Consider the following 72,089-nt stretch of genomic DNA (forward strand, 5'->3'; position numbering starts at 1 on the left):
CGGTCCCTAACTTGTCCTTTATACGGGTTTGGGGCTGCGAGGCTTATGTCAAATGGAGACACGAGGATAAGCTCGGCCCGCGATCGGTCAAGACATGCTTTATAGGTTATCCTAAAGGAACACTTGGTCATTACTTCTATTCGCCAACCGAACAACGTGTTTTTGTTGCGGCTAGTGCGACATTCTTAGAGAAGGAATTTCTTGAGAATGCAAAGAGTGATAGAACCTTCGACCTGTCGGAGATTCCAGAACCAAACACCGAGCAACCATTGGAGGAACCTGTTCCTTCAATCCCGGCTACGGTGAATATTCTGAGGAACCTAGGAGGTCGGGAAGAGTCTCTATTCCTCCAGGACAGAGATACATTGGTATGGTCGAGGAACATGACATAGATGACGTTCTACTCTTAACGAGTAGTGAACCCGCAACCTATAAAGGTGCCATGACTAGTTCTGACTCAAAGCTATGGCTTGAGGCCATGCAATCCAAGATGGACTCCATGTATGAGAACAACGTGTGGGATCTTGTTGACTTACCTGCTAAGGTTCGTCCCCTTCAATGCAAATGGCTCTACAAGATAAAGCATTCTGTGGAAGGTCAACAAGATATCTATAAAGCACGACTAGTTGCTAAAGGTTTCACCCAAGTGCCAGGTTTGCACTACGATGAAATTTTCGCACCCGTAGTCATCTTTGCGTTCCATTCGGATTATCTTAGCGATCGCCGCTTTTCATGACTATGAAATTTGGCAAATGGACGTGAAAACCGCCTTCTTAAACGGCTTTTTGGAGGAAGAGTTGTACATGGTGCAACCCGAAGGTTTCATCGATCCTTTACATCCTAAGAAAGTGTGCAAACTTAAGCGTTCCATTTATGGACTTAAGCAAGCATCTCGGAGTTGGAATCATCGCTTCGACCAAGTGATTAAAGAAAATGGATTTACTCGATCGGTCGAGGAACCATGTCTATATATCAAGTCGAGTGGGAGCAAGATTGTCTTCCTAATATTGTATGTTGACGACATACTCCTGATTGGGAATGACATACCTCTCTTAACTTCGGTGAAAGTATGGTTGAAAAACCATTTCCAGATGAAAGATCCGGGAGAGGCACAAAGAATTCTAGGCATCCGTATCTATCGAGATAGATCACGACGGATGTTATCTCTCAGTCAGGAGTCTTACATAGACAGAGTCCTGGAGAGATTCAGAATGACTAACTCCAAGAAGGGGTTTCTTCCCATGTCTCCAGGAGTGCATTTGAGCAAGTCTCAGGCACCAGAGACACCGGAAGAGAAAGAGCGCATGACACGGATTCCTTATGCCTCGGCAATAGGATCAATCATGTATGCCATGATATGCACACGTCCGGACGTGGCATATGCATTGAGTATGACAAGTCGATTCCAACAGCATCCAGGTGAACCACATTGGCTGGCTGTCAAGAACATTCTTAAGTACCTACGGAGGACTAAAGATTGGGCATTGACTTATGGAGGCGAACAAAGGCTATGCGCAACCGGTTACGCAGATGCTAGCTTCCAAACGGATCGAGATGACTCGAAATCTCAGTCTGGATTCGTTTTTACTCTTAATGGCGCTGATCGGTGGAAGAGTTCGAAACAAACTATTACAGAGATTCTACGACCGAGTCAAAAGTACTATGCCGCGTACGAAGCTACAAAGGAAGCGATATGGATGCGTCAATTCTTACATGGGCTCTTTGTAGTGCCTAGTTCGAATGACCCGATCACCATCTATTGCGACAATAGTGGTGCCATCTTCAAGCTAAGGAGCCAAAGTCTAGCAACAAGTCTAGACATGTACAACGGAAAGCTCATCTAATCCGGGATTACGTGGAGCAAAAGGAAGTAGTGATAGAAAAGATTGCTACTGAGATGATAACATAGCGAGATCCTCTCACTAAAGCATTACGACAAGATAAGCATGAAGGGCATGTTAATTCCATGGGAATTAAACGTGTTCCTAAGTTGTAGTACTCTTTTATGGATCAGATTCATTCTCTCTTGTACTCTATACGACATCATCGTTTTGATATTTTATATATATATTTTGTTTGTCATGTGGATTTGTACGACAAATTTTGAACACCACAAAGTGAACTGAACGAACATTATATCTTTTCGGTCCTTAATTGCCCACATGAGCTGATAACTCGGCAATTATTTTGTGACGTTGGTTGATGGTGGGTTCAACGAGCCATAAGTCAACCGGTTGTGACCAATCACGGAGGCGATTTATACGGATATTTCGTAGGACACTTTTGTGACATCGACGTGGAGTCCTAAATGTTTTATAACATTCGTTGCCCGGTCGTGGATAGGACTTCCATGGTGATCCTAAGAGTCGATTCTTTTGACTATCGATTGTCTCTTGAGACTAAGGCGGATTTTGGGTGACTTTGGTTTCTTTCTCACGGTCATCCGTAACAGGGGGCCAAGTAGATTTTTTCGGGGTCATTTCATGTTGTGCTTAGATCGGAAGGATTTCGAGTTGAAGGAAATATTCAGCCTTTATCAGGTACTCGATATTTCTCAGGGCCACTCGAGGAGTCAGAATCGAAATGCATGGCCATGCTCGGATACGGATTCGTTTTATCGGTTAAGTTACTCTCTAGTCGGGGAAACCACTCTAGATACGGATCGATTGTAAAATACGACCTTTGTGGATCCGGATCTGCAAATTGTTTTACATTGTGTGGGAGAAATTTTAAATGAATATGAGAATCGGTTATCGCACATACACTTGTACGGACAAGTGGGAGTTTGTTGGAGCTTGTGTCCTCCGGTTAGTGCGGATAACGTCATTGCACATACACTTGTACGGACAAGTGGGAGCTTGTTGGGGTTGGTGTCCTTAACAATTAGTGCAAGGACTTATAAACCTCTAAAAGGATCAAAGGGCATACTTTTGGTATTATTATCGGTTGATCCACGTTTATCAATAACGGTTGGCTTGCTAGATAAGTTTGACGTTATTGTCATACGGATGGCGGTGATCAACTGGTCCCTAAAAGTCACACCTATAGGATACGTTTGAGAGACGTGACGGTATGAAAATACAGTCATGTAGATGCCAAATCGACTAACTTGATTAGTCCGAGTTATTTGACTAGAAATTAGTCAAAATGTGATGTTGAGATATTATATTTAATACGGATTAAATATCATGGGCTAAGGCGAATTAACCAGTTAATTCGTAAAATTAAATATAAGCGATTTATATTTAATTAATGTATATTGAATAAATTATACAATATCGTCTTTGTCGGACATGTATTAATACTTCAACTAACCCGTGTTATTAGTTGATGTTCTAATAGCCGATAACCGATGACGATAAGTAAAAACCGCGTCATATACACTTAGCGAGTTTTGGACCGGACCGCGAGCTTAAGTGAAGAGGAAATTAAAAAGCCCGCGAGCTCTCCTCTCACTCGGTTTGGCCGAGCCTCACATAGACAAAAGGAGAGTTTCTCCTCTTGTCTAACGGAATTCATTTTGCCAAAAATTACTAGGGTTTTGAAGAGCATTCTTCTCTGAAAAACCGAGATCTCTCATCTCGAAAAACTCACATCAGTTCTCCCAATATTGCAAGGCAATCGGAGAACACCATCTAGCACAAGGGCATATCTCGAACAAGTCTTGGGTGCAACAATTGGGAGGGAATCTCGTTTGATTTCTGTTCTTTACGCCGCACTATAAAGGACCCGAGGTTAATTCTTGTTCCTTATCGTTTCTCTATTGTATTTATGTTTTATGACGATAATCGCATGTTAAATTTACGTTATAGTCCTTAATTTAAAGGGACTTATACGGATATTACCCCACAGCGCCTTCACTAAAGACTTCAACTCAGCATTCTCTTCTTTCCGTTTATCAGGAGGAGGAGCTTATTGTTGCAGTGGCCAGAAAAATGGAGGTTGTTGGTAGCCTCGTTGATAGGGCAGAAGTGGTGGCGCAATTACAACAGATTGATTAGCTTGTCTGCGTTGCTTGAACGCATAAACCTCGTCATTTTCAGCTAAGCAAAAAGTTGCATTGTGCCCAGAAGCACTACATCTCCCGCAGTAAATCACCTGCTGCGCCATATAATGGAACATAGGTGACGGGTCAAAGGTACTCAAACCTTCCCTTTGACGATCTTTTACCTAGAACTGTCTAGGTAGGACCTGTAGGACCTATCAAAACATCACTAAAGAAAAAGATGGGAACGGCCTCAAGGGATAAATCCCTTGAGGCTAAAGACAGACAAAATTAAACAAATAAATAAAGTAGTTGCCTCCCCGGCAACGGCGCCAAAATTTGATACCGTCGTTTCAGTACCAAAAATAAATACCTAGATACTACTAACAGAAGTCAGCGGTAAGTAGGGTCGATCTCCACAGGGAGGCGGTCACTATCTACTTGTCTAGTCGGTCTGTCTAAGGTCACAGTAGGGGGTTTTGATTGTTTTGACTAAACTAACAAGATTAAGGCAAGAGAAATAGAGATAAGAGAAATTAAGTAGAGGGGAAGGAAACTAGGATGTCGGTTCATCAATGAACGTCAATTAATTGCAGTTAAAGTCACAGATTAGTCGATCTGTCGGTCTAAGAGGCAATAAATATCTCCTTCCGGTCTCAATTCGCCCTAAAATATTATTAGCTTAGCTTCCGCCCTCACTAAAGCATTTTATCGTTCACTGCGGGTCTCACCCCTTCCAGCCTTCCGGTCCAGGTCAAGGCTTACCAAAGTTAAAAAGGCTAATTGCATCGATTCAACTAGCAAGATACAATTAAAACAGCGATTAGCAACATAGACAAAAACAACAACGACAATCTGCAAACTAATTAGCAATTAACGTCGGTCCATCGAATCCCCTAATCCTAGCAGAGAGAATTAGCTAGACATAGATAAAAGAAAGAACAAAAACAAAGGAAAGAGAAATAATGAACATTAAATAAGAGAGAAAAGGAAAGAGAGAAAGTTACAGAGAAAAGATCCGGGAAAAGAGAGAGGAAATAATGGTATCCAGCAGTAAAACAGAAGAAAAGTCAGGTGTATAAGATGATAGGGGGGAGAGTTACAAATGACGTCTCTCGTTCCTATTTATAAGAAATAGGATTATTTATTTGACCTAATACGAAAAAGGATTAATAAAAGCCCGAACCCACAGCAAACCACTCGATCGAGTCATTTGAAACCACTCGATCGAGCGGAATTAAGCTCAAGCCACTCGATCGAGTGAAATAACCACTCGATCGAGCAAACCCTAAAATAGCACAATTCGATCGAGCATAAATTGTACTCGATCGAGGTCTTCTACCATCCAAAAGCATTCGATCGACCAGAAAAACACTCGATCGATTCACTTTGACTTCAGCAGCCACTTGTTTCATTAGTTTCAGCTTTGACTTGATTATTTAGCTCCCAAAATGGCTTCACGCATCCCGTAACAGCAATATTTCCGCTCCAAATCTTCTCATTCTCCAAATGCATGCAAAACGGACGATAAAAGGCTTAATTCTACTACTTTCTGGTCCATTCCTGCAAATAGAACAAAATAAACCAAAGTAGCGTATTCGGGGCATTTCGTAGCATAAAACTACGAGGATAGCATAGAAATACGTGCATAAAGGCGCCTAAAAAGACTATATAAAATGCACGTATCAAATCTCCCCAAACCGAACCTTTACTCGTCCTCGAGTAAACTAATTGCAACTAATGCAACGGATAAGAAAACTCAGAGCTAGCTACAAATGCCCACTTAAACCATTTAATGCAAGCAAACTAATACTCATAGCAAAACAGTCAAATGCAAACGAGTTATAGGATGTTTATAAAATAGCTGAACCGTCGACCTTGCAAGACCTTTAATGATGGACTCTCACGGGTCACTCTTCTCTCATGAAGCAAAGGGTAAGCGTATATATGCAAGAGAGAAAGAAATATAGTCGCTCACCTAAACTATAACCCACATAAACATGCATGCAGCTAATATGATAGACAATTCTAACTACCACACATACATTCCAACCAAACAAGGTCCTGTCACAGCCGAGGGCTTACAAAAATATGGTAAAGTGAGGCAATGGGTAAGAAAAGGCAAAACATTTATGGGAATGTGGAGGTATAGGCGGTCAAGCTAGTACCTAAACAGAACCATATAACAACATCCATTCTCACTCAATTATAGAATTAAGCACATATGCCCTTCATTTGGCATCAAAACTCACCAAACCGAACTACATACTCCTCAATAGATGTAAAATAAAGCATAGGAGTGAAACCGTCTCATCAAACAACATCTTTTTCTTTCTTTTTCTTTCTTTTCTTTTTTTTCGCACGGTTTCTTTGTTTTCTTTCTTTTTCTCTTTTTCAATTATTTTTCAATTTTCTTTTCTCATCCTCCTTTTCTTCATAAATTACCAACTCCAAATCATCAGATACAAGCCAAACTTGGCACAATAAATTATATACCGCAAAAACATACACTAACTAGCTTGACAAGGCAAGCTAAATTTGGGATGTAGTTAAGGGTCGACAGGCAAATTTGGCTAATGTGGAGTTTAATGGGTAAAAATGAAAGAAAGGGGAATGTAAGCACCTCCCTGCATGTGACACCAACCACTAACCCGAATGTATGTAGGCAAAAAGCAATTGAATTTCATATACGTGCAAATTAATGATACATGCTATGCAAGGAGTAACTACTCACAATCCTATATGAAACTGGTCATAAATGACACCAGTTTATACGGCTCTAAAACTTAGAAATTATAAGTAGCTTGCCAAAATTTCAGGTTAAGTCTATTTGTTCAGCTAAATTTCAACATTAACTCGTAGATATGCAAAAGACAAAGCTAAAAGAATATATAGTTCAATGCAAGGCTTAAACAAAAAGACAATCGTAGTGCAATTTCATCATTGAAATCTACCGTTCCGACTCAACCTACATGCAAAAATAAACGTGAAATTTTTAATTTTTTGAGGTTTTTTAATTTTTATGATATTTTTGAATTATTATAAGAATAAAAGACAATGCATACACAAATTAAATGTGATAACAGAAATGCAATAAAAAAACAATATGCAGACACAGATATGGATGCATAACCTCCCCAAACCAAACCGTACAATGCCCTCATTGTACCAAAACATGGAAAGGAAACGCAAACTAAAGGAGAAAGAGTGTAGATGCGGAAAGCTTACAAGATTACGCGAATAAGGGACCTCCCCAAACCAGCCAGCAACGTGGGAGGTCGCAAACAGCCTAGAACATCGTCACAGGAAGCTAATCCAAGCAAAAAGCACTCGATCAAGAGAGTAGATTACTCGATCGAGTGACTTGTGCATCTAAAACTGCTCGATCGAGGAAGATAGGGCACCTAAAACTGCTCGATCGAGAAGATAGGGCACTCAATCGAAGGCTTTTCTTTGGCAGATACTCGATCGAGTGACATTATCAGAAAAAGGGTTCGATCGAGTACAAAAAGTACTCGATCGAGCCATCCTCAGTATATTCCTGCAAAGACGCAACAAAACAGCCAGCAAAACTAACAAAACAAGCATAACTGATATAGTCTATGGTATGAAAACCAATTATTACACACACGACTAAAAGAAATGTTTGAAAAACAACTAAAAAGAAAATCTCTGCGGGATGCCTCCCGGGTAGCGCTAGTTTCAGACAGGTCCCAGCTCGAACTTATTTTCTTCAACGAGCCTCTCTAATTAAACCTGGTTAAAACAGCTCAAAGCGCGCAGTAACCGATCAGACAGCTGCGCATGTGCTACACAAAACTGTAAGTAGCACCACAGTAGAATAGCAACATAGGAAAATAAAATGTACAAACATTTAAGCCTAACAAATTTCCTATGACAGCTCCTAAATTTGTCCACAAAATAAAAGAGCTCAGGAGCAATTAGTAAGAAATTAGGATACCGCTTCAGATTAACAAATTTATGATGACAAGAACGGTGAAAAACTTTTAAATTATCTGACCAACTGGGAGGGGGTATAGTATTGAAATACGAAGCATGAGTCAAATGAGGCATTGTACTATTCAAACTAACAATAATATAATTATCGTTAACTACCTCGGTTTGGTTGCTCTCAATGATGGAATCATTGACAAAGGAAGATATTACCTCTTCCGCGCTAGGAGCAATCACTAACTCAGCTGCCTCCTCTGTGGGTTCCATTCCATAAATCGCAGCCTCTAGCGCATCCAACTCGGCTTTGAAAAGGGGAGATTCACCGTAACCATTATCATCATCAAAGTCGTCATCTAAAACGAACCCAAGTGACGTTGCATTGCTCTCTCTGGCCAAATCAATCGATTGAGTGGAATTATTACTCGATCGAAGGCTTTCCTCATGATTTTCACTCGATCGAGTATATGAAACAGCTCGATCGAGTACTTCCTCTAAGCAGTTGTTCGATCGAGTGATGGAATATGTTCGATCGAACGTTTCTTCAGAAATTTCACTCGATCGACCAATATAATCCATTCGATCGAGTGATTCTTGATGATCAGTGCATAAATCTCCGTGTAAGGCTTCATTATCTGATAGAACTTCATAATCCGAGTCATCCCAGTCATCAGCAGCATTAGGCAACGCGGGTCCTTCGTGGGAAAGACCACTCTCTGCGTAGGTAACGCAGACTTCCTCTGGTTGCCCAATATTCGACTCAGCAGCTAACTGAGCTATCTCAAACTCGAGCTCATCAATTTGCGCACAAGTATGTCTATCATGTTCTTGCACTTGGAGTACAAGCGCCTTCACTAAAGACTTCAACTCAGCAATCTCTTCTTTCCGTTTATCAGGAGGAGGAGCTTGTTGTTGCAGTGGCCAGAAAAATGGAGGTTGTTGGTAGCCTCGTTGATAGGGCAGAAGTGGTGGCGCAATTACAACAGATTGATTAGCTTGTCTGCGTTGCTTGAACGCATAAACCTTGTCATTTTCATCTAAGCAAAAAGTTGCATTGTGCCCAGCAGCACTACATCTCCCGCAGTAAATCACCTGCTGCGCCATATAATGGGACATAGGTGACGGGTCAAAGGTACTCAAGCCTTCCCTTTGACGATCTTTTACCTAGAACTGTCTAGGTAGGACCTGTAGGACCTATCAAAACATCACTAAAGAAAAAGATGAGAACGGCCTCAAGGGATAAATCCCTTGAGGCTAAAGACAGACAAAATTAAACAAATAAATAAAGTAGTTGCCTCCCCGGCAATGGCGCCAAAATTTGATACCGTCGTTTCAGTACCAAAAATAAATACCTAGATACTACTAACAGAAGTCAGCGGTAAGTAGGGTCGATCTCCACAGGGAGGCGGTCACTATCTACTTGTTTACTCGGTCTGTCTAAGGTCATAGTAGGGGGTTTTGATTGTTTTGACTAAACTAACAAGATTAAGGCAAGAGAAATAGAGAGAAGAGAAATTAAGCAGAGGGGAAGGAAACTAGGATGTCGGTTCATCAATGAAAGTCAATTAATTGCAGTTAATGTCACAGATTAGTCGATGTGTCGGTCTAAGGGGCAATGAATATCTCCTTCTGGTCTCAATTCGCCCTAAAATACTATTAGCTTAGCTTCCGCCCTCACTAAAGCATTTTATCGTTCACTGCGGGTCTCACCCCTTCCAGCCTTCCGGTCCAGGTCAAGGCTTACCAAAATTAAAAAGGCTAATTGCATCGATTCAACAAGCAAGATACAATTAAAACAGCGATTAACAACATAGACAAAAACAACAACGACAATCTGCAAACTAATTAACAATTAACGTCGGTCCATCGAATCCCCTAATCCTAGCAGAGAGAATTAGCTAGACATAGATAAAAGAAAGAACAAAAACAAAGAAAAGAGAAATAATGAACATTAAATAAGAGAGAAAAGGAAAGAGAGAAAGTTATAGAGAAAAGATCCGGGAAAAGAGAGAGGAAATAATGGTATCCAGCAGTAAAACAGAAGAAAAGTCAGGTGTATAAGATGATAGGGGGAGAGTTACAAATGACGTCTCTCGTTCCTATTTATAAGAAATAGGATTATTTATTTGACCTAATACGAAAAAGGATTAAGAAAAGCCCGAGCCCACAGCAAACCACTTGATCGAGTCATTTGAAACCACTCGATCTAGCAGAATTAAGCTCAAGCCACTCGATCGAGTGAAATAACCACTCGATCGAGCAAACCCTAAAATAGCACAATTCGATCGAGCATAAATTGTACTCGATCGAGGTCTTCTACCATCCAAAAGCATTCGATCGACCAGAAAAACACTCGATCGATTCACTTTGACGTCAGCAGCCACTTGTTTCATTAGTTTCAGCTTTGACTTGATTATTTAGCTCCCAAAATGGCTTCACGCATCCCGTAACAGCAATATTTCCGCTCCAAATCTACTCATCCTCCAAATGCATGCAAAACGGACGATAAAAGGCTTGATTCTACTACTTTCTGGTCCAGTCCTGCAAATAGAACAAAACAAACCAAAGTAGCGTATTCGGGGCATTTCGTAGCATAAAACTACGAGGATAGCATAGAAATACGTGCATAAAGGGGCCTAAAAAGACTATATAAAATGAATGTATCAGTGAACGTCCCCGGCTCATGGGAGTTCAACCATTTTTTAGCATTGTCTTTCAATATGATGGGGAAGTGCATCAAGAGCATTTGTTCCTCCGTCACACCGTTATGCTTGATGGATCTCGCTTTCTCTTTGAAGGTGGTAAGATGTTGGTGTGCATCCTCACTCTTCATGCCATGGAAAGTGTCTTGTTGCATGTAGTTGATCACATGGTGCTGGAGTTCAAATGTGTTGGGAGCAAGGGCTCCATAGTTAATAGCCGAACATGCCCGGTTGGGGTCCGATCTATTGTAATATCCCATGGGTTGGTCCGCCATGTCTTCGTTTATGAGATTGTTTTGTGGAGATTTGGGGTCGTTTATATGGTTAGAATGTTGTGAGTGAGTTGATGAATTTTGTGGTGAGTCGATGGAAGAGTTATGAGGTGGAGAATTATATGGTGGAGGGTTGTGTGGAATGTGAAGGGGTGATAGGGTGGAAGAAGAGGGTGGTTGGTCTAGGTTATCAATTGTGGAAATTGGAATAATTGGTGGGTTAAGAAGGGGTGGAGATCCTCGAATTGCCGAGAGAGCCAATCTTGTTAATCTTCTTCTTGCCCGGAATGTTTTCTCGATCTCTTGATCAAGTTGGTTGATGCGTGTCATTTATATGATGTTTTACACCCTATTTTACACGCATTTCAGAGCTCAATCGAGTAGTTTATGCTACTATTTCCCTTGTTTCGTGTATTTCTTCCTTTTCTTGTGATTTTGTAGGAATATGAAGATTTCAGCGGAAAATGAGCCGAATCCGTCCCTAAGTACTTAGCATTGCATTTGACATGGAGTATTGACTCGAGGAATGAGCTTGGTGCGCGTTTTAAAGCCTAAAGATAGCAAAAGCAAGGGTACGTACGAGTTTAACAAGCAAAGAAGCATTTCACGATATTGCAGCCTTGTTCAGATGGCTATATCTCGAGTTCTAGAGCAGATAATCAAGTGATTCCAATTGGAGGTGAAAGCTTATCCTCTTAGATTTCCAACGCCGCGTAGAACGCCTGATTTGACCAAGTAACGAAGAAATGGCAGCTGTTTTAAGATCGGTGCGCGCTGCAGGAATCGTCAGAATGCAATTCTGTACAGCACCTTTGGTCGATCGACTGGGTACTGTGGTCGATAGACCACTCCACGAGCTGTTGCGCAAGTTAAAAGATCGAGAAGTCTAAAGCCCATTGTGATTAGGTTTAGGAATAAAGGTTACGCAGGATTATTTCTATATAATGTATCCTTAGTTTTCCGAATAGGCATTCAGTTTTTGATCATCAAGTTCTACAGATACATTAGTTTAGATTATTTCCGTTAATAAAGTCTCTAGTTTCGCATTCGGTTTTTGATCTTCTCCTTTCAATTCCTTTACACGGTATGCTCTGTTCCTTTATTCAGTTTTACTGCTTTCCTTCGTAGTATAATAATTGCTAGGTTAGATCTCCCGAAGCCAAATTTATCGTTTTATGTTAATTGTTCATTTTATTAATTCAAGCATGAATTCGTTAGCTTTAATCGTTGATTTTGTTGCTTTCATTATTTCTAGTATGAGTAGCTAACTACCCTTTGCTAAGATGTAGGGGATCTATGGCGTAGATGGCATTAGAATAAGTGACCTCGCATTAGGGCTTGGTCGATCGACTGGCTTATCTAGTCGGTCGACTGAGCCGGTTGGTCGATCGACTGGGGTAGCTGGTCGATCGACTGACTTCGCGTCTGGTTTTGCTTTGTTTGTTTCGTTAAGTGCTTTATCTTTCAATGAGACCGAGAGGAGACTTGATAGATGCTTAAACTTGACCATCCCGTAGATCGAGAGATAGGAATGGACCGAATTAAAACGACTAAATTGCTAAGATCGAGAGATAACGTGATTTAGTTTGCATTAGGAATCATTAATCAAGAACGAGAGTTAGTATTAATGAGACTTAGGGATTAGTAGCATAGGCCGAGAGGTAGTTACTATTTAACATGGACCGAGAGGACTTGTTTTCCCCATCCTTCGCGACCGTATTTCGAAGTTACCTAGGATTATGTGCCATCGCAGCTATAGTGAACCGACCGTCTTAGCATTCCTTTTATCATTTGCTTATTCCTATTTTTATTCCTTGTTTATTTATTTTCGCATTTAGACTTAGATATAACTCAAATCAAAACCCCCCTCAAAACTGTTACCGTTAGACTAAGATTAAAAGCAACTATTATCTCCCTACCTCCCTGCGGATCGACCCTTACTACCGCTTGCTAGTTGTAGTTCGGAATTTATAAATATTATTTTTGGTACTCACTTCGACAGGTATCATTGGTAGAGAGGTCCAATGTAGCACCTATTCATGCACTCAACAAAAGATCAAATAGTCCTAATGCAAGAGATGCACTAGGACAAGGGGAGAAAACAACAAGCAAACAACAAAATAAATGAACTAAGCCTAGATGTAAACAACTAATCCTATCCAATGTTGTCGTCCCCGGCAACGGCGCCAAAAACTTGATGTTTAATTTATTATACCTCACAAGTGTACGAGGATGTCACAAGTACGTGAGGGTTGAACCCAAGAGACGGTTTCTATGGCACTAGGATTGATTGTTAGACTACTAGTTTAGTTCAACTAAAGATGAAAGATGATTGATTTAATTAACTAAAGAGGAATGCTAAACACGATGATTAAACAATTGTTATGGATGATGTTTGACAATAATTGGGAGGTTAGGATGTTGGGTTCACTCACATGGGCACATGGGTGAGGGGAGACATGCAAAGGGTGGTGAATTCAAGAGCAAAAGCAAGACAATACTCTATCTCTCGATATGAGACTAATCCTTAAGCTAAATCGACTAAGTCTTCACCTAATCAACTCAACTACAATCTTATCATGCTAATCCTACATACTAGCCAAGTTTTCTGTGACACCCCAATACTCCAAGTGCCTTACCAGGACCACTCAGGTATAAGAACGTCACCATCTCGGTTTCTCGAGGCAATGATAATCAAATGACAATAAAGAAACATACTTAAATAGTAAATAACGTTTACCGTGATTACATGCCAAAACCAAAACTGATAAAGAGATACAAGTTTTCCAAAATTGTCTACTATCAAAAGACTATAAAACTATCAGACACAGAGGAAGACTTCTAAACTGCATCGTGGTGACTCCTCCCAGTTATCCCATTCGCATCAGCTCATACCTGCTCAATAACTGCTCACCACTCCCGAATGGATCACCACAGTTTTTAAAACATTTAAACGGGGTCAGTATTGATTACATAAAAACAAATGCCACAAAGAAACAACGTCACAAACAGCTCAAGCAGTTCACACAAATCCCCAGTCTCCCTCTCCTAACTTCACACAACTGACTACACACTAAAGTGTGTAGCCCTGCCAGAGTACCCATCGCAACAAGTACTCCACGCCGCCAGTGGGGGCCGCAACCGTACCCACCAAATCCCCGCTCATCTCCATCGAGCGATAAACCCAAGTTCATTAATGAGCACATCCCTTCTGTGGTGGGTTCCACAGAAGGCGAATCATGGGCGTGAAGCCACTCCCGCAAGTGACTCCACTCAGCCAGGGACGCGCCCCGAAGAACACAGACTGATAAACAGCAATCAACAATACAACATCAACAACCGTCTGAAACAATCAACAATATAATTAACTAATAATCACAACAACAATCACCACACATTATGTAGCCAATACTGAGTAGGGAAACCCTACCTGAAATAAGTCATCACAAGACCGTCACAAGCAGCTAATCAAAATGCTCTTCTACGAAATCTCCTCCTATAAACACATATACAATCATGCAATTACTATTAAGCCAATCAAACACCCAAAAACCCCCTAATTACCCAATTAGGGTTTTGAATAAACTCAACGAATCATTATAAAAATTATACAAGAATCTTACCCTTGACGCGACGAACTCAACGGTGTAAAGAATAAGACGATCCGACGATCCTAGCCCTTGGGATTTGTTAAAAACGCAAACAAGGAGAACAACGTAACTCTTTTTCTCTCTTGAATTGTTTTAGAAAAGTGAAAACTGATTAAGAAAGGTGGCGGAAATCCTTTTATATTAATCACGCGTTATTAACAAAACCCGGCTAAACTAACCCGTAAGACTCACTTACTCGATCGAGTAAGTAACTTACTCGATCGAGTGCCCCTTACTCGATCGAGTGCCACACATACTCGATCGAGTACCCATCGATGGACTCTTTGTTTCGTATAAAAACATACTTACTCGACAGAGTAAGCCCCACTCGATAGAGTACCCATAGACATAGAAAACCGTAGTATTACATTCTCACTTAACAAGTAAATATAAATAGTGAAAGTACTCAAATCCTCATTCAAACATTAACACAAACACTTAGCATGCATAACAAGATTGAAAGCTTAAACTCAAGAATTACATCCATTCTATGCTACAATCCACCCTCATGAACCCATATGAGATCCCCCTCCATCCAAGAAGAGTACTATTCACACATGGGGATGCAAACAAACACAAAAGATGAAAAATTTAACATAGAACAATAAAGGGAAAGCATGTTTGCAATTACTACTAACTAAACTAGTCAAAATGTAAAGAAATGAAAGATGAACAATAGTAGAGAAGCTTTATACAGGCAAAGTTGCAATCTTTGAATAGATGGAAGAACAATCTTCAACAAATTCCAAGTTACAATCCAATATTCAAATGTAAACAACCCAACTAAACTATTTCTAAACTATAATAACAAGTAATTGAAAAATTATTGAGGAAAGATTGAAGTTTTGATTAAGGGTTTGCATATGATTAGGAGACTAATAATATATTTAGGGTATTGTGTACAATTGATTAAGGGAGGGGGTATTTATAGGTTGCACTCTGATTAGGGTAGAGTTACAAATGAGCTTTTAAAATGCGGAGATGCACTCCCAGCCGGGCAACCGGCTGCCGGCCTTAAGGCCGGCTGGGAGTCTTCTGGAAGATTTAATGCATTTTCATATCATCAGGTGGTCACAGTCGGGTGGCCGGCCGTCGGTGCCTGGCCGGTTGGGACTGTGTTTGACTTCCTCTTGTTTTATTGACCTTTAAGCTCTTAGGTGTGCTCCCAGTCGGGCAACCAGCTGCCGATGTAACACCCCCTCATACCAAGGTACCTTACCAGGACTACCCCAGCATGAAAGGTTGTTACCATCTCGGTTGCCCGAGGTTAATATATATCAAAAGCAACAGTCCAAACACATTTATTAATGTACGGTAGTTATAAAAGTTACATAGTCTCCAAAATCTAATAAACGAATTATCCAAAGGGCAACAACTACCAAAACAATAACTAAGACTCCTGATGGTGTCATCTAATCCAGCGTGGTGACTCTCCCATGACTGCCCCAAGCTCAATAAATGTATCACCTGTCACAATCTGCTCACCATCCCCGAATGGATCACCGCAGGTTTTACAAAACAACAACACGGGGTCAATACTACTCAATCAATATAAGACAACAAACATTACCACCCGCTGATCATCGATCTCACACGAAGAACCGACTACACACCGAAGTGTGTAGCCCGCCGATTACCCATCGCAACAGGTAATCCTCGCCGCCAGTGGGGGACCGCAGCCCATCCCCACCTAGTCCAGCTCATCAACGAGCGACTAACAGCCCTGTCCCTTAATGTGCACATCCTCTCCCATGGCGGGTTCCACGGAGGGCGAACTAGGGTGTGAAGCCACTCCCGCAAGTGACTCCACCACAATCACACAAACCACAGCGTCACGGCTGTCACAACACAATCACCTCACCACCGTCACCACAACACCCATACTCCGATGATCAGCAGATAACAACAATTACAATACAATAGTAATCTCAATCAATTAACGATCGAGTAGGGGAAACCCTACCTTTTCGCAATCCGCTATGCTGCAATCAACCATACAAATGCGTAACAAATATCACATCGTCACCTACAACAATAATCACATACTACAATTACACATTGCACAATCCCATTTTCCTCAATTCCATATATACAGTAACCCCAAAAGAATACAAATGACAAGGGAATGAAACTTACCAACAGTAGAATAAGAGACTACACGCAAGGATCACGACGATTTGCACACACAACGAGACATGAGGATGATTAGGGAGTGATTAGGGAGAGATCGTAGAATGATTAGGGTTGGAAGTGATGTTTTAGAAACTGACGTCGAATATAAAATAACCCTAACATTCCCTAATCAAACCGATAAAATAACATTCGCCAGACCGGATACTCGGTCGAGTAAAGTTATACTCGGCCGAGTATCATCTACTCGGTCGAGTATTCTCCATACTCGGCCGAGTATTACTCGGCAGAACCAAAACAGACTCCACAATTAACACTACTCGGCCGAGTAGGCTCTACTCGGTCGAGTATACAACTTAACAAAATCAGAGTGTTACAATCTTCCCCCTTAAAAGAACTTCGTCCCGAAGTTCCAACCCAATCTATAAAACATGGACACCTAACACCAGCTCCACTAACCACGCTTACTAGATAACATATCCTCTCGGTATAGACTCCATAACATTATCGAATAACCACAAAATAATGTTTCTAATCTTGTCTCACTTCCATAACACTCAATAGCACTCAATACCAAGACAATCCACAAAAGAAGATCAACCATCAAAACGGAATGTTACATTCTACCACTCTTAAAAAGAAACTTCGTCCTCGAAGTTTACTCACACTCATCAACATCATCATCCAGCTGCCAAAACTCTCGAACTCATAAATATCATCATCCACTTTTATCAACACTATCGAAAAATTCTCACACTCCTAAACATCGAACTACTACAAGCACAGCCATGGCCTTTTAACACTATCAACCACTATATGTACCCATCCATTCCTTATGCTACACCAACACTCTACGTCCAATAATATTACGACATGCACAACCCTCAAACGCTCTTTGCCGCATCCTACTCCTCTTAAGACACATGTTACGTCCTCGTAACTCACTAATACTAGAACCTTAGCTATACCTCTCATTATCCTCATCACCACCACATGTGAAAGATACCCACCTATAATCTAAACACTTACTATAACCAAGGCTCTCTTACTTAAACAGTTCTCATACCTCAACTCATTCTGCACTCCATCTAACCAATACCACACAATCCTGATCATGACAAACACTCTAACTCTTCCACATTACCGCAACACGACATACCTCTCTATACAACTATATAAAACTCTTATCGCCAAGAGCATAATTCACGATCCACACTTGTTACGTACACTCACACTAGATCCTCAAGTTCCTTTCTTTCATTACCGCAAGACTCATACATAACTTAACACGACACTAAATACCCAACACCCTACACTCCTTTGTCTCAACATAGGATTATGAACTATCTCGCATATATCGATCATTACCACACATGTTCTACGAATCACTTGCATATATCAAATCATTACCATGTCTACCAAAGCCTCATCTAGAACAAGATCAAAATCAGAATAATGTGACCTATCACAACTGTTGTGTCCCATCAATGAGAATATCACTATACCATGATAACAACGAAAACATATACAACTCTCTTTCACATCATCCTCTACCCTCATTCCCAAACCGAAACTGGTACGAAACATCAACAAACAAAACAACAGTCTACATGTCTAACCGAAACTCACAAGAAACAACAGCAACAAAACAACAACGAGCATAATGGTCTCAGTACTTTCGAAACTCAAATCGTAACCACCCCGTATACTCAACCACAACCGGTGACGCATCGCAACACAAAGAACTAACAACAGCACCGCGACATGCGCGAAAATGCCCGCATCACAATACGAAGTACCATGCCCGGATCACCACCCGAGGCACAACAACCACATCAATAAACATCACAACCACATATAATTCCCATAAACACTGACTCGGTATGATATTTCGAACAAGAAAACTCATTCAAAACCGTTTTACTAGATTATAACACATCATATTATACGGAATAAACTGACAAGAATCTTATGAACATCATCCTTACCATTTCCCGGGATAAACATGTATCATCAATACACATACAATTTTAACTATTCATGCCAGATCAATCAAATTATTACCTTTTGAACCTCATTCCATTAGTATACCGTACCCAACATAAATTACAAAACATTCATATAACAACTTTATAATTATCACCCATACCGCTTCTTGTGAGGTCAGAACCTCACACAAACATTTACACATATCATAGACCCGTAATCACATCCAACTAGTCAATCTTGATCACGTAAGTTACTCCTTGACAATGAATACCTCTCATCCTGACTTAACTCAGGTGCCTTTCATAACATATCCTCTCTTACACACAATTATCACCCCTCCGGCAAATGTAGCCATAACATCAGTACCCAACTTCCAGCGAATACCTCGTATATCCACATCTTATACTTCCTCACAATCAAACATACTAACCACCTCCACAAAATCAACCTCATTAGAACAACTAACTTCTCTAAAGTAACATCATTCTCAGCCACTAGTGACACCACTATGACACCAACATCCTTCATGTGACTACTCTCTTACTATCACTTCTTAATATCACAATCCGTTTTCTCTCTTTGGTTATCATCCCAAATAACGAACATCAAATCCATCAACAAGATTTACCTCAACATTATTCCCAATTCTATCCTTTATCATATCGTTACTTAACTCTCCACCAAAATCTCAGATCGTGCAAACACTCTACAAGCTCCTTATTCCCTTAATACCTCGAAACTCACGGCTAACACGTCGTCCTGCTCTCCTATATAACCATTAACTCACACCCTCTAGTGGGGATATCGTACATTTCATAATTTTCTACCTTCATGCTCCTTAACTCCGGTCAACGTTCTCTCAACTTACTTCCATCCCTCTTTCCCTCCTTTTACTCAATAATGCCAATTAATAAGTCATCTCCTTTCTCTTTCTACCTAACTCTTTAGTCATTTGTTTATTTTCCATAGCTCCACAACTCTAATTCCATTAATTCATCTCAATATCTTATCATTCTTCTTATCATTTATCATCTCTCATCTTGCTTCACACTCACCCATGTCACCATCAAGTCCGCACACTAATAGTTACTCTTCAATTAGTCATATCTCCCTTTCGCATCTCTAGAAACCAAAATTCACTTCATACCGTTTGTCCAAAGAATTACACACTAGGCTCACCCCTTTGATATTCCAACTTCCCAAACTTAGCCACTATCTACAAATCCACATCGCGACATAACTTCCTTTAAGTTCACTATATACCTCTCTTTCCTATCTTCTTACAACAACCATCCATTACATATATCCTTAAGCAACTCTATCCTAGCTGTCTTCCTCCATAAATCCTTACACATCCAAATATGCCACTATTCGTATCCCTTATCTCAATCTTTCATTCTCATGCTTCTTTACACTTACATCACCCTTGCCCATATACACTTACTTTTATACTACTCAACACACGACTATATCACTCGTCATATCTCACAAAACATGCTCTTTACCTCGATTAGCTCATCATTCTTCCCTTTTCTTTTTCCACTATCCTTCACAACCACATTAACACATGTCTTCCTTACCCAACACATGTCCCTCATAAGCCGTCATTCTCCATATCATAACTTACGTATCAAGACCGTCTCACATATAAAAGAATGCGTTAAGACTCAAAACATACATGTGTATATACCCTACGACTCAAAACAATGTAAAAACATAGCCACCGGCTCAAAACAAAAGTAAGAACATAGCCACCGACTCAAAGTGGCCGCCCAATGAGGTACTCGGTCGAGTAATAACATACTAGGTCGAGTACAAGGTACTCGCTCGAGTAACTACATTACTCGGACGAGTTTTCGACTCCAGAAGCAAACCCAATTGTCGCAGAAGGATTACTCGGTCGAGTATTGGGAATACTCGGTCGAGTAGACCTTACTCGGTCGAGTATGAGACTACTCGGCCGAGTTCACGACTCCAGACGCTAAACAGTATTATCACTGCGAGATTACTCGGCCGAATATGGAATACTCGGTCGAGTATAAAAGATACTCGGCCGAGTAGGGACTACTCGGTCGAGTATCGACGCAGTTCTCAGCACCGACCAGTTTTCGTAAAACAGTCATATCTCCCTCGTTACTAGGTCGTTTTGGGCGTGTGACCTATCGTTAGAATCGTAAGAAGACAAGCTATCACCTCAACTTGGAATCACAGCAATATCATTTCTAGAGCTAGACTTATGACAGTTTTAAAATAACCCTTCCGTAATCGATCTTCATACTAATCAAATTTCCTAAACCAAAACAATTTGAACATGCATCAAGCAACAACAACAACTCAAAACTCCAAGAAACCAGTACATAAGTGAACTCTTATCATACTCACATGAAAATTAAACATGACATTCACATATATAGATGCATGACCTTAATCACATGCTTCTACCAACAATCAAGCATTAAAATCATCATGTTCACATGCACATGTACCACTACCATACTTCATGTTCAACATTGTATTAAACAGGTAACATGATCACATTCTTCAAGCTCAATATCAACCAGATACAATTTCACAATTCACCTTTCATATTTTACCATGTTCCAACACTTAGCATGCCAACATATTCATGCTCAAAGTTTAACATCAACAATCCTCGATGCATCTTTCAACAACTATCACATTCCACTTCTTTTATCTTTTCATCCAACCATGCACAAAATTCAAACTATAGATATCAAACTCACATGACTCAAACATACAACAGTTTTCCCCCATGTGACCGGCTTGAGATCGTAAGGGCCTTAATGCAACTTCGGGACGTCTCCCAAGTCTTTGCGGCAGCTCCAAACAACTCTCCCCGGGTTCATTTTATTTGGACTCCCTAAGTTCATTGGGTTCATTTGTTTTAGGTGCCGGAATCGTCGGCTCTGATACCACTTTGTAACACCCCCTCATACCAAGGTACCTTACCAGGACTACCCCAGCATGAAAGGTTGTTACCATCTCGGTTGCCCGAGGTTAGTATATATCAAAAGCAACAGTCCAAACACATTTATTAATGTACAGTAGTTATAAAAGTTACATAGTCTCCAAAATCTAATAAACGAATTATCCAAAGGGCAACAACTACCAAAACAATAACTAAGACTCGTGATGGTGTCATCTAATCCAGCGTGGTGACTCTCCCATGATCGCCCCAAGCTCAATAAATGTATCACTCCGTCACAACCGCTCACCATCCCCGAATGGATCACCGCAGGTTTTACAAAACAACAACACGGGGTCAATACTACTCAATCAATATAAGACAACAAACATTACCACCCGCTGATCATCGATCTCACACGAAGAACCGACTACACACCGAAGTGTGTAGCCCCGCCAGATTACCCATCGCAACAGGTAATCCTCGCCGCCGATGGGGGACCGAGCCCATCCCCACCTAGTCCGGCTCATCAACGAGCGACTAACAATCCCTGTCCCTTAATGTGCACATCCCCTCCCATGGCGGGTTCCACGGAGGGCGAACTAGGGTGTGAAGCCACTCCCGCAAGTGACTCCACCACAATCACACAAACCACAGCGTCACAGCTGTCACAACACAATCACCTCACCACCGTCACCACAACACCCATACTCCGATGATCAGCAGATAACAACAATTACAATACAATAGTAATCTCAATCAATTAACGATCGAGTAGGGGAAACCCTACCTTTTCGCAATCCGCTATGCTGCAATCAACCATACAAATGCATAACAAATATCACATCGTCACCTACAACAATAATCACATACTACAATTACACATTGCACAATCCCATTTTCCCCAATTCCATATATACAGTAACCCCAAAAGAATACAAATGACAAGGGAATGAAACTTACCAACAGTAGAATAAGAGACTACACGCAAGGATCACGACGATTTGCACACACAACGAGACATGAGGATGATTAGGGAGTGATTAGGGAGAGATCGTAGAATGATTAGGGTTGGAAGTGATGTTTTAGAAACTGACGTCGAATATAAAATAACCCTAACATTCCCTAATCAAACCGATAAAATAACATTCGCCAGACCGGATACTCGGTCGAGTAAAGCTATACTCGGCCGAGTATCATCTACTCGGTCGAGTATTCTCCATACTCGGCCGAGTATTACTCGGCAGAACCAAAACAGACTCCACAATTAACACTACTCGGCCGAGTAGGCTCTACTCGGTCGAGTATACAACTTAACAAAATCTGTAGTGTTACAGCCGACCTTATGACCGGCTGGAAGATTCCTGTAACTTTGCATTATTTCTTCACCTTGTTGTTCTCCCAGCCGGTCAGCCGGCTGCCGGTCTTATGACCGACTGGGAGTCTTCTGTAACTCCTTCACAAAGTCTTATTTGTATACATTTGGGGGCTCCCAGCCGGCTGACCGGCTGCCGGCCTACCGGCTGGGAGTGCAGTTCAGCTTCTTTTCCTCCTTCTTTCATGCTTAGTCTAATCAACCCATCTTCTTGCTTCAATTTTCCCGTTCCCGCCTCGATTCCTGCAAGGAGGGCAGAATGTCATAGGCACGAGAATTGGGGCATGGATCGCAAGCAAGGACCTATAAAACCGACTCAAATGGAGTCGGAAAGCATGAAAATAGAGGGGAAAAAGGGTGCAAATGAATCCAATATTAGATACTAGCAGCCTTGACTAGCAACTAATAATACATGATCTCGTTACAGTTAATTGACTATCAGCTTTGTTCCGACTTTGTAATATCTGTCTTTATTTAGATATTCACGGTGCTAGACAATATGTCATTAGATTTGGAAGTTCGGATTCTGCATTGAATCTGACCCTGGTAAAGAGGTAAACATGTCATTCTCCTTTGAAAAATAAAGAACAAACACAATATGTGACCAAGACATCCGTCATGTATACTTCTGGTGCCACCAATTCATATTTGCAGGTTGAGGAGTTAGAAATTGCTCGCCCACTGGCCCTTTTAAAGAGAGCTGTTGTGTTAGCTTTAGCGGTTTCGCTGGATAATGACTATTTTTCAAGACATGGGAGTTGGTAAGCTGACATGTTAATTTAGTTATAGCTTTTTACATGGTACTTGTTTAAGCCTATATGATTATCCCAACTTAGGGTGTCGTTTTTAAGGGAAGAGCGTGGCAGAGGGCAATCAGTTGGCCGATGTAATAGTAGCGAAAGAGAAATGAATAACACGTCTTGACCTTCACACTGTGACACATGCCACCCTTGTTAGTGTTTTCTTCGCATTTTGGTAGATATGTGATTCTATATACAATTTTATATTAACCCTAAATCCAGGATGGAAAAATATTCTCAAATTGCAATCTAAATAATGAAATGCCCTTTAAATAATGAAAAAACATCTTCAAATTACTTCGAATATTGCACCCGAAAATATTTTGATGTGAGTCTAGATAAAATTCAAGTTTCTTTGTCGGATTTGTTTTTTTCGTATACTGCAATCAATGTTTGGAATGGACTGGAATTCTCATAGAAAAAAAGTCAGAAGAAAGGAGAGAGGAAAACTAAAAGGAAATGAGGAAAAAAGGAAGAAGAAAGTAGTGAATGAGTTGTAGCTTCTGGGTATCTAGATAACTATACTATTACTCCCTCCTGCCCAATCACTTATTTACGTTTGAAGTTTGTTGGTTATCTATGATTGAGACGGAGGGTGTATAAGCTTTTGTGTATTGATATATGTTGACTATTATTAATTTTTAGAAAGTTTGAGTTTTATTGGTTATGTTGAAAGTTAGATCGTAAATGAATCAACTTATTTGCTTACCTAAGATGATCACTAGGATGTAGGTTTCTCCTTATTTGAATGTTTTCGGTTAAGATTTAATGTAGTATGTCTTATAAAAATATTTTATGCAAACTATGTTTCAAAGATTGTCGTGAAAATAAACAGATTTGGGATTTTTGCTTAGTTTGAAGAGAGAGGGTTGGAGGGAGGTAGAGAGACTCTTTGTTTCATTTTGTTCAGAGAGGAGGGGAGCATTGCGGGGAGTAGGAGGGAATGAAAGAATATGTGCTTTTTTTTAGATTAAGAGAAAGGAGGGTTAGGTCGTTAAAGTTAGGTTGGGTTTCAGATTAAGAGAAAGGGAGGGTTAGGCCGTTGGAGAGATATTACTACAATGAATGACAAATTGCAAATGTGATAAGGTTTATTATCATAAATTTTCCAAATGAATATGATCTTTCATTTAGTGCCCGACTTCATTTCTGTAATTATCCTTCTTTTATGTGGAAACCCTTTAGTATATGTCTTTGATGTGTTTATATAAGACACATGTTTTGTATTCCTGTAAAATGGCAGTGTGTCATACTCGTGAACAAACACGTGTTTCGATTTTTGGTTGTAGAAACATCTTCTCAAAATTTTAATTGTTAGGACAATGGAAAAGAGGTGATAGGAAGAGAGAGAGAGGGAAAAAGGATGAAGGAAAAAATATTTTTGTTTGGGTTTGCTCAGATAATTAGTTTTTTTTACAATAAATGACAAATTGCAAATGTGAGGTTTATTGTCATAAACTTTTGAAATGAATATGATCTTATTGTACTAGAACAAATTTTGCCTACAATTTAACCAAATCCTCATCTGCGGGGCAGCTTTTATAATTACATTCGTTCTTTTCATTGATCATGAATTCTGGTTACACGTCCATCTTATATCACAAGAACTTATGCAGATAGGGTCTTATATTGCAGAGCTTTTGATTTTGTACGACCTATTAAGTTAATAGTAAGATACTAAAAGCAAAAAGAGAGGGATATGGAGAAGAGTAGGGATCGGATATGAGAGGAAGAGATGAAAATGAGGGAGAAAGATAAAACGATAATGAAACGAAGGAGATAGAGAGGGGGAAGGAAAAGGAAATGAGTGTAATAAGTGAACAAGAGGGAAATAGAGTCTTAACAAAAATGAAAGTAGATGGATAAATAGGGAGGAATAGGAAATAAATGAATATATGGCGAAAAAGAGGAAGAGATGGAAGCATTGGAAAGGTGAGAGGAAGGGAAATGGAAAAGAGGCGCGGGAGAAAAAAGGAAATGGGTGAATATGTATAGGGGGAGGGGGGGAGGTGAAAGGGATAGAAATGATGAAGGAAAAGGAAATGATTTAATATGTGAACAAAAGCTAGGATGAGAGAGAGTGAGTATGGACAAATAACTGAGGATATGGAGAGGGAGCGGGGAAGGAATGGAAATGAGTCAATATGTGAACAAAAGGGAAGAGGGATGGAGGGAAGGAGGACGAATATGTGAACAAATAAGAAGATAAGGAGAGGAAGGACGAGATAGATAAAACGATGAATAAGTGAGCAAAAGTTAAGGAAATGGAGATGGAGTGGCGAGGTAGGAAAAGGAAATGGTTAAATATGTGAACAAAAATGAAAGAGAGAGCTAGAGATATGAAAAGCTGATTTTAATGTGATTGAACTTTGTGAAGCAGATTATTAATGTGTCTTTTTCAAGTAACAATGCATGAATAATGGCTACTCATTTCATGCTCTCTCTGGAGACAATATAGAGCTCCAATTTGGACAAACCACCTAGGTATGGGGATACAAGCAAGTGCCCTGAGCATGAAATGTAGGAAATGTATACTAATTGTGGAGGTTGTTTTTATGTTGCATCGCAGACTAACATGAAACATGCCCTGAACATTTTTATCTTCTTCTTAAAGTTAATTCTATTATATAACATGTCCTTTTTCTTCTGAAATATCTGCAGTTGAATACCACGAAAAAATAAGTTCGTGAAGGCGATGGAGGGGGAAGGATTGCCACCATTTCATCAAAAACTCGGGATTTATTGACGGACAAGCGGATTCCTGTAGGTGAATGGAAGTCCTTGTGAGATAGGATGAAATATAGTCCATGCATCTGTGACTTAGAAGTTAGAAGCAATATTGAGTTTGACCTTGTTGGATAAATTCATTGGCTGATTTGTTTATCAGATTTGGATGATTGTGTGGTTCTCCAAGTTCTTGTGCTAATAGGAAAAGATGAAAAGCTACCTATTCTTTTTATGAACTTTGGTGGACATGAATTTAGCTTATATATGCAATTCTAGTGTGTAATAATCTATATGTTTGCTTTGTCTTCTAAGTCTCTTGCTTGAGCATCTATCATTTCAACTCTCAGTTTGTCATAGAGGCGGTTATTAAGTTTCATCGCGTTAGCTTGGGAAAAGAGGATATCAAAATATAACTATTGAGATATAGAATATAACAACCATAAAAAAAAAAAGCTAGTCTTGCTATAGACGGATATATCCGTCTATAGCTAAGGACGGGTCAAATAGTTTGAAAGTGGTAACATTTTTGGTTCCTACCACCCCACTTGTTGTTTGTCCCATTAGGATATATGCGGTCTATAATGAGATTTTGTGAAAAAAAATTAACACCCATAGATTCGAGAAAAAAGATTACGCATCCGAGGTAGTACCTCAGACCTTGTAGTTTTTGAGCATATACACATTTTTTCTGACCATATTATCATTTATAAATATAGTTTTTGAGCAATATTATATTTTTTTAGTGTAATCCCTCCTACTACTAAGAGAATAAAAATTCTCTTAGTTTTCCCTCCAAAAATCATCTAGCTAAATAAGGTAACAAATATTTTTTTTCCATTACATTATTATCTTTTCAATTAATATATTTTTATAATTAGCCTATAATCTTTTAATTAAAATTCATATTTATGACTTCTTCATTAAAATCCATAATTTATTATGCAATAATTTCCATTTCCATAGATATTATTTTTCATCAGTTACACTCTAAAATTACGCAAACTTCTTCTAATGCAGTCTTTAACATAATTATTGTCATCACTTACACCCTAAAATTACGTAAATATGTTTCTTATATTATCTTTCACCAATATGGTCTATATTTTAAAGTACGTAACAATTTATATGTATTTTTTTAATTAAAAAACATATTAGTCTAATTATTCGTAAATCGTCTTTTTAAGTGCGTGGTATACTGTTTTTATCTGTTTTTGTTATAAGGTTTATACGCGTTTTAATTAAATTTTACTCCCTCCTTGTCTGATTGTTGGTTCCTCTTTCCTTTTCCATGTTAGTCGGGTGTTGGTTCCTCTTTCCTTTTTTGGTAAGTTTTATGTGGTCTAAATTCAATTGCAAGTGGGGTAAGGTGTTTTGTGTGGTCCAAATTCATTTCCTTAATTTTGGTGCCCAAAGGAAAGGAAACCAACAATCAGACTAAGAGGGAGTACATTTTTACATCATTTAATTGTAATTTAATGTCATAAATTAGTTTCATGCAATGATATAACATTATAGAATTAATTTTTATAATAAAGTAAAAATGGTTTAAGACAAAAATAACTTAACTTAAAGTGTCTTTTGATTGTAATGAACTTTTATTTTCTACCTCTTACTAAGATTATATTAGTACATTATAATATTAAAGATACAGCTAATTTATGCAATTAATTTAATGAGAATGTCTCTTTATAAAACAAAACTAAAAAAATACCGTGTTGTAGCACGGAGATCTACGCTAGTGTTTTAGTAAATGTGCTCAAAAACTTTATACTAAAGCACAACTAAAAACCTTTAAAATAAAACTCGGAAAATAAACAATAAGATTCAGTCTAAGCTACACTCAATATGTACATAAGACAAAAAAAAAACGCTAACACGCACATGAAAATATAAACGATCAAAATATCTTGAAGGACCGTGTAAAATCGAGAAAACCGAGGGATACCAGGAGGAAATCGAGAAAATACAAGTGTAATGTATAAAATCCTTTTTTTTTTAAAAAAAAAAAAAAAATCAATTTTCGATCAACAATTTATCACTTCCCCGACTCCCTCCATTAAAACTAACTCACTATCGACAATCTCCATTAATGGAGGACGAAGCAGAAAACCATGACGGAATACGAGCTCATTTCCCTTTATCATTCGGCAAACAATCCAAATCCCAAACCCCTCTCGAAGTTATTCACAACACTACTCTTCGTTCCCAACCCCCTAATCTTAACCCTAACCCTAAACTTACTGATGATGATCTTGCTATCGGACCGCCGCCGCCACCGCCGTCGGCGGACGATGACGACGATGATGAGCCCCTGGTTGGACCGCCACCGCCGCCGCGTGTGGGAGCTGAGGTGACTGATGATGAGGACGATGACGAGGATGACACTCCGTTTCGAATTCCTTTGAGCAATGAGATTGTTTTGAAGGGACATACTAAGGTATTATTAATTCACCTATTCTATTTCAATTAGTCTTTATTATTTGCGAGACGTATTTTAATTAAAGGTAAACAAATGATTAAGACGGGGGAGTTAATGTTGATGTTTAGGGTTTAATTTGTAGTTCTGAGGGTATATTGAGTGATTACTGTCTTATTATCATCAAGCGGTGGTATTTGGATCCGTTCTACCATTAAAATGGATATTGCTGTCTTAAGCAAGACTAGTTGGTGTTGTTGTTTAGCTTGTTGGTTTGGAGCTGAAATTTACGACTCCCTCTCGATCCTTTATATCTTGTCCGTTATTTCGTTGTTTTGATCCTTTATATCTTGTCCGTTATCATTAGATGTTTACTATGATAATAATTTGGGATAAATTAAGAGGGGAGGATGGGAAAATATACTAAATGGGATGGAGGGAGTAGTTGTCTTGCGAAATTCATGTTATATTGATATTTGATTAATGTAGGAGTGTAGTTCAAATGGGTGATAAGTAGTTTGTGATTGTCGTGTTTGTGTTCAATTGTGGTAAGGGATTGGTAAAGTAGAAGAAATGATCCTACTGCGATTAGAATGACGCCAACTGTGTTGTTGATGATGATTTCATTGATTTGTATGTGGCTTACTGGCTCGGGTCAGTCAGCAGTCAGCCAGTAAGCAGTTTAAAAAGCAAGTGGTACTTGTGTCCGACATATTGGTGGGTTATATGTGTGTTCATGATTGAATAAATAGTGATTTGAACTGAAAAAATTTGAACTTGTTGACAGGTTGTTTCGGCTTTAGCAGTTGATCCCACAGGGTCAAGAGTTCTTTCTGGTAGTTATGACTATACTGTTCGAATGTATGATTTTCAAGGAATGAAACGAGATTTGTCTTCATTTAGACAATTAGAGCCTTTTGAAGGGCACCAAGTTCGGGCTCTTAGTTGGAGTCCTACGGCTGGGTTCTTTTTGTGCGTCACTGGCTCCGCTCAAGCTAAGGTACTGCTTTCGTCTCCTTTTGTTCACCCTCTATTCATTTTGTAGAATATGTTGGTGAAACTGACTGAATATTATGCATCGTATCAGATTTTTGATCGTGATGGCCTCACCATTGGCGAGTTTGTGAAGGGGGATATGTATATTCGTGATTTAAAGAACACAAAGGGTCACATAACTGGTTTGACTTGTGGAGAGTGGCACCCAAATAAAAAGGAGACCATCTTGACGTCATCTGAAGATGGTTCACTTCGGATTTGGGATGTAAATGACTTCAATAGCCAAAAACAGGTACCCACCTCCACATGTATTCTCACAGTATTTGCTGAGTTAACGTTTAGGCCATGTTTTTTTCCTCTTTGCATGGATATTCTGTCTAAATTTCCCTAGTTTATGTGCATTTAATTCTGTTAGCAAATGTCTTGTGTTAGGTTTGTACTTTGTCTGTCAAATCTTCAGCCAATAATGATATAAAACTGTTAGTTAACAGCTGGAGTGGGTCAGGTCATAGGGTATTAGAGAGATAGAGGGAGGAAAACAGGGAAAAAGCACGCGTGCATATTTGTAGGACACGTTGCATGGAGTTGGGGACGGGACTAATTGGGTACTGGGATTGGGAAACAAGAATTTGTCATGCACATGCACGCAGCACCGCGTGGGAAGAACCAGGAACTTCATAATTTAAATTTTGTGCGATGTACAAGTGTTGAAGTAGATTGATCGGGCGTTTTTCCATCATGATTTGAGTGTTATTGGATAGCAATTGTGACCCTGACGTATGGAGTCTCAAACTCTGCTCAGTTTTTTTAGGGTTTGGGTGGACTGTTGCTTGTGTATAATTTTATATTCAGTTAATTTATATTGCATATAAACTCAAGGAATTATATGCTACTGTATAACATAATTCCGGGCGACTAAAAAGTAGAAAGTGTAAGCCATGGTCTTCTCCCATTACCAATGGTTACTTAGCAACTGCGTATTATTGTTTAAACTTCAGCTGTTGATTTTTGTTTTTGACAAGTTCAATTTTTCGCTAGCTATGTCATCTGTCTAAATTAGGACTTGCAGTTTTATTTCAGACTTTGAACATAGACATTGCTTTTTATTTTTTTTATTTTTTATAAACTATACATAGACATTGCTTGAAAGCTTCTGTTAGATAGAAGTGCCACAAATGGTGGTTTATTGCTGTAGTGAATAGTGATGCATAAATTGCCTGAACGGTTGTCTGCATGAGATTTATTTTTTCTACTCGAGATTTATTTAGCTTGGTGGCTTATTGCTGTAGTGAATAGTGATGCATAAATTGCCTGAACGGTTGTCTGCATGAGATTTATTTTTTCTACTTGAGATTTATTTAGCTGTTAACAAGGGAGCAGACCATTATTATCCTGGACAATAAAAATCAGGGAACCCTCCATACATCATTCTCTTTATTTTTCTTCTGTTTAGGGAGAGGAGTTTGGAGCTATCTTCTGTCTTCTAAGGCGTTGATGATTGATAAATGTTTGTGTTGTAACTATATTTGTTTCCTTAATAAAGGGCACTTTAAAATAGGATGCATCAATTTGTGTAATTTCAGATCTCAAGCCTCAGAATTGTCAACCTCCCTTAGCCCTTATACAGATCTTATTGTAATATCGTGTGGTGATTTCATTAGCTTTCTAGGAAGGGTGGGTTTCTTATGTGAATGTAACCTTTTACATCTGTATGCTGTCTGCTTGAGCTCAATGGAAAATCTCCTGACCTTTTTTTGTTACCTTTAGCATTCTATTTGTTGTTAGCCCTGCCTGTAGAATCTTTATCATCAATTCTAAAATCCTTGCGCTGTATAGGTAATAAAGCCAAAGCTTGCGAGGCCCGGAAGAGTTCCAGTCACAACATGCACTTGGCAACGTGAAGGAAAAAGCATTGCTGGTGGAATTGGAGACGGATCTATCCAGGTACACCTTTTCTGATGTTCGAAGATTTTAATTTTAAAATTTTTCTGTACCAACTTTATATCGTCTAACTCCGTTAATGTGACGAATATCTTTCTATGATTCAGATCTGGAATATTAAGGCAGGATGGGGAAGCAGACCGGATATTCATCTACAAAGTGCACATACCGATGATATCACTGCTTTGAAGTTTTCAAATGATGGACGGCATCTGATATCAAGAAGTTTTGACTGCACATTGAAGGTAATACTCCATTGCCCATTGGTGTACTGTACTCATCTGTATTATGATTATCAGGCTGTTGGGTTGGAGTAAGGAGACTAGTAGTTGGCATGGTGCCTTTGGAAATCAATTATTTTGGGTTCTAAATTTTTTAGTCCTTGTGACCCCTTTCAAATGGAAAATGGAGAGTATTTTATTTTGGCACAATATTTGGTGCAGAGACCTCACTTTAAAAGCCAATTTCTTAACCTCTTTGGAATCTCTTCTAAAAAAGAAGCCACAATTGAGGAAAGTTGTCTTGTGGGAAAACAACGGTCATACCTTATATTTTGATCTTCAGATTTCTGAATGACTGGGAGGAACCCTTTTTGTCGAGGTTTTTCGGTGTTGCTTTCTTCTGAATGACAAGGATATGATAAAATAATTTGGAAGCACGATCATACATTCATACATGATCTTCCTGTGTAAAAAAAATTCTGCAATCTTATAGAAAAGCGGACAATTCACGACTTCCCAGCCATGGAGATTAGGAAGTATAGAGCTCCTACTAAAGCTTGTTTTATTTGCTTGGGCAATAACCTAGGGGACATACCTACAACAGGTATGTTCAGAAGGTGAAGTTTTAGCCTTGCTAGTCGATGTTCTCGCTGTGATGAGAATTTATCAAATATCATCCTCTCTCAGTCTCTCTTTGGAGAAAGCAAGGTCTATCCTAGAACCACGGATTTTGTACTCTCTACTTGGAAGATAAGATTGAAAAAAAGAAGGTTTTTTTGGCTATTTGGCGATCTAGTTGGATTGAATGGAACCATCGTATTTTTGAGTCATATGACTCCCCAAGTGGAAACTTGCCTTTTTTTTTACTTTTGTTGAGAAGATTACGCATGATGGTTTGAGAGCGTAGTTATTTTCTCTCATTGTGAATATGGGTGCATTTAGGGTGTCTTTTTGTATATGATAGTCGCTCCCATTGTCTGATGCGCGACGCTTCTATGATATCTTTTGTATATGGGCGTCACCCCCTTGGTGCCCCTTAGAAGTATATCATAGTTATCAAAAAAAAAAAATCTTTTATTGTTGTGCATTTGACTAAAGTATCTTATATTTTAAGCAGAGTGTGTACTTTGCATATTGAGAATAAATTCTCTGAATGTAGGCTAATCATAAAATGTCTTTCAGGTTTGGGATTTGCGCCAAATGAAGCAGTCACTTAAGGTGTTTGAAGATCTACCAAACAATTATGCTCAAACAAATATTGCATTTAGTCCTGAGGAAGATCTGATATTGACTGGTACTTCGGTTGAAAGAGATAGCGCAGTAGGTGGTTTGTTGTGCTTCTATGATCGGGAAAAACTTGAACTAGTATCAAGGGTTGGCATCTCTCCAACACGCAGTGTCGTGCAGTGCGCTTGGCATCCAAAACTAAATCAGGTATTGTTTTTAGTTATTTTTTCCATCCAACTTTTTGTCCAAATATCATTCAAACGCTGAATGCCATTTTTGGAGAACCAGTTAGTCTCCTGAGGCAGTCTCGTATTAAAAACAATACTCTCATATGGCCATATGCACATTTACCCACTTACTGAAATTAAGGGCTAAGTATCCTATGGTCAAGTCATGATAATCTTATCATGGACAACCGTCTCATATACTGCGAAGGGAGGGCTGATATTCTAAATTAAGGCGTATATTCAGGACAGGAATCAGCTGACATGGCTTGAGATTGACCTGGATAGAGTTATTCAGAGATGATGCTAATCCAATGTCTGTGCTTGTAGGTTTTTGCTACTGTCGGAGATAAACACCAAGGAGGAACACACATACTGTATGATCCAACCATGAGCGAGCGAGGGGCTCTTGTTTGTGTTGCTCGGGCACCAAGGACAAAGTCGGTCGATGACTTTGAGGTGCAGCCAGTTATACACAACCCGCATGCGCTCCCCTTGTTTAGAGATCAGCCAAGTCGCAAACGGCAAAGGGATAAGATACTGAAGGACCCTATGAAATCCCACAAGCCTGAACTCCCCATGACTGGACCTGGCTGTGGTGGCAGAACTGGCACCTCTTCCGGAAGCTTGTTAACTCAATATCTTCTCAAGGTAATGTTGGTTTCTGATGGTGTACATTTTTTTATTTAGGTGTTTTCTTTTTCTTTTTTTGAATAAAATTAATTTGAGGTTGCATTTCAGAAAGGAGGTATGTTGAAGGAGACATGGATGGACGAAGATCCGAGAGAAGCTATACTGAAGCATGCTGAGGCGGCAGAGAAGGATCCTAAGTTCATTGCGCCCGCTTATGCTGAGACCCAGCCTCAAACTGTCTTTGCCGATTCTGACTCCGAGGAGGAAAAGTAATGCAAATTTCCATAGTTGTCTAAATCCCGATGTAAATCGACCCAAAGTAAGGGAAACTATCTGGATCGTTGTAAGATAGTTTCAATTGTAGGATCATCATAAACTAGTAGGGTCGTACATGATCATGGGTAGGATACTTGGCAGGATTATTCAGGATTGTAAAGAAATATTTTTTGTACTCAGATTTTTTTTCCATGTATTTGCAGTTGAAATGTTAATGTTACAGATGGGGTAATTAACACAGTAATTCTGTTTTCTATATACATGTAGAGAACTTTCTCCTTTATATTAGCAAACATTTTATGCGTTTCGCTTATAAAACTTGTTTATTCAAACATTTCGTAGGTTCTTACCATCGAGGTTCGATCATGCTATCCTATATTCCTATCCAAGTAATAGTAACCCAACCAATAGAGGATCGTCAGTGTCTTGAATTTGTTATCCTTTAATGTCTTGAATTTGTTATCCCTTAATTTTCCCATCACTGAGGGCTGAGGCAGTGTTATTTATTTCAACTGTTTTCGACAATTGACCGTGTACAGCATAATAATAATAATAATAATACAGCATAATAATAATAATAATAATAATGACTAGACTTGTTTTCGACAATCGTTACTGTATATTGCATAACAATAATTGCTGGAGGGAAAGGTTGCAAATTTGTAGTCTAATGTGTGAACAAACCACAGGCTCTCTATAGTAAGTATTATTAAATAAATAAATAAAAATTAAAAGAAACAATTGTATTACATAAATTAACGGCATTTACAAGAGTTAGACCACAGGCTTCATGTTTTTTTCTTCTATAAATATCGGGATGATGATCAATCAGATCCTAATAACTGTGTATGCTATATTTATACTCAGGCTATGACATTATGTTACAAAACTCATAATTTACAAACCCAGATTGTAGTAGTAACTATTATGCAGATCATTCGCCTTCTGGTTTGTACAAACATCAACTGACATATGTAGTAGAATATGCGTGCCTGATATCGTACGATTAGACCATTATATGCATCATGGCTGTCTTTTCTCGCCGGAATTTCGATTAGATCACGACTTTTCGTGCTCAAACGTTGCCAAGCGAGAGTCGGATAAGACAGAAAACATCTGCGTGTCTACAAAAAGCTGCAAATGGGATAACCAAACACCACAAACAATGAAGTCCTTGTTTCAACGCAGTACACAAAGAGATCGTGATACAGACAACCCTTGACGAAAATTGCATCAAATGAAGTCTACTTTACGAAAACAAACAAACTATTTTAGGGTCATTTAATTCCATCATAATGCATAACCAAAAAAATTGGGAATCTTTGATACCATTGAAAATGCAAAAACTTCTCAAAACACTTCTCAAAGACACTTCTCAAAGAATAAGTTGCCTTTAAAAATGTTTTGATTTTGATAAAACAAGATGGAGCTAGAGCCATGGAAGACAAACCTTGATAAAAGATCGATCTCTGCCAGGGAAGGAATCAATAAAACTATCCTTCAGAAGTAGGGAGACCTACAATCAAGAAATAAGTGAGAAAATGAATTTCTCAAACTTTTTGCTCACAATAGTAGCATCAAACTCTTTTCACTCACCCGATCATTGTTTGATTGTACACTGGTGATGGAATAAGACCTGAAATCCGCACATAGGGATTCCATGTATCTGTTCATTACGTCTGTAAATTTTGTTGCAGCTTCAGCCTGTAAGTAAACATGCACGCTATTAAGATGAGGCTTGAAAACAATTAAGAGAAGATGAAACCATGGTATTAGATCTCCGTTTGGGACTTGATCTTGGAAACAGGCATCCAACCTGATCTCGGTCTTTGTGCCATAAATGTGGCCCATACTGACACAAAAGGTTATTGGAGTTGATCGAATGTGGACTCGGGCCGGGCTTAACATGGATTTTGTGGCTAACGAAAAAGCAGATTAACAGATTATGGACAATTAGCGGGGTAGGCATAACTTCTTTTGCAGGGGCGGATAAGTCAGGTCCAATGTGCGGTAGGACTCTGATTTAATTTAAATTTGAATAATGTACATGGAGGAGACCTCTTGTTCCCAAACTACGGCACAGCACAGCTACATTTTACATTTTGGATGGTAATAATACGACGGAGATACAACGTGATGTCAAAACTCAAAGACGGATAGAACTTCCAAAACAACGATATAAAACGTGGAGTCTTTTTTTTTACTTGACAAGCTCTCTAGTTTTCATCATATTTCTATATAAATATTGGTTTCGTGTGTAAAACACATTTAAAAAAATTAAACGGGATAGAGGAAGTAGTATTTCTATAATGAGAAATACGTAATTACCTGCACTTCATTACACTTGTATACAGGATGCTTTTCAGCTACTCTGAATTGACTAGCCAATGCAGCGTGGATTGGACGGAGTTCGGAATAGAGCTCCTTGCGTCGAGGAAGTAATGGCAAGGAGCACGTCTTCACCTACAAGAATATAAATTTGCAGTTTCTCCATATTACAAGTCACACATGAAAACCAAGAAATTTAGTAAAATAGATTGCCATTTTGGGAGAATGGAAAGATATTGTGCCGCATCAGATTTTTGATCTCGTGAACAATTTTCCATATTAGTATCCTGGCAATCACTATTGGCCATCAATTGGGATGCAAGGGTAGGCGGCAAACATTACGAAAGAAGAGAGATCGTAGTAATCGTGAAACATTACGTTACTAGAGCCTTGAGGTAGATATGTTTAACAACAACAAATCCTTGGTCCTAATAGACGATGTGAACTACAATAATGGGAAAAAGGGAGAAAGGGGAAAGCAGAATGAAGGAAATGAAGCACGATAGACTAAACAAGTGTAAAAAGGGGAAAGGCACAAAATGAAGAGCATGTTCTCACAAACATAAGCAGATATTTATATGGGTGAAGTAAGTGCATGAAAAATCTAGGGAAAAAGTAATAAGGGAAGGATAGCTAAGAGATTAAGTACTAAAGTATAAATTTTTAGGTTGAATTTCAACGGAAACTAAAGCCAGAAAAAAAAAAAGATGCAACGAGACAAAAAATGACGCCCAACTCCATTCTCGACGTAAATTCCTCCCTCCAATCAACCCACTTTAACACCAACTTTTCTTCAATCTTGCGTAGACCCATACTGCTTTCAGCCACCATTATCTATATTTTCTACCCCTCGCAAATCCCAATCTTTTCATTTTCTACACTTCAATCCTTCTAAACAGTGCACCACCTGGTCTGTCGCTAAAGAGCAAAACCATCTAAAGCGATTCGCCTCAGACCTCAGCTAATCTTTAAGAGATGCAACTCCTATATATTCAACGCCCCATTCCTCAACTCAATCTTTACATGTACAGCAAAACATCCACAATTGCATATAATAGATTCATCGTCAATATTCATTCAGTAAACATGAAATCAGTGATCAATATCAGTTGATGACTGCACTAAGCGGAGCCTAAGCATTTTCGTTTCCTTGATCACATGCTCCAAATAACAGTGTGTGGCATAATTATAGATATCCAAGAATGCATACCTGGTCTTTTCCCACATTGACATGGACAAGATTAGAAGTCTTCATCTTCAAGTCTTCTGGTTTATTCTGTATTCCAACCTGCAAGCGAAATCGTTACGGAAGCTATAAAATGATAACATTATAATGTACTAGAACATGAAGTTGCCTTGCCAATACTAAGAATGAAATAAATATGAATGTGAAGTGGCCAATGACAAAAAGACATGCTTTCACTATGACAAGAGCATAAAACAGGATGTCTTTCACTATAAAGAGTCATTTTTGGCATTTTAAGCACATAAATCAGACATATCTTGATTTCTGGGTGCGACATTGACCATTGAAAACAGCTGCTTGGAAGGGGTGATGGAATGTCAGATTGTCAAAGGAGCCATCATAATTAACATCCTCTTCTTTTTCAAATTTGAGTACTCAACTGATTTAGCTTGACCAATATGTACAGACCCAAATTAAAAGGTATCTACAATGCATGTGACAATTATTTAAAACTTACAATGTAAGGAACCGGAGCGTCAAGAAAATCAATCATCTTCTCTGGGAGAATCTGTAATAATTATTTAAAGCCCAATAACAAAAAGATCAGTGACAAAATCAATACTATATATTAATTCCAGAAACCAAGGGACTTACATGTAATTAAATAAATCTATGCACATAAATTATACTATATAGTTTTAAATCGCTAGCGCCGTATGATGGACCTGAACAAGGGACTTCAATGTAAATATTATATAGTTTTGATTAAAAGTATAAATTTAGAGAATATTAGAATATGGCGAGTTTCTTTAAATAAACGGGTCCCACTTATGGTATTAATTAGTATAAATATGTTAATTATTTAACATACATAAATATAATATAAGTATATGTTATATTTTGGAAACTATTAAAAGGTAAGTAAATCAATTCAGATGTCCAAAAAATATAATATTACATAATTCATTAGATTTGTAATTTAATTAGTAAATAATAATGATTACTCTTAAATAATATTCTAATCTAATATTTCAGAATTATTTAAATATATAACTCTAATACAACTAGATAATCAACTATTATAATAGTAACCTCCTATGTGAGTAGTAAAAGCAACAATAATATATAACAACAGGAGTAGTGATAGTCATACTAGTAGCAATGGGAGTCGGGAGTAGTGAAATTAACAATAATAAATGCGGGAGTAGTGAAAGAAAAAATAATGACGGCGGGAGAAGTGAAAGTAATAATAATCACAACACATGTAATGAAAGTAGCAGTAGAAACAACAGAAAGAGTATGAAAAATTAACTAACAATTCGATTTTAAGAAAATATTAATTAATTTAAATATACAGCTTGACAAAACTAACGGGTTAACCGTAAAAATAGCAGAAATAGTAAAACAAACAACAGTAACCGAAGAAGTAGTGAACGTAATAGTATTAACAGGGGATGTAGTGAAACTAATAATATTAACAGCGGGAGAGGTGAACGTGTCTCATAATTTGTTGATTAATTTTACCTCTCATCATAATTTCAAAATATATAAATTGTAAATGTATGTGTTAACCAAATTTAGAGAAATCATATTTCATAGAAAATAAAATTTAAACTTTAAATAAAAGTAGCCCGGGCGTAGCCGGGCACCAAACCTAGTAATTCCCAAATTGTGGGAAAATAATTACGGAATACCAGAAACCTCTAAGCCCGCCTACTTAGCGTTACAGCTCAAATTACCTTTACACCCTTTAGTATTTTCACATAAGTTACCCCTACCCTTTCCAGCAACCTCTAACCCCACCTACTTAGCGTTCTCAAAGGCAACAAGTAGGGGATGGGACGTGTGGGAAAGTTGATGTATGGGTGACACAAATGGTGTTTAGGCAGTGTGGCCGTGGAGAGAGGGGGTGAGGGACAGGTAAAGTATGGATTTCATGCTTAAAAATTTCAGAGAGAAAGTTTTAATGGAATCAAGCTGAGACGCCCCAATTTCATAATCAAGTTAGACTTATACCATAGTTGGGATTACCATTATACCTGACACATTATCCAATCCGAATAACCTGTCGTAAATACCCCAACCAAAACCCAAATAACCTGACATGACACGAATTTTGTCGGTTCCGATAGGACCCTAGCCGAAATTATCCAAAATGAATAATTTGAAATCACGCTTAGCATGCATTGATCCCGATTGAGCTTACTGGTAATGAAAATGGTCTGCCGTCACTCTGACCTTAACTGACTCATACCCGAAATGAACCGATAAAAGCAAACCCGAAATTAACAGAAGCTAAATGACCCGCATGGGGGAACAGCCGTGTTTGACACTCCCTTAATGACCCACCCCAGAATCTACCACAATGACCCGTTACCCAGGTCCCATTACCACCCCCTCCTCTCTACTACAATGCACCATTCCCAAGTGAAATCAAATGCAAAGGAAAGAGTATTTCAACTTTGTTCACAACGGACGGAGGTAAATTTACTTGCTGACGTAATAAGTAGAAGTTCTTATGGTACTAATTGCACTTCAACTGAAAAACTTATGCAACAATTTTCCCACACTCTGTTGCAAGCTGTGAAAAGTGGCTTTTAACAATGTTGATTTAACCTTATCAAAGCAGCTTAACACTGCGGTAGTTATATACTTCCTCCGCTCCATTTGTTTCTTTACGTTTGCTTTTTCGGCACTATTCATTAGTAAGGAGAATCTCCAATACAACTTATAATATATAACATAAAAGATAGTCATGTGAGATCTTGTTTAGATCGTCTCACCGAATGGAGTATGAAAAGCAAACTTCTATAATTTTTAGTAACATGTAGATGAAGATATGAAAGAAAACGTGCATTGACATATGTGTATAAAGCAAACGTAAAGAATTAAATGGAACGGAGGAAGTACAAGATAAGAAATACTGATCTAGCAGCAAGCAAATATTGATTATAAAGTGGGCACCCCGAGACTGTGATAGACTAGATAGCAGACAACATGTAAAAGCAACGCAATAATATCATACAGGTGTACGAAACAATGATGGAGTAGTGAATAACAAAAAATGAAGCAGAAGAGGCCAGTGCGTCAATGATGTGAAAATAATATCAACTCACCGGTAAAAGGAGACTCTGCCATTCAAATGGACAGATCATGGGGATGAGCGACAGCACCACAGCAGAGAGAATACCCTGTAGAAGACAAAGTAACCAAGGAGAACACAGCAGTTATACTCAAATCCAGCAAAAGAAATAGAACAGATTTCTTGGCATCTCGAAGTTTAATGCACCTACATACGGTCACAAATAGAATTGCCAAACAGTCATTTATGTCGGGGTCCAATTAAGTCACTGCCGGTGTATTATCATCAGGTTATTATGGGTTCAGGTCACTTTGGGTGTGCTTTAATGGGTCGTTCTGTTTCCGGGTCAGTGTTTACTGGTCATGTCAGTAAAGCCATTTTTGAGTCGCTTCAAATTCTGGCTGCTAAAGTTCTTTTTCTCAAAGTAGTCACTTTGCGTCATTTAGTCACAAATAACTTTTGTAATAGTATTTTAGTTAGCTGCAAAATTTCCATTTCGGTTTCATCATTAAACTCCCTAAGATTTTTACTATTAACGGTTCACTCAACAACATAGTCCTGAACGTTCTCCCTGCAACAGCCTGTAACGTCCTCATTGCAATAGCATAAACGTCCCCAATAAACAAATATATTTCTTTGTCAGTCTTCTCCAGTTCCAACTCAGACTTGGTGGCTCATCAATTTCGTCAAAACATCTATTCTCTCATCATGCAAGCCAAATTTGAAATAAAATAACAGGACCACCCCGATAAGTTTGCATCATATTGTATTATTAGAGAAAAACCTTGATAGGTGACAATCAAAGTTGATCTATCACTAAGATGCACAATTTTTCAGCTCAAGGCAGCAAAAAATAACACTAAGACCTTACGGACTTAAGCCCTAACAAAACCAAACATGCACTACAAATCAATCATAAGTTTCTCGCAAAACATCTGAAGACAATCATAGAGTTTCTTTGCAGAAAAGAATAACTGACCAGATTAGGGCATACAACAATGACCTGTTTCTCCAGCAACACTCCTGTGAGCAAAGCTAAAATCTGAAAAACAGAAAATGTGATGTGGTCATACTAAATATTAATAGTAGGTCTTCAAATTACCGACTAGTTCAAAAGTATATAGAGTGTATATCAATTTGTACAGTTGCAGTTAAATATCTAAATAAAAAGAAAATTAGGAAGGAGCAAAGCATTTGAAAAAATTACTTCAAATAATTGTAAACTAGGGGTTGGAAAACTTTAGACCCTACGATCAATGAATACCCACAGATACAAACATTTCAGTACAAATTAACATTGTTATGTACTTATGTATAAAAAAATAATGTACACATAAAAAGCTATTGCATCGGCCCAATTCAAGAAGTGCATCTTTATGAAGTCATGTACAATACAAAAAGGTACTACTATTTTCTTCCAAGAAAGAGTAATTTCTCCAACATGCTAACTATCTTATTACGACTATGACTACTATACATCATCATCACCACCACCACCACCACCAATAACAACAGAAATAGGGCCTTCATCCCAAATTGATTTGGGGTTGGCTAACACGAATGATGATGAATCATTTGAAATCGTCAATGACACGTAAAATGAAGAAAGAAAAAGTAAAGGAAAATACGACTGGTTCTCAATACACATGTAGCTAACAAAGTCAACAAGATGTAGGAAACTTCTTTTACAAAAATAAGAAAGTTGAAAAAAAAATACTCCCTCCTATTCTCAATAACTCTCCCCCTTTCCTTGTTCATCTATTCACAATACTCTCCCTATTTCTTTTTTTGGTAAACTTTTATACTTATTTTAATCACTTCACCCCACAACAATACCCACACTTTATCTTATTTTAATCACCTTACCCCACAACAATACTTATTTTAATTACCTCACCCCACAGTAATACCACACAATACCTTCCCTCTCTCCAATCTACTACCTCCACTACAATACTTTACCATATAATACTCCCTTCCTTAATTCTTATGCCCTCCATGAATAGGGATGGTTATTGAGAATAGGAGGGAGTAACATAGTTTATGCAGAAACTTATGTAAGAGTTATGTATTAAGTCAACAACAATTAATATTCATAAGAGAATTACATTGTCAAGAGAAAGGGCACGGCAGAGGGTTGCAGTTGTCCAAACAGATAATTCGACAGCTTCCTCAGCAGCTGCTAACCTTGCATTAACCTGAAACTCAGAACCTTAGACACAACCCTGGCAAATGAGACACTTGTAGAAGATAATAAAGCCATGCAAAACCATACTTCTGCAGATTTCACAGGATCATGCACGTCTGTATCTAAGAAACTGTCAACTGATTCAAGATCAGAAACTGAACGGCGTGTGTATTGGATAGCTTGCAGGTGTTCAAGAGGCTGGAAAACCATATCGCTCCCCCGTTCAGGAATAGGCATAGCTCCATAAGCAAAAACTATTTGTAGCAAATCGTTCTTATTATCCTGCAAGTGAAACCGCAACAAACTGAAGTGTAAACCACCACCTTCATACATCAATAGTAGCAACTTTCAATAAGAGGATTAAGATAACAAACCTTAGCCCATTCCATAGTCATGAAATCGCCAGAATAGTCACTTTCTTGGTTAGAGAAACAATCGTTATCTTCATCCACACTTCTTACTGAACTGTCAGAACAGACAAGGATAACTGTAGGTTATATTACAAAAACTAATATGAGACTGTTGTATGCATTTGATGATCTTAATTCACGTTGAACCGGTTGTATGGACAAAGTAGTGAAAGCCAAGAAGTGCTCGTGGTTGTTGGTAGTAGGGGGGGAAGCTTACCCCTATGTTAAAATAGGCACAGAGGCTATTTCTAAGAGAGTTATAATGAAACTTGCATTGGGAGTTGTATCCTATGGCCTCTCTTCCAAAGTACAAGAAACACAAACCAGTTTAATAAGCCATTTTGCTTAATTGGAAATAGATAATATTGTTACCTCACTTGTTCTAAGAGAATTCATGTAAAAGGATAATTATGAGGCTACAGCCTTCAGGAACTGGGTACGTTGAAACATGTAAAAAACTAGGTTTCTGTAAAGTCAAAGATAGAAAATCTAACTGAACCACCTGTATAATGACAAAGAACTGTTGCTTCTCTCCATTTTCGGGTTATCCGAGTGAGATGACAAAGTGGCCTCAGGGGAATTTGCTCCATTTTCATAAAGTCCACCAAAACCGTTGGCACGACCTTCAGATACATCAGAAGAATGATCATCAGAATCTTGAGGGCTTGTCCGCCCATCTGCCTCTTTCGCAGGACTGAACTCTGAGATTTCACTAGTAGACCCACTTGATGGTGGAGACTCCAGGGTCTTTGGGGAAATTATTGGGGCCCCATCATCAGGAATAATACCAGCTGCGGCAGCCGTGAGGGCTACTGCACTATCAACAGGTATTGCTGATGACATCCAATCTCCAAGGCCTTCCCTCTTTGGTGAATCAAAATTCCCATGAAACTGATCCTGCTCTCTTGAAATGGAAGGGGAGTAATCATATAGAGTCATCTCAGTGACAAACTGGGTTATCCGATTCAGACGCTCTTGTGCAACAATACTGCCACAAAAAAAAAAGTAATTTATAAATATTCAATAGAAAGATAATCAAACATGGCAAGGAATTTATTTATTTTTATTTTTTTGGTGTAAAAAAAGGTTCAAGCGCAGTCTTAATGCTAATGGATTTCAAACCAAGGTCATGAGTACCAACATGAAATAGCTGTACTTTATGAGATCATGATAGAAAAAGAGGGGAGAGGCAGGAAATAGGAAAACCTGTTAAGCATCTCATAATGAAGCTCAAAGAAAGGAACTCTAGTGATCAAACAATAGCAGCGAGGAGCAGAAACTAAAAACCGGCTGCCCCCCAGAGACGATTGAGACAGGGGTGATGAATAACCAAAGATAGCTGGTGGCCTCTGTACAATTTCTGGCACTTGTAGGCAAACACCATACATTGTTCCATTATTAGCAGCCTGGTCCACGAAAGGTAATGTCCAGTATCAAGTATCAACCATCACAAGAATTCATTTTTGCATGACAAAGATACAGAGAAACACTTCTATTTGCTTCTCCGAGGTTGCAAGTTCTGTGTCACACTTGAACAAGAAATATCACTACACAGTCAGAAGGGAACATTTAGGGTCTCACCTTAAGTGAGAAAACAAAGGCCAAATCATCTCTTCCCATGTGCTCCTGTATTAATTCAGGGCAAAGACCAATAAAAAGATTAGCAGGTACAAATATGCAACCGATACATGACACTAGGCAAGTAATCTAACACGTGAACAAAGTAAGCAGAAAATCACTTCTAACTTTGATAGCTTTGCATGATACCAGAATAAAGGTTTCACTGAATAGTAGAACACAACATAACTCAACTACCACGTTAGTTATGCTAATCTCATCTTGGTTGTTTAATCCTACTCCACTAGTCCACTCAGTTGAGACTTGGCAATGCCGACGTCACAAACACGCGAGAATCACCTCTAATAATATCAAACATGCATATCTTAATCCTATCATGTATGCAATAAGAACCAAAAGAGATAAAGTACACCTCAAAATGATCAACCCTTCAGAGAAATTGATTCACCACACCCAATTTATACTCACATACATTAGGCAACAATTTCTCTGGACTAAAGAGTCACATATCTTATGCACATATGCGGATATGCCCATTAACTGAATAATGAATCTACCTGTCCATAAACAAGGGAGTTTAAGTCACTCAGGGATGGAGATCTCTCCATTAGCCGAGCCTGCAGTTTTACAAAGAAATATGCTGTAAGAGAAGATGCATAAAAATCATGCTAACTAAAGAAGAGTTCAGCATATGATATCAGCCACTATCAGTGAAAAGATTTGGAAAGCATAAAAATGTGAAAAGACTGAAAAGGGCAGAGCCAAACAAATCATCCAAAACAGGAAAGACTACTAGAGTCTAGGCAAATTTATCCATACGACCAGTTACTTATTAGAGACGCCAAATAGCACACTTGAAGCGTAATATCAGGCATAGATCGAATAATACAAGAGCATATCAATTATAACTCAATTATAGAAATCTAAAGATAAGCCGACATAAAACTAATTGATCATGAGCATAGCACAAACATATACTGTCTATAATACCAAACCTTCATGTAATATCACCCAAAACTATTTAGCTCTGGAGCAAACATAACAAGTCAACCAAATTATCAAAAATAATAATCTTGAGTGGAAACTGAGACCTTGACACCTCCAGGAAACGTAAATGCACATAAATCCTTCACGCGCATTGGCAATCTCTTCCCCGGTGGATACTTGAATAATACCTACAGTCAAGATGAGGACCCATTTTAAAGAGGACACGATTATAAAGTTTCAAGAAGGCCTTTAAAATTTCACAAATGAACTGGCATTGCTCTGTTGAAATAAATAAACAAAAATAACTACCGCCTGCAAAAAGTGCATGCCTTGCCGAGTCTCAAAAAATAATTAATCAAGGATCTTTCAATACAAAATCAACCTCCACTAAAAATGTCAACAGTAATTTCTTAGCAGATAAAAGCATAAATAACTCAGGCTCCTAAGAAACATAAGCCATATATGAATTTATAAGTTTCCTTATCAAAATAACTATAGTCAGCAGTCTCAGCACTTTTCATATGAAATTTACGTGTACAGTAAGCAGTTCGTATTACATAATATTCAAACGCTGCAAAGATAAAAATGATCACCCACCTCCGAATACAGGTCATATAGAACTAAATTGTATCCAACTGGAACTACACAATTCAAATATGTACAGCAACGAGTATGTGCATAATATTAGTGACATAATGAAAATATCTAAGCAATTTTCAGAAATAGGAATCAATATATCATGCATCTCGAGAAAACAAATCATTTAAGCTTCGAACCTGAGGATCCAATGAAGGAGGTGAAGGCTCACGATAATATGACGGTCTTCCATCCACTGCATTTGCTCGGATCATATCAGACTCCCACTTTTTCTTTCTAGCAAAGGCATCCTCAACAGCTTCAAGATTGGCATCTGGATGAAGACCCGTGACTATAAAGTGCTCAAATAGCGAAGTAGGCTCCTTGTATTTCGTACGGTCCTAGATAAGCAGTAACATATCCATTACTAATAGCAAAAGAAGTTAACGTTGATTTGAAATACATCCAAAAACTCTACTTCTACATAAGAAATTGATGATAAAAAATCAGTATCACGACAAGTCCCACCAGGTACCAACATATCCTTCCACCAGCGAGAGACCAGACTACTTGGAGATACAATGAAGTAGCAGCAAACATAAACTAATTCTGAGGACTGAAGAATTGCAAAGGAAGGCATAAGGGAAATGAACTTAAGCGGCACTATTTCTAAGCATTATTTTACGTCAGCCTTATTCAGGAGAGAGAAAATTTCTTGCAACACCACTAAGAGACAAAAATAGATTATTCAGAAGAAGAGTCTATATACGGAGTATCATTTAGTTAAAATCTATGAACCATACCAGATGTATTTTGCCTAGCTCTAATGTAAACTTTGACATTAATTCAAGCAACCTTTTTTCATTTTAGACCAAATTGGTTCTTTCTTCATGTATGATCAAAGGCAATCAAAAAAGGTTTTGGCCAAGCTACAAGTTAACCACTAAGATAATGCCCTACAAACTGGTACAAATCGTTTTAGGGACAGTCTATCGAGCTTCTTCATTAAAAACAGATAAATGAATGTCCTTTTTTCACCACAACCACCTCAAAAAAATTCTTTAGTCAATGTAGATAATTAACCACCCATAGCCAATGCCTCTAATTCAGCCCCAGTGCAAGAAGGCTTAGCAGACTCAAACAAACAAGCCTTAGCCTCTTAAATTAAAATTAGTTTCTCAGCCCCAGATAGAGATTGCAAAGAGCTTACTGAGTTCAACCTGCTCGCAGCAAAACTTTTCAGAACTTGAACAAAGGGAACATCCCACTGTGAGACCGACTTAATAATCCATATGATTAAACGAGGAATATCAGCAATTATTATGTATTTGAGTACTGAGCTGGTCTTCGAATGAGAGGGTCTCATACAAGATTAATTATATATTATATATTTGTATGTTCAACTGCTTTAAAATATAGCATTTGTAGTAAATAGCAACACTTGACCATAAAGACTCCAAAGGCTTAATCAAGATGAACATTTATTTTCAACCATTTTCTCCTACTCTACCTTCATCTTTGAGGATGTAAGACCATTGCTCTTAATACTTTTAAGTTTTAACAATAATCTAGCAATAAGAATTCATCCAAGATGCTAAAAAACATCTGTCACACGGCATACATACAAACAACAAGAACTGCAATAAACAAGAATCATGCGCCTGGTTTCATACTTGGTAAATGTGAATCATCAGTTGGCTTATCTAATGGAAAACAATTAAAGGCAACAAAGGAATACAAATAGTTCAATACACGAAATGACGAAAGTACCTGGGTGTGAAGCTGATACCACTGTCGTTTCTGATTTGCCAGAACCTCAGGATTAAAATTGAACTTCCGGTTCTCATACTGGGAATTTCCACCCCATCGCCAAGCCTTAGATAACGAAGTCTTCAAATTCTGAAAGCTATTACTACGTCGGTGTGATTGGCTTACTATTTCACTCTGAGTTTTCCTATGTCCCGTCCAAACTGGTGACGTGTTCGCGCTACCTAAATACTCACTTGCCACCCTGACTGCCTCCTCGGAAATCTGGTGTAAAACCCATAACGGCGAAGCTGGTCTTTCTACATGCAAATCACCATCCTCCTTCAAGTCCATCTTCCTACAATCTTAGCTCACTCTTCATCTTCCAAGCACTAGTTCATTCATTAATACCATTACCGAAACACTAACCCAATATTCCAATTCCAATTCCAACCCCGATATTGGATGACTTACCAATTTACAAAAACCAAAACTAATTAATGTCAACAATTTGATTCTATGACTACGAGATATGGCAAACTTTCTAAAATTACACAAACCCAACAACCATAAAATTCAATCAATACTTTTCCAATATCTCAATTAATCCCCCAATCAAAGAATACATACACCTTGAATAAGAAGTGGAGCAAAGATGTTGTCTTTCTCAACTTATACAATCAATTACCTGTTTACAGAACATCGAAAACGACATTTAAATAAGTTGTCTCAGTCAAATGCAACGTAGCACAACAACAAACCCTACATAAAATATCAATTAAACCATTCACAACCCATGTCATATTTTCAATCAGTCGGTCTTGCTTAAGACCGTCTTAAGATTCTATTTTTGCCTTATTTAAATCGGTTGTGAGTGTTGTCTTAACTTAGGACGGTCTTAACCACGAATTTGTGATTCTCAATACCCTTTATCATAAAGTTCAGAACTTTAAGCTACCCATAACAAAAAAATTGTAAATTTTCAACATATGTACAGATCAAGGAACATAAAACAACCAAAAAAGGGAAAAGGGAAACTAACCCATCAAAATAATTAACAGAAATTAACTTTAGAAGGTTAAAAATTCATACCTTAACATCAAATTAGTATGATTATTGTTGTTATTAGTTATTATATGAGGATGAGGGTGATGATGATTTCCACAGTTGTACAAAGAAACCCAGAAAAAAATGGAAAGATGGAAGAAAAAGAAAAGGAAAAAAAGTGACCAAAAATAGAAGGAAGGAGAAAATGTAAAGGAAAGGTCAAGAGTTTCAACACAAGCAAGTGGCAAGAACACCTTCAAATCATGGCAATAAATATTTTAATATTTAATTAAATTTTAATTAATACAGGTGTCTCCGTCCTAAACTTCCAACGAATAAAATAAGACGGAAGGAGAACTAAAGGTGTGTCTTAAAAATACTCAAATGGGATACTATTATCTTAGCCGTTTTAATGTTAAGACGGATACTCTGTCTTAAACGATAAAATATATATTTTGTTATTAAATAGATATTTTAATAATAAATAAATAATTTAACAATCGGTCTCTCTTCAAACGGGTTATTTTGGTCTGAAATAATAAGATGAGATTTTGCAACTATTTTACAGCCAAATATGATCATTATTGGAAAAACAAAAACAAGTTAACAAAAGTTGTAACATTGATTATACCATTATGCTTATATTTTACCGTAAAATTATCACATATGTCCTTTGATGACCCGTACATTTAATATATGAAAGAGGACCCACAAAGATCAAAGTGCATGGTCACTTGGAAATATGGTCAACGTGGAAAATGGATCATCAAAGCAATTAAAAGTAGGAATATCTACTTGTAAAAGTTGCCGTTTGAGAATATATATTTGTTGTTGAATGAATGATGGAAGTTAATGGGTAGATGAAACTGTTGTGCTTACTAATTTTGGCTTTATTTTCTGGTATTTATTTGTTAGATTTAGGTGAATGCTAAATTAACGCAGTAGGTGAATTATACATCTGATATATTATCACTAATTCATTAGTTTTTGAGCATTATAACAAAAAATTTGAGTTTTGTTTTAAAAATTCTGAGTTTTACTATAAAGTTCCTGAGTTTATTCATTTAAACATTAAGTTCTAGAAAATTACAATAAACTCAAAAACATTATATATAAATTTAGTAAAATTCGAGTTTTGAAGGAAAAAAATTAAAATCTAACTTAAAAACTTTAATAAGCTCAAAAAAAATATACATATGCTCAAAAACAAATAAAGTTTGAAGTAATAAGTTCAAAAAATATACATATATGCTCAAAAACAAAAAAGGTTGGACGTAGTACATCCGATGTATGTTCCTTTTTTCTCAAATTAACGGCACCTTGCTTAAAATCCAAATTTTTCAATGGAAATAATAAACACAGGCCTAAGGGGAGATATTAATTAATCGTAATTTATTTTCGCAATACGTATTTTACTCATTACAGTACATTTTACGCAAATATTTCCATTTGCATACCCTTTGATTAAAAAATCTCAAAACCCAATTCTCTTCAACCCTAACTATACAATTTCTTAAATTAATCAAATGTCATTAATTATGGATGTTAATTTGACAGTAAAACGTGTATTTGATTAGTTAATAGCAAATTATTGATTAAATTTTGTACAGTATGACGTTATGAGTAATTTTCTTTGTTCAGGTTTTCTCAAAACCCAATTCTCTGAAATCCTAACTGATAAAGGACGGTTGGGGTTGCCGGAGTGCATGGTTGTGAACGGCGGCAGGCGCTGGTTTGTGAGAGGGCGCGTTTGATGTGGAGGGAGGAAAGAGCGTGAGCCGTAAAGGAGAGGGAAGAGTAGGTTAGTTCGCCATCGCCGGTAGGGCGAAGCAACGGCTAGGTCGACGATGGCATGACTGGAGGATATGGGCGTCATGGTGGCCCTCCGACAAGGTTAGTTGGCTACCGGTGGGTCTCCGGGGATTGTGGGCAATGATATGATGAGCATGGTGGTGAACTGGTGAAAGAGGAGCGATAGGGGCTGGCGGTGGGTGGTCGGGGGTAGGGATGGTGGGTGGGGGCGATGGTACTGTTTATGTGAAGTTTTTTTTTTTTCTTTCTCTCCTTCAATGTAGTACAATGAGGGTGACAAATGAGAAGGGTAAAACCGTCAAAAGTGTACTGTATTGAGTAAAATGCGTACTGCGAAAATCAACACCCTAATTAATTAAGGCCTCGTTTGATTGTCCGTTGGAATACAATTCCACCGGAAAATCGAATTCATGGGATTTAAGTTCTCACATTAAATTCACATGAATTAGCTAAATCTGTTTGGTTGCTGATGTAGGAGTTCAATTACACAAGAGTTTGCAATTACCTAGGGGGGGCTAGGTAATTCAACTCCTCCATTATGGAAGAGTTTGAAACTCCTTGGAAAATAGAATTCTTACATCATGGCAAAAAATGAGCAACCAAACAAGTTACAATTTTCTAATTCATGGGATTTTACAACTCTTATGATTTAGAAGGGGCAACCAAACGAGACATAAGTATACTAATTGAAGATTTTATAATGTATTGGTTAAGTTGGAGGTATTTTATAAAGTATGGGTAGCATATTTGAGTTATGTTGGTGGAGCCATAATTTATAGTTAGGGTTTTAGAGGGCAAAACATTTCATCGTGGACGAAAGAGTAATGTCATAGGTCATCTCGAGAAGAAAAATGAAAGTTTTAACTAAAATTTCCAATCCTGCAGTGGGATACACGCTCCTAGCTAAGAGCACTCACATTGAAAAGGATACATCATCCTCTTAGGACTCTCTCTCATCTAAGAGGATGTCCTCTTCAATGTGGATACATCCTCTTAGTGTCCTCTTTGAAGAGGAAGAGGAAGACACCCTCTATTTATGGAGTATGTCCTTGTTTTGGCCCTTGTGTCATATGAGAGAGAAAAAGTGTGAGAGCATCCACATTGAAGAGTATGTACTCTTCCTCTTATTTTCTTTCTTTCCCACTATTTTTTTGACACCTCACATCCTCTTTCATCCAACTCATTTTCCACTATTTCCATCCTCCTTCTATTTTTTTCCCACATCAAAGAGGATCCTCTTTACTTTCTCTTTCATATTTTAATTCTTTTTTAATATTAGTTGATGGGATAATTATATAAAATAAAATGCATATGCAATAATTTGATAGGGGAGTGGACACAAGGGCCAATGTTGTACTTCCTCTAAAAATAGAGGAAGTCTTCCTCTTCCTCTTTCAAAGAGGATGTTAAAATTAATCCCACATTGAAGAGGATATCCTCTTAGAAGAGATAAGGTGCTAAGAGGATGCATCATCCTCTTCAATGTGGGTGCTCTGATGGGGTCCTACTTTAAAGGTGAAAAGGAGAGGAACACAACCTCCTCTTTGATGTGGAGAAAAAGAGAGGAAGAGGATGAGAAATTGGAAAATGTGGCAAAAAATAAGAGAAAATATTATACCCAATGAAAAAATTAGAAAAAATAAAGAAGAGGAAGAAGACCTCTTTTTCAATTGGATGCTCTAAACCCTCATTTGCTTGTGACTCGCTCATTTGACAAAAAAATTCATAATTATCTTAACTTATGCATTCAATTCCTTTTGAAAATGCGATATTATATATTAAGTGCATCACCAACATTAATTTGTTTGTTTGGAGGGAGCCAAGGAAGGACACGTTGCTCTTCAAATTTCTTATTCGAAAGACAAATTCACTAATAAAGAGTATACCACATAAACCAAAAATAAATTTAATAATAAAGACTAAAGATGACTTTCAATATTATAACAATGAAACTATAATATAAATATGTACTCCCTTCGTCATGGTCATTTGTTATTTTGTTTATCTATTCTATTTTTGGGTGTTTCAGTCAATTGTTTACCTTTCTATTTTAGTAATGCCTTTGATTGACAATTTGGTCTTTCACACTCAATTTAGTCTATATATCCAATAATTAATCTCTCATCTTTTCTCAATCTTTGTGGTAAAACCAAAGGTAAATTCAACGGAGGGAATAATGTATTCCACCGATCATAACCTAATGTACTTGTTAGTTTCTTATGTGATTTTGATAGTAATACTGTTAAACAAAGGATAAAATAAAATGAACAAATGAAAAAGTAATAATCAAAACGCTTTTTACACAAGAATTTGTGGTGTGCACATAAACAAAGGTTAATAAAAAATAATTTTACGTTAAAATATTGTAAATCGTCTATCAAAAACATGATATATACTCTAAACTGATCTCATCAAGGAAACATGGTGGTTGGTGAAGTTATTTTAATAGGGTTGTTTAAGTAAAATACTTCTCTTAGCTGTTTTTACAACGACATTCGTGTAAAACAATTTTACACAATAATTTATGATATATATAAAAGAGCATGATCATTTCTACTCGTAGATAGATGATTTTCAATTAGATGTAAACATAAATTGGAAATCATTCTATATACATTATTTTTATTTAGTTTCATTAATCTTAGACTTTGTACTCTGTATTTGCTAATGTAAATAATATGCATAGCTCCATTTACGTGGAAAATTTATACGAGTACTACTAACAAATACTACATATGCTCAGATGGTACTCCTTTCGTCTCAATTATTTATTTGCTTTTTTTTATTCTTTGTGAAAAATATTTTAATTAATTAAAAACAAAAAAATAATTGAGACGGTACTAAATTAGGCAAATATATATATAAGGGAACATACAAGGAACTTTGACAAAATAGTTGATGGGAAAAAACATTATCAAAGGATGACCATTGACAAATGACAGAAGCTTCAATAAACATGATAACAAGTACGTCCAAAATAGCAACCGACGATATTTGAACACACGACACATCAAAGAAGTTAGCTCCCATAAACATGATAGATACATAGATATATAGCCAATTCAACAAGTTTATAAGAATGGCCGACGTTTTTAAATACTTGAATCAATGTTTAATTAGAGTCATTATTGTGATTTGTGAATGTAATAAGTTTGCGATAACATGTAAGATTGTCTTGCGAAGAGAAGCTAAGGCAAGGGACGATAATTATAAATGATCAGGAATAATATAAATTATAAAATATTATTAAGGTGAAAAAGTCCACTAATTATAAATGTCACATGTGAGATTTCATGTTGAGAAAATAGGAGAAATGTTTAATACGGAGTACTATATAAACTTAAAACTGATGAATTAGACTTTATCTCCTCTGTACGAGACGCCTGGTCAGGGGGCAACCAGCCCAATCAGAATCACATGCACCATCCCGGAACAAGATACTCATATCAGAACAAAGAAGAAGGCCCTAACTAGGATTACCTTTCAAATAACAGCCCGCAGAACAGCGTCAGATGCTCTTGACGTGGAGTCCTTAAAAATTGGGACAAGACATGGACGACATAAGACACATCGGGCTGGCCAAAGCATAAATTAGTATCAAAAGCTTTTTGGTATCTACGAAAACGGAGTCGCAAATTTAGTCACAAAGGTCAAGTAGGAAGATTACGGCGAAAATGATATATTATTTTTAGATAGTTTTTATAGAAGACAATTTCTTACTGAGCTTTTGAGATATGATCATTTTTATATAATATAGGTCAAATGTAAAAAAAAAAAAAAAAAACGATCTTTCATTATGTACTAGTATCGAACATCCAAAATAAGGGTCGATTTTGTGGTTAGTGAGTTGCCCCTTACATTAAGGAATTTTTAGGTGCCAACGGTACTTCGTTATGATTTTCACAATCGAGTCATCAAAATCCAACCGAAACAACATGATGGATTCATTTTTTTTAGCAGCAATAAAGAGAGTTTTCTTACAGAGTATCTACCCAACTCGCTGAGCCGGACTTTATTAATACATTATTTGAAAAGGGAATTAAACTAAAAATGGGGTTGATAAATAAAAGAGGCTTCTTGAGGGGACGATTTGAGCTTGCCAAATAAGCGAAAACTTCTTTTCTCTTCTTTGTCAATTGGGCTTCAGAGGAGTACCTGCAACAAGACACACTTATGCCTCGAGGACGTAGAAATTTACGGGGAATAATGATCTACTTGTAGAGCAAGTAGATACCATACATTGTGTCTCGGAGATTCATCCACTTGACTATCATTCATCTTGGAGTTAGTAATTCTCTCTTTCTCACTCACTTGACTATTAGAAGGGTACCTGCAAAGCCTACGTGTAGTCCAGACACGTGACAGTTTACCAAACGAAGAAATCTTACCCGTCTTAAGACTAGCTGAAAAAAAAAATGACTGATGTTCATTCATCCACTTACCTATTTCTTTGGCGAATGACACGGTCGGAACATGATGGATTCAATTACCTATTATCATGTAATGAGTTTTAGTCTCCACGACGCGTAACTTAAAATATCGCACATTTGTTGCAAAAGAGCAACATCTACAAAATCGACTTGTTTCAACAGTCTTACATACATGACACTTAAACCATACTCTGGGCATTTACAATGAACCATTTTATTATTGTTGATCTTGATCCAAAAGTACTATTTAATTTCGTAACTCTTTTCATTAAGTAAGGGTAATCATTTAATCATGATGTATTACTCGTTTTATTACATGTGGTGCCATTTTTCCTTTAAATTGTAAATTAATCTCATAAGTTTTACATAATTGATTTTCAATTCGCAGTATGCTTTTTTCCAGTGTTGTACTTTTTGGCCTTACTTTCCATTTCCATAACCTTGGATTAAAACAAACCATAAACTTAATTCTCTTAAATCATAAGTAGTTTTTGCATTGTATCCGTTAGTAAACTACACAACCAGTTTGTATATAGTATAGATTTGGAGCTTTATAATAAAGGATTTGAGCTTATATGTATATTTTACACAACCAGTTGTATACTTGTATACAACGCATCTTGGGCTTCACATGAGACTTAAGACGGACAAAAATGGGCTCGAAGGAAACCGCAGGCTGCGGTCTGGGCCGCAAGATAGGAGTCTGCTCTTGTACCTTGGTCCTCATCTTGACTTTCCTTGACCAGATTTCTCGCCTAGGTTCACCATGAAGTAGTGGCCTTACTGCTTACTAGGTTGACCTCCGATCTCCGCTTGATTGTTTACTTGTTCCAAAAGGGTTGGGACTTTGTTGGCTATGGTGGCTTTGATTTCTCAAGTCACCGAGAGCATCCAATAGCCAGTCGATCATAATACAAAACGCTTCACCAAAAATGCATTAGTTTGTCAAAATGCACAATTTGCCGTTTAATTTGGCTCTTACTAGACGTCTTATCTCATATTTGTGACATTAAAGTTAGTTTGTGGAACCACTGCATTCTGCATCTAAGATACATTAAAGTTAGTTTTTTTCTTCGTTTGACATGGTTAACTTATAATAGTCGTAATTGAGTAAAAGAAATTAAGAATTTTGCCGAGTAAGGCTTGTGATCCTGTTGTAGCAGACACGTTCAAAACACGAGAATAGAAAACGATAGACTTTTCTGTCTCAGTTATTTGTTTACCTTTCCTTATTCTACATAAATGTTTGGAATGGAGGGAGTACATTGCATCGATCATGAGTCATGCGTAGATGGCATGGCATTTCACTGATTTAATGCGAAGAGACTGATTTCGAAAAACAAGGGTCAAGAACATCTCAATCCTGATACAAATATGCTATAATCAGTGTACATCTCCTGAATGAAACTCATGTTCGTGGCCTGCATCGCCTTCTTTCTGCTGGGAAATGTTGGTAACAAACATCTCAATCCTGGATTCCTCGGTACAATTCAATTAAGATTTCGACCAATTTGACAAATAATTTACAGATGGTGGAAGCCTGCAATCGTAACCAAATTCAGTCAGCTTCTATTTAAATCGACGACACGTTTTGAACATTAACATAATCAGTGTGCCTCAATGTCTGTTGTCGATGACCGGGTTAAGTTGTTTCATGTACGCAATATTAGCGACGTGTTCTCAAGGAAGTTGTGTCCAAATGACGATATTTATTTAATTTTTACAAAATTTAATATGAGTCGGTCTTATACAAATCAGGGTATTGCCTTGATTTTATATTTTCCTACTCCTTCGACGTGTTTGAGTGCTTAGAAGTAATTTCTTTCTGAAACAAAGATTGTGTCACCCCTGCAGTAAAATGTAATACTCCGTATTTATGAGTCTTTGGGTACTCTATCGAGTAGGCCTTACTCTGTCGAGTAAGGGTAAGTTGCGTTTTAGAATAGTTTCTGACCTGTTGGGTACTCGATCGAGTAGCTGGGGTACTCGATCGAGTAAGGGGGTACTCGATCGAGTACCTTGGGTACTCGATCGAGTGTCCTATTTTTACGGGGAGTTTTCTCGGGTTTTGTTAATTATGCGATTAAGGTATTTAAACATATTCGTCATTGTTTTAATTCACTTTTACAAAACCTAAAACCCTGTTTAAGAGAGAAAGCGACCAGTTCATCTTCCTAATCGCATTCTTAGCAATTCCGGAGTTCGAGACGGTCGGTTCTTGTCGTTTTTCGTGTCGTTGGATTCCTTGCGTCGAGGGTAAGCTTTTAATATAGTTTTTATAATGTTTTGTTAAGATTGGTTAAACCCTAATTTAGGAATTGGGGGTTTTGGTGTGTAGTTTGTGATGTGTAGTCTTTATGTGTTATGTATGATAGGAGGAGAATTCGTAGAGGAGCCGTTTTGATACAAATTTGTAGATACCGTCTGCGTGTTGTGCTTTCGGGTAGGATTTCCTACTCGTATTAGTCCCATAATGGGATATTGGTGATGTCTTGTAGTTAGTTGTTTGATATGATGATTGTGATTGTAATTGTGATTGTGATTGGTTGTCTATGGTTCTCGAGATGCGTTCTCGGCTGAGTGGGGTCACTTGCGGGAGTGACTTCACGCCCTAGTTTCGCCCTTCGTGGAACCCGCCACGAAAGGGGATGTGCACATTAATGGACGGGGTTATCGCTCGTACGATGAGCGGGGCTTAGGTGGGAACGGTGCGGTCCCCCCGCGTGGGAAATGGGTCCAGTGGACGATCGGTATTGAGACGATGGGAGTTGGTGGTGTGTGTGTGTGTGTGTGACGGTTGTTGTCTGTTTATCTTATTGTTGATATATGTATTGAATTGTGTGATTAGTCATCGACCCGTTTAAATGTTTTAAAAATGTGGTGATCCATTCGGGGGTGGTGAGCGATTATTGAGCGGAGTGTGATATGACGCGTATGGGATAGCCGGGATGAGTCATCACGTGGCTGTTAGAAGTCTTCATTTGTGTCGACGAAGTCTAGTAGCTTTGATAGTTTAGTGTAGACCGTATGAGAACCTTGTAATTCCTTTTATTAGTTTTGGTTTGAACATGTAATCACTTAGTCTATAATTACTTTAAAAGTACGTTTCTTTATTGTCTTATGATATTCGGTACCTCGGGCAACCGAGATGGTAGTATCCTTATACCCGAGTGGTCCTGGTAAGGCACTTGGAGTATGGGGGTGTTACAAATGGTATCAGAGCGACGATTTTGGAACTGTAACAAATGAACATAATGAACATAGGGAGTCTAATAAAATGAACCTGGTGTATGTGTAATGGGAGCCGGTGATGCTAAATTTTGGGTGAGTAGGCGCCCTCACTTCAAAATCTTGGCCCCATGATACTTAAGCCAGTCACATGGTATGGGAACGTGGAGTCCGTGTGTATATGTGCGACGTGTATGTTAATTGTCTTTGTATATGGTTTGTTGAAAGCATGTTGCATGATAGTTGGTTGACATGTTGGTTGGAATCGTTGGAAAAGTATATGAGAATGATGAATGATATGGTAGAAAAAAAAGTAGTTCGTATATGATGATGTGTGATGAAGTGGATTTGTAATGTTGTTGTATTAGCAACATGGAAATAGGATTTGTAGTGTATGGGTGTGGTTTGTGTTATGAAAAGTTATGAAAATTTAAAACATGCGGGTAATACATGATTGAAAGTTGAATGTTATATGAGCATGATAGATGGTAATGTTTGACTTTTGGTAAGTAGTAACATGAAGAATAGAGGTTCAATGATATGTGTTTTATATAACAAATTGGATGAAAAGCATGATGGTTGTTTATAACGTGGCACTTGATAACACGAAGTAGATTATTTTGTTAATTGTATGAGGAGTCGCGCAGATTTGAATGCGTAGTTGTAATCATAATGTTGAAATAATAATGAATGCATGGTACGTTAGGGTATGTGAGATAACATTCGGGTAGTATTCACGAGTCTGCATGACTCGATCGAGTGGGTTTGACTCGATCGAGTGGGTTTGATTCGATCGAGTGGGTACTTGTCGTTATTTTGACCAGAATCGTGTTTTTGGGCACTCGATCGAGTACCTCGGGCACTCGATCGAGTATGGGGTCACTCGATCGAGTAGCCGGGCTACTCGGTCGAGTAAGTCGAAGATCGAAGGTGTTTGGGTTCTGGAGTCGGGGCACTCGATCGAGCATGTTGGGCACTCGATCGAGTAGCCTCAACTCGATCGAGTAGGTTCTGGTACTCGATCGAGTGGGGTCTGTGCAGGTCATATGCGTATTTCGGGTCATATGTTTGTCTTTTGACATTCGTTGCATATTATGTTTAATTCAAAGGTGTTGTATTACTTCTTTATGCATTGTTTTACGTATGTGTTGGTCCTGAAGCGTAAGTTACCCAATCTTATGATGTAAAGAGTGGCACTATGATGAGTATGAGTTCGGTGGGGAGGACATGAGTATATGTGATTATGATAGATGGTGGAAAAAGAAAAGGAAGATTGGTATAGTTTATTGAGGCATGGCGCACGTTTTGCGAGACGGGATGAGTGATATGATTGTGTGTTGAGTAATGTAAAAATAAGTGAATATAGACAAGGGATGATGTGAGTATAATGAACGTGAGAATGAAAAGATTGAAAGTAAGAATGTGGATAGTGGCAGCTTGAGATGTGTAAAGAGTTATGGAAGGAAATGGTTAGGAGTCGTGTGGGTTATGGATTTATGTAGTGAAAGTTCGTTTAAAGGGGTTGAGAAGAGTAATATATAGTGAACTTTGTGGAGTCATGTCGCGAGGTGTATTTGTAGACAGTGAGTGAGTTTGGGAGGTTTGGTTTATTAAAAGATGAAACTACTGTGCGATTTCCTTGGGTAATTAACGGTATTAAATGAATTCTGATTTCTAGAGATGTAAAAAGGGGGATGCAATTGTTTGAACATTAAACGTTGGTTCTATGGATAGATTAGTGGCAAGTATGAGTGATAGCATAATAAGAGAAGATCCATGGTAAGAAAGAGTGAGATGATGTCGGTAGAAAATAATGGAATTAAGTTTTGGAGCAACGAAGGGGTAACTTGATTTCTAAAGAGTTAGCTAGAAGGAATAAGGAGTTGAACTATTAATTGGTATTATTGAGTGTAAAGAGAAAAGAAGGATAAAAGTAAGTTGAGGAAAATGTTCACTGGAGCTATGTGATATAAAGATAAGAAATCATCGAAATATGTGATGGTATCACGAGGATGTTAGCTAAAGGTTATATAGGAGTTTCGGGGCAACATGATTGGTAATGAGTTTCGAGGAATTAAGGGAGTAAGAAGTTGGTGGAGTATTGACACGATACGAGATATTTGGTGGAGAGTTGGATGACAATACAAATAAGATAGCATTGGGAATAATGTTGAGGTAATTTTGTGGATGGGTTTGATGTTCGTTATTTGCAATGTTAACCAAAAATGGTAGAAAAACCATGTTATTTTGATATGAGTGTAAGAGATTTGATATACGAGCAGCGGTGGCATTGTGGTGTTATCACTAATGGCTAAGAGTGATGGAATATTAGAAAGGTAGCAATTCTAAAGAGGTTGATTTGGTAGGGACCTGATTGTTGTGTATGATTGTGAGAGGGTATAAGATGTGGTTAGATGAGGCGGACGCTATTAGTTGAATAGTGAAGGTGTGATTATATTTGGCAGGAAGTGATGGTCGTGTGAATGGGGAAATATGTTATGAGGGGCATATGAGTTAAACTCGGGCGGCAGGTAACCTTTTTCGAGTGGTGACTTACGTGGTCAGGATTGACTAGTTGGTTATGATTACGGGTCTATGATATGTGTAAATGTTTGTGTGAGGTTCTGACCTCACAAGAAGTGGTATGGTATGATAATTATAAAATTGTTTTATGAATGTTCTGTAATATATATATGTTGGACACGGTAATTTAATTTAATGATATCCAAAAAGGTAATAATTTGATTGATTTGACATGGCTAGTTATAATTTTATGTGTATTGATAACACATGCGTATTCCGGGAAATGGCAGAGAGGATGTTCATGAGATGCTTATCTGTTTATCCATATAATATGTTGCGTGGTGATTTAATAAAGTGGATTTGAGTAAGTTTTTCTTGTTTGAGAAGTTATGCTAAGTCAGTATTTATGGGAATTGTATGCAGTTGTGATGTCTATCGGTGTGGTTGTGGTGCCTCGGGTGGTGATCCGGGCATGGTACATAGTGCTGTGATGCGGGTATTTTCGCACTACGGTGTACAGTTTGTTGGTGGCGGTGTTGTGATGCCGTCACCGGTTGTGGTGGAGTAGGCGGGATGATTATGATTCGGGTTTCGAAAGTACATACCGGTTATACATAGATTGTTATTTGGTTTGATGTTGCTCTCTGCGAGTTTCGGTTTGTCTTTGATAGACAGTTGTCTTGCTTATTCATGTTTTCTTTACCGGGTTAAGTTGGGAATGAGGTAGAGTATGATGTGAAATAGAGTTGTATATGTTTCGTTGTTGTCATGGGATAGTGATAATCTGTTGATGGGACACGGTTGTGAGAGGTTGTTACGGTAATTTTGATCTTGTTTTCAGATGAGACATCGGTAGACATGGTAATGGAAAATGATTCGTGGAACATGTGTTGTAATGATCCGAAAGCGGCAGGTAGTTCATAATCTTTTGTTGAGACAGTGAGTGTAGGGTGTTGGGGAAATTAGTGTCATGTTAAGTTGTGTATGAATTTTGCGGTAATGAAAGAAAGAACTTGAGGATCTAGTGTGCGTGTACTTAACGAGTGCGGACCGTGAGTTATGCTTCTGAGAGATAAGTGCCTTACGTAGAGAGGTATGTTGTTTGACAGTAATAATGAAGAGTGGGTATGGTGATTTGCTACGAGTTTATGGTATAGGTTAGGTGCGCTGCCGAATGAGTTGAGGAATGGGAAATGTTTATGTATGGGAGCCTTGGATATAAGAATGGTGAGTGTTTGGTTTATAGACGGTTATCTTTGACATGTGGTGGTACAGAGGGTAATGAGATATAGATATGGTTTGGTATTAGTGAGTTACGAGGACGTAACATTTGTCTTAAGAGGAGTAGGATGCGATAAAAGCAGTTTTTGACGGTTGTACATATGGTAATATATTCGGAAGTTGAGTCTTGATGTAGAATAAAAGATCGATTCGTGTTGTGGGTGATTTTATTAAAGGTCATGACCGTGCTTGTAGTAGCGTGATGTTTAGGGGTGTGAGAATATTTCGCTAGTGTTGTGAGTTGGATGATGAGGTTACGAGTGTGAGTAAACTTCGAGGACGAAGTTCCTTTTAAGGGTGGTAGAATGTAACATCCCGTTTGATGTCTATGAGTGTCTTGGTATTGGATTTGATAGTTGATGATATTATGGAGCTAGCAACATTAGAGGATGGTAGTTGGTTATGTATGGAGTTGGTGTCGTGAGAGATATATATGTGGTAGATACGATATAGTGAGTCATGTTGTGGAAGTAAACATAGTTGGTGGAGTGGGTGTTAAGAGTTCATGTTCTATGTTCGGTCGAGTTCTTGAGTCCTTAGCTAAGTTGTTGTGTCTTGGTCGAGTCTGTATGGTTGTTTTTATGTATGGGTTGAACTTCGGGGACGAAGTTCCTTTTAAGGAGGGAAGACTGTAATACTCCGTATTTATGAGTCTTTGGGTACTCTATCGAGTAGGCCTTACTCTGTCGAGTAAGGGTAAGTTGCGTTTTAGAATAGTTTCGACCTGTTGGGTACTCGATCGAGTAGTTGGGGTACTCGATCGAGTAAGGGGGTACTCGATCGAGTGTCCGGGTTTTACGGGGAGTTTTCTCGGGTTTTGTTAATTATGCGATTAAGGTATTTAAACATATTCGTCATTGTTTTAATTCACTTTTACAAAACCTAAAACCCTGTTTAAGAGAGAAAGCGACCAGTTCATCTTCCTAATCGCATTCTTAGCAATTCCGGAGTTCGACGGTCGGTTCTTGTCGTTTTTCGTGTCGTTGGATTCCTTGCGTCGAGGGTAAGCTTTTAATATAGTTTTTATAATGTTTTGTTAAGATTGGTTAAACCCTAATTTAGGAATTGGGGGTTTTGGTGTGTAGTTTGTGATGTGTAGTCTTTATGTGCTGTATGATAGGAGGAGAATTCGTAGAGGAGCCGTTTTGATACTTTGTAGATACCGTCTGCGTGTTGTGCTTTCCGGGTAGAATTTCCTACTCAGTATTAGTCCCATAATGGGATATTGGTGATGTGCTGTAGTTAGTTGTTTGATATGATGATTGTGATTGTAATTGTGATTGTGATTGGTTGTCTATGGTTCTCGAGATGCGTTCTCGGCTGAGTGGGGTCACTTGCGGGAGTGACTTCACGCCCTAGTTTCGCCCTTCGTGGAACCCGCCACGAAAGGGGATGTGCACATTAATGGACAGGGTTATCGCTCGTACGATGAGCGGGGCTTAGGTGGGAACGGCTGCGGTCCCCCATCGCGTGGCGGGTCCGGTGGACGATCGGTATTGAGACGATGGGAGTTGGTGGTGTGTGTGTGTGTGTGTGAGCGTGTTCGGTTCACCTGTTCTGTTTATCTTATTGTTGATATATGTATTGAATTGTGTGATTAATCTTGACCCGTTTAAATGTTTTAAAAACTGTGGTGATCCATTCGGGGGTGGTGAGCGGTTATTGAGCGAGTGTGATATGACGCGTATGGGATAGCCGGGATGAGTCATCACGTGGCTGTTAGAAGTCTTCGTTTGTGTCGACGAAGTCTAGTAGCTTTGATAGTTTAGTCAGAGACCGTATGAGAACCTTGTAATTCCTTTTATTAGTTTTGGTTTGAACATGTAATCACTTAGTCTATAATTACTTTAAAAGTACGTTTCTTTATTGTCTTATGATATTCAGTACCTCGGGCAACCGAGATGGTAGTATCCTTATACCTGAGTGGTCCTGGTAAGGCACTTGGAGTATGGGGGTGTTACATGTTACGTTAGACGTATTCATCTGCAAAAACTATTCTAACATCTGAATTCCCAAGTCAGTGAAGTCACGTTATACATATAGTACTAGTAATAATTAACGGTTTCATTTCAATCAAATAGTTTTTAAAAACACCTTTTAAAAAAAGGTTTAAAGAAAAATGGGACCTTACCTTTTAAAATAAAGGTTTTTCTTACAGTAATTGGACTATACATCTGATGTACTACATCAATGGTATAATTTTTGAGCATTAAGAAAAAGTTTTCGAGTTTTTTTTTTTAAATTATGAGTTTTATTATAAAGTTTCTGAGTTTATTTACTTAAACATTAAACTCAAAAAATACATTATAACTCAAAAAATTACATATAAACTCATAAAAATTTGTGTTCTGACATCAGAAAACTAAAATGTAATTTATAAACTTTATAGAGAGTGATTTCCGATTATGGTGTTGATAATATAAATTAATTTTTTAATTATGTATCGTTACACAAGGACGTGTAAAGGAGCCAAGGAGGGTACACCGCAAAAGAGAAAAGGCAGATGCTATGTAAGATTACCAAATCAGCTTCTACAAGTATGGAAATATGCACTCAAGCTTCTACTTCAAGTAAGGGGACAAAAAGGAAGACAACGGCTTGAAAGGAACATGGACCGTTCTTGCCTAATTCAATAGATTTTATTTTACGTAATGCACCATTCCTTTTTTTGGCTTAAGTTTTAATAGCATTGCCATCAAAGAGCCGTTTGCAACCAAGAGAGCTGTTGGCTCAAATCCTCCATACATGGCAATTTGGGATTATTTCCTTTCCTTTACAATGTTAATATTTCTTTCCGTATATACACAATATTTACTTTGTATAAATATAACTATAATCTCTTTGTATTAGACACAATTGAATATACAAATTATACGATTACTTCTTCTATTATGGTATCAGGCTTAGGGTTTTCTTTTTGAAATCTTTCGCCTCCGTCTTTCGAAACCACGGATTGGTGGAATGACGAACACCGAAATCTCTACTGTCGATAAAAAACAAACCTCTTCTTTCTCGATTGTACCAGTCGAAAACCCCGGCACTAAAATCACTCAAATCGTTTTTAATGGTGCAAACTATGATGCTTGGTCTCGCGATCTTCGTCTAGCTCTCCTTGCCAAAGGAAAGTTGGATTATATTGACGACACAATCTCGAAACCAACCACAACCGATCCCGATTACAAGTCCTGGCGGTCAGCGAATGCGTTGGTGACGGCTTGGATCTTTAATTCCATTGAACCCGATCTCAAAAATTCTATTTCGCTCCGTGACGAGGCAACGCAACTTTGGGCCTATATCAAACACCGTTTCACGCTGGTAAACGACGCTCATATCTTTCAATTAGAATCTGACATTCTTATTTGTTAGCAGGGACCCACAGAGACAATCATGTCGTATTACGGCCGCGTCAAGAAATTATGGGACGACTTGCTTGCAAGCGATCCCGTTCCGGCATGTGCTTGTAATCCTTGCACTTGCACTTTGGTTACACTGTTAGATCGTCGTCATGAAAAGAAACGGGTACGTTCCTTTCTTATGGGTCTCGATGCCCGATTCACTGTCCTTCGATCTCATATTCTTGGCACCGATCCCTTTCCCAATATGAACCATATTTATAGCCGTCTTTTACAAGAGGAAGGTATGCGTAGTACTACGAATTCCCAAACTGAAACACGTCCCGAACCTATGATTTTTGCCACCACTGCATCTTATGGGGGACGACATCCATGGGGGATGTCTCGGGAAAACAGGGCCAATCAACCACCTCGTCTTGATAACACTGAGACCCCTCAACCCGTTAAACCCTCCTGCCTTGCTTGTCGACGACCTGACCACAATTTTAAAACTTGTTTTCGTGTCACCGACAAATTTTCGGATTGGTGGAGGGATAGGCCACACGACCGTATTTATATCAGTCCCGACGCCACTGACTTGAGTCAAGCAATTTTTGTTCCCGACGAACGCAGTAGACAAAAATGCCAGGCTTCTCATCCTCCGCGTGCTCACATGGTCGGCCAGACTACGTCTCAGGGCCGTCCACATCGACACCTATTGCGGGTTTCGATAAGATTGATTTAAACACTCATAATCCAACCGAGCTTACTGAGCTAGCTCACCTTTGGCAGTCCCATAAAGCATCCTCCATGGATGGGTTAAACGGTAATATCCATCTCTCGTCTTGGATAATTGACACCGGAGCATCCCACCACATGTCGGGATGCCTTTCTCATTTCACTAATATTCGAACTATATCTCCGCTTTATGTTGGCTTGCCTAATGGTGATCGCACAAGTGCCACTCAATGCGGGGACATCGTTCTATCACCAGGTTTAATTTTAAAAGATGTATTATATGCTTCTAATTTACATTGTCATTTAATTTCCGTTTCTAGCCTTCTTATTGATGATACTCTAACTATACAATTTTCTCATAAACTTTGCTTAATCCAGGACCGTTTCTCGAGGATGGTGATTGGAGCGGGTGAGCAGCGCGAGAGATTGTATTACCTGAATTACCTGAAAGGGGTTCGACGTGAGGAGGCCAAAGCTTTCCTGGTCGATTCCATTGACAAAAGCGAGTTGTGGCACCGAAGGTTGGGGCGCCTTTCATCCAACATTCATCGTTTTATTCCTTTTTTGCATAATAATAATCAAACTATTTCATCGTTTCACAGCAAAACATGCGAAATTTGTCTTTTCGCGAAACAAACTCGTTCTAGTTTTCCTTTAAGTTCGACTAATGCTACTTCTATTTTTGATCTCATTCATTGTGACCTTTGGGGTCGTTATTCTGAAAACGCATCATGTGGTTCTCTCTATTTTTTAACCATCATTGATGATTTTTCCCGTTCCACTTGGGTATATTTACTTCGTCACAAAAATGATACTCATCAAAAGATTTTAAATTTTTTTGCTATGGTAGAACGACAATTTAATAAGAAAATCAAATGTTTACGTACCGACAATGGTACCGAATTTTCGACTCTTCTACCTTTCTTTAACAAAAATGGGGTCCTCTTTCAAACTTCAGACGTTGACACCCCTCAACAAAATGGACGGGTCGAACGCAAACATCGTCATATTTTAAATGTTGCCCGAGCTCTCTTATTTCAAGCTTCTTTACCAAAATATTTTTTGCGGGAATGCGTTTTAACCGCCGTTTACTTAATGAACCGAACCCCATCCAACCTTTGTGGACAATGGGGGCCACGGGGGCGCTTGGGAAACAAGCGTTTGCATTTGTGGAGTCGCCACCAATTTTTATGGGAAATTGGAACCGTTCGAATACCTCGTATCATGTCAAGACACAAAGTAGTGACATGAATACTAAGCACTCATTACCCTTAGCATTCTATGTCTAGAATGACTCTCGTGGATGCCAATGAACACGGATGTTCACAGAGATCTGGAGTAAGGGGTGAGGGTACGTATTAGGAAGCTCTTTTGATCGAACACCTAATCCCGCCCGTCTCGATAGCGGCCTCTACTAATGATTAGGGAAATCGTCTATACTTGATATGTCGTCGATTATATGCATGCAATGCAACATCCAAGTTTTAATCCTGACATGTGAAGATTAGAATGTTTGACGAAACGAGATGAACTAAATTTACGATTAGTGATGCTCGACTCGAATGTAACGAAAGTGCCTTCGTAAGAGGAAAACGATTAAGATTAGTTAAGTTGGTTGATGTGGAGTTGGTCAAATTGGTCGGTCATGCAAACGAGGCTGATACTCAGAAGGATCCGAGCTTATGTGGTCGAATGTTCAAGCACGTAGACGCCAAAAAGTAAGAACGTGGTCTAGAATGCAAAGGGAGAAGAGAAGGACGGACACTCGCGTGAGAAATATGAGGAGCGAAGGCTCCTATTTATACTAATCACGTGAAGGAATAGGGTTTTCGGAGAGACTTTGGAAGTGAATCTCGGAAAGATATGAAAAAGATACGAGAAATACGCAGAAAAGGACCTGGGAAGAGGCACAGCAGTCACTGCGTCTCTTGGAAGAGGCGCAGCACCTGCTGCGTCTGTTCCCAGGTGGTTTCCTCCTGCGGAAGAAAGATTTCCGTGTTTAAGTTATGGAAAGACGGGATAATTTGGTTTTCCTTAATATTAATATTACGGGAATTGTTTACCAAAGATTAAAAGATTGTGAAATATTTATAAAATATGGAATAGAAATATCCGGAACATTCCAGAACATTCTGACTCGGGATTTAACGGTTATCAGAAAATGAAGACGGTTTTAGGCCCAGACTCCAAATGTACTCTAATTACTGTCAAAACAACCGTATCAGCGCGTAGATGACAACTAAGAGGTAGACATCAGTGTTTGAGCAATCACTTGACGATAAACTTATGAACTGTCACAAATCGTTCCGCGTACCAAACATGCGGCCCAATCATCACCGGGTGGTTTGCGGGAGGTGCAGAAATGAGGTATCTACAGAGCCCCCACTTTGACTGAGGCTTGGACAAGGAGAAAGTCAAAGTATAGCCATCAGGTCAATTGAAGATTACAACCTGACGACTATGGCGACGCGAGGCGGCTCAAGGGGTCTGAACCAAGAACTTGTCGTCGGGAACATTTTAGAGTCTGTCGACTATCGGGGAGGGTCGTTTAAAGCCATTAGACTACGTAAGGAGGCTCGCCAGCCATAAGAAGAGATCATACCTGAGATACCCCTGGGTGAAACGGGAGTGAAGACGCTTCGGCAAAACTCTTGGGTCTGAAGATAACTTGGTGTCTGAAGACATTAGGGGTCATAGGGATTCTGAAAAGGGTCGTCTGAAGGATTTACGGTAAATTTCTAAAAGATTTGAAGTGTTTATCCTGAAAAGGGTTACCTAAGAGATATGAAGGTTTGCCTGAGGAATAATAAGGAAACAATGATTTTTAGGGAAGACAGCAGGACACAGTCTGGAACTGCTGGGAGAAATCTGTTTGTGTTCAGCTTCAAACAAACTTCGGAAGAATTCGGGGTCGATGTTGATCTCCATGTCTCGAGAGGAAGTGACTGTCGGTCGTGAACTCTCATTGGGGGAACGTAATCGGGAACTGATCTCCATGTCTCGAGAGGGAAAGTCTATCCGTGTACTCTCGCTGGGGGAAATATAAAGAAGGCGTGTCGAAACACCTGTGAAGAAATACCGGCTCGTTGTGACAAGCAAAAGTCTTGGGAGCGATAAATAACATATAATAGTCTGCAGTTGACTTAGAAATGCAGGTCTGAACGAAGAATGATCGTCAAACGAACCAAAAAGATAAAATGGCAACGGGGAATAGGCGCACCAAAGATGGGCCCACAAATAACGAACTCATAACGAATTTTTGAAAACTCGTATGGAGGGAACCTCAGGAAGAGGCGTAGCAAGAGTTGCGTCTCTTGGAAGAGGTGCAGCGCCTGCTGCGTCTATTCCTGAGTGTGTCTTTTCTGCGTAAAAACGCGATAAACAGAGGGACTCATTTCATTTGTTCGAAACACAATTTCCTCAATTTCTCTCTCAAATCTTAACCATTTCCGCCAAAATTTAATCCAAAAGCTTGCATTCATCATGACTAATCGAGGTATGTATATCATTCTTGCATTAATCTTCAATAATGGATGAATTTGATCGACAAAATTAGGGTTTCCAACCCTAAAATGTCGAAAATTTGGGGCTTTTCCCCCAAATGATCTTGCCTTGTAAAATTGATCATGTAAATGGGTAATTGGTAGTATAAGGATCATAACCATGTATTTGTTTCGAATTTTCGTTGAGTTTTGAGCATTTGAGCGAAATTGAGACGGTTTCACAGCTAAACCGTAAATTGCTTCGAAAATGGCCTTAGGATTGCCCATTTGTGATGAAACTTGATATTTGGGATCCTAGGATGATGGGTAAACTTACTACCATCTCAGAATTTTGGTCTGTGACGGCTTTTTCAGGACACTTTTCTAGGGCATAATCGCCGTTATAACGAAATGCTGTCGAAATTTCGACTCGAACCCATGACTAGGCTTCAACTTAGGCTTGACTTGACCCTAACTACCACACGAGTGATCGGGTTTGTGAGAATATAGCCAAAGATGGCGAGAAAAGAGCGATTTCAGGGCTTCCGAAGGCTCGAAAGTCCCCTAATCCAGGCTTGTCGTCACGTGACGCGGCCTAAAATTTATTTAACGTTGCAGGTGATGAGGCTTCTACTTCTGGGAGGGCTCCCATGGAGATAGACACTGCTGTGGACCCTTCTCGTGTCATCGAGGAGGCTTTGGAGGAGGCTTTCACCGCCGCGGTGTTGGTTGCTTGGGACGAGGTCCACGAGGAGGAGGCTGTTGAGGAGGAGGAGGCCCCGAGGCGGGCCAACGTGGGACGAGGAGCTCGTCAGCTGAGGGGAGCACCCGCGTGGGCTGAGACCTGGGACAACAGGCACTTGCTTTGGGTTGCGGAGGGTCACCTGTCCTACAGGACGGTGAAGAGCTTGGTAATCTTAAATTCATCACTCATCACTCATCTTCTTTCATTTCACTTGCTCCAATTTCCTTTCCAATTTTCATTCAAAACTAAAGATAGCTTTTGTTTCAAATCACAATAGGAGGCCGGGAACATCAGGTCGTTCTCAGGCTACACGATGGCGATGGAGTGCTATGAGAGGCTGTCGGCAGAGGAGCGCGCCATGATCGAGCGGGGAGCGTTCGGTGCCTTGGTGCAGGCTTGGAGGGATATCGCGAAGAGGAAGCTGCGGGCTAACCTTAGCCTGGTCCGCGCTTTCTTGGACCGATTCTGGGACACGACTTCCACTTTTGACATGCCTTTTGGTGAGGTGGGAGTCACGTTGGAAGACTACGACATGATCTCTGGTCTGCCGTGTGGGACTGAGGCTGTGGAGTGGCCGGAGACTGCCATGAGGGTGGACTCGGCCGAGGCTAGAAGGTTGATCGGCTGGAACTTGTCGCCGAAGGCTGTTACAGTGCCTGGTTTGGTGCCGAGTTCCTATGTCCGAGACTACTTTGCGGGGAAGACCCCGGCGCTGGTGGTGATTGACGGGAGAGAGACGGCTCCTCCTCCCTGTACAGCTGAGCAGAGGGCACATTTGTGGTTTTGGTGGTTTCTGTCTTCGATCTACCTCGGAGACAAGAGAGAGAGGTTGTTGACGAAGCTTCTTCCTTTCCTTTCTGACCTGAGCTCCCTGGGGCGTTGGGACTGGGTCATTGCTGGTTTTCCGGTCCTCATCCGCTTCATGAGGACCATGGTTCGTCCGGAGTTG

General features: G+C 38.7%; 2 protein-coding genes across 2 annotated transcripts; one reads left to right on the forward strand and one right to left on the reverse strand.

Annotated features, from left to right (window-relative positions):
* Nucleotides 1-28,525: 28,525 nt before the first annotated feature.
* LOC141591854 (uncharacterized) lies at nucleotides 28,526-34,699 on the forward strand. The gene is made up of 8 exons (XM_074412342.1): nucleotides 28,526-28,944; nucleotides 29,711-29,923; nucleotides 30,011-30,211; nucleotides 31,756-31,863; nucleotides 31,968-32,105; nucleotides 33,264-33,515; nucleotides 33,863-34,183; nucleotides 34,274-34,699. Exons 1-8 carry the CDS (start codon nucleotides 28,597-28,599, stop codon nucleotides 34,436-34,438), a joined length of 1,746 nt encoding a protein of 581 aa, XP_074268443.1. The 5' UTR covers nucleotides 28,526-28,596; the 3' UTR covers nucleotides 34,439-34,699.
* Nucleotides 34,700-35,132: 433 nt separating this feature from the next.
* Nucleotides 35,133-49,837, reverse strand: LOC141591855 (uncharacterized). The gene is made up of 19 exons (XM_074412343.1): nucleotides 49,615-49,837; nucleotides 48,547-49,210; nucleotides 46,977-47,177; nucleotides 46,305-46,388; nucleotides 45,771-45,830; nucleotides 45,217-45,261; nucleotides 44,842-45,041; nucleotides 44,138-44,623; nucleotides 43,600-43,690; nucleotides 43,313-43,507; nucleotides 43,146-43,235; nucleotides 42,017-42,079; nucleotides 41,072-41,146; nucleotides 38,473-38,523; nucleotides 37,980-38,057; nucleotides 36,770-36,904; nucleotides 36,038-36,145; nucleotides 35,892-35,957; nucleotides 35,133-35,575 (listed from the first exon to the last, which is right to left on the reverse strand). Exons 2-19 carry the CDS (start codon nucleotides 48,874-48,876, stop codon nucleotides 35,501-35,503), a joined length of 2,433 nt encoding a protein of 810 aa, XP_074268444.1. The 5' UTR covers nucleotides 48,877-49,210; nucleotides 49,615-49,837; the 3' UTR covers nucleotides 35,133-35,500.
* Between the last annotated feature and the right edge of the window lie 22,252 nt (nucleotides 49,838-72,089).

The sequence above is a fragment of the Silene latifolia genome, chromosome 7 (assembly GCF_048544455.1).
Source record: "Silene latifolia isolate original U9 population chromosome 7, ASM4854445v1, whole genome shotgun sequence".
Taxonomy (NCBI): Eukaryota; Viridiplantae; Streptophyta; class Magnoliopsida; order Caryophyllales; family Caryophyllaceae; genus Silene; species Silene latifolia.

Bases quoted from the DNA above. Each gene is read 5' to 3' on its own strand.
- LOC141591854 (XM_074412342.1), top strand. From the start codon at position 28,597: ATGGAGGACGAAGCAGAAAACCATGACGGAATACGAGCTCATTTCCCT. The intron at 28,945-29,710 runs GTATTATTAATT...ACTTGTTGACAG, and splicing joins TTTTGAAGGGACATACTAAG to GTTGTTTCGGCTTTAGCAGT. The intron at 34,184-34,273 runs GTAATGTTGGTT...GTTGCATTTCAG, and splicing joins TAACTCAATATCTTCTCAAG to AAAGGAGGTATGTTGAAGGA.
- LOC141591855 (XM_074412343.1), bottom strand. From the start codon at position 48,876: ATGGACTTGAAGGAGGATGGTGATTTGCATGTAGAAAGACCAGCTTCG. The intron at 43,508-43,599 runs GTTTGTTATCTT...TTTCACTTGCAG, and splicing joins TGACTATGGAATGGGCTAAG to GATAATAAGAACGATTTGCT. The intron at 35,958-36,037 runs GTGAGTGAAAAG...TCTTGATTGTAG, and splicing joins TACAATCAAACAATGATCGG to GTCTCCCTACTTCTGAAGGA.